We start from the raw sequence: 72,089 nt of genomic DNA on the forward strand, positions 1-72,089 counted from the left end.
TTTCCTATCTATTATGTGAGTAGAACTTTGGGGGATGCGGAGACCCGGTATCCCCATTTGGAAAAGTTGTCATTGGCACTAGTGAGTGCTTCTAGAAAGCTCAAGCCTTACTTTCAGTGCCATCCGATATATGTAGTAACTACTTACCCCCTAAAAAACATCATGCATAAACCGGAATTATCGGGTAGACTGACCAAATGGGCAGTCGAAATTAGCGGGTATGATATCGAGTACAAACCTCGAACGGCCGTCAAGTCCCAGATCTTGGCCGATTTTGTGGCAGATTTTGCCCCGGCTATGGTCCCCGATGTTGAGAAAGAGCTTTTGCTGACCTCGGGGAAAGACCTGGGTATTTGGTCGTTACATACGGACGGAGCCTCGAACCTCAAAGGTTCCGGGCTGGGAATCGTGCTCCGGACCCCAGCCAGGGAGGTCGTTCAACAGTCTATTAGAACCGTTAAATTGACTAACAATGAAGCCGAGTATGAGGCTATGATTGTAGGTTTGGAGCTGGCCCGAAGTATGGGGGCCGAAATAATTGAAGCAAAGTGCGATTCGCTCTTGGTCGTAAACCAGGTGAACTGCGTCTTCGAGGTCAAGGACGAACGGATGCAAAGGTACCTTGAAAAAATCCTAGTGATATTACACCGGTTTAAAGAATGGAACATGCGGCATATACCGAGGGAGCAGAACAGCGAAGCCGATGCATTGGCAAACTTGGGGTCCTCGGTCGAGGGGGAAGAAATCAACCCCGGGACCACGGTGCACTTGTTAAACTCGGCGATAGAAAATGGACATGCCGATATAAACACGATGGGTTTAACCTGGGATTGGCGCAATAAGTACGTCGACTACTTGCGCGATGGAAAGCTCCCGAGCGACCCGAAAGAATCACGGTCATTAAGGACCAAAGTTGCGTGTTTCTGCTTGGTAGACGGCCAATTGTATCGATGATCTTTCCTCAGCCCCCTGGCTAAGTGTTTGGGCCCCGGTGAAATGGAGTATGTGATGAGAGAGGTGCACGAAGGAACTTGTGGCAACCACTCCGGTGCCGGGGCTCTGGTCCGAAAGATCATCAAGGCCGGTTATTACTGGAACCGGATGGACGAAGACTCGAAAAATTTTGTCCGAAAATGTGACGGGTGTCAGAAACATGCTCCAATGATTCACCAGCCCGGAGAGCTGCTGCATTCGGTGGTCTCACCTTGGCCTTTCATGAAGTGGGGAATGGACATTGTGGGTCCATTACCCTGGGCGCCAGGTAAGGCTCGTTTCATTCTGTTTATGACTGATTATTTCTCTAAATGGGTGGAAGCGCAAGCCTTTGAAAAAATCAGAGAAAAGGAAGTCATTGACTTCATATGGGCTCACATCATTTGTCGTTTTGGCATCCCCGCTGAGATAACTTGTGATAATGGGCCTCAGTTCGTGGGCAGCAAGGTCAACAGTTTTCTCGAGGGATTGAAGATCAAGAAAATTGTGTCGACCCCGCATCACCCGTGTGCAAACGGACAGGCGGAATCCACGAACAAAACAATAATCCAAAATCTGAGAAAGAGACTTGAAGCATCAAAGCACCATTGGAGGGAAATATTACCGGAGGTGCTGTGGGCTTACAGGACCACATCCAAATCAAGCATGGGGGAAACCCCTTTCTCGTTGGTTTACGGGGCTGAAGCCCTTATCCCCGTAGAAGTTGGCGAACCGACTCTCCGGTTCAGGTATACCACCGAGGAATCAAACGAGATGGCCATGGCCGTGTAGCTCGACCTTACGGATAAACTTCGCGAAAATGCGTTAGTCCGTATTGCAGCCCAGAAACAAAGAATGGAAAGATACTACAATCGAAGGGCCAATTTTCGACACTTCCAAGTTGGGGACTTGGTGCTTCGAAAGGTCACCTTGCACACCAAGAATCCCAACAAGGGGAAGTTGGGTTCGAACTGGGAAGGCCCATATAAGAAAACCGGGATAACGGGCAAAGGGTCGTACCAACTGGAGTCCATGGACGGGCAGCGGTTGCGCAACAACTGGAATGTGGCTTATCTGAAAAGATACTACTGCTAAGGTATGGGCTCCCCACGTTCTCCTGTTAACCTTTCTCTTTTGCAGGAAATCGAGGACATCATAAAGTTAGAACTTAGGCCTGAAAACACGTGTTGCACTCTTTTCCTTACTACGGTTTTGTCCCAAAATGGGTTTTCCGACAAGGTTTTTAATGAGGCAACAAGTACAACGTGTTACTCGACAAAGATAAGGGACCAATACCCGACAACCCGAGGTCACACCCGCCGAATGGAGACTTAATAGCACTCACCCGACCTTGCAGCTCGGATAAGTGCTAGGGGAATACTATGGCTGCATCGAAGATTACCCCGGTCAAAGAAGACGGAGAAACTCAACACTTGCTACGGTAAAACAAAGGCCCGGCCATCGGCCATAGCCTTCGATGTAAGGACCAAACGATTATAACGAATCGTGTCCCATTTAGCATTTGCCACGGCAAAACAAAGGCCCGGCCATCAGCCATAGCCTTCGATGTAAGGACCAAACGATCATAACGAATCGTGTCCCATTTAGTATTTGCTACAGCAAAGGCAGAAGGAAACAAAATACTCATGTATACAAACACTTTGCAATGCAAAATTATTGAAAGTTTGGACAAGCAATGTCTCGGTTATCTTCCTATTAAAAGAATTTACCTCGGTAATAACCGTCGTATTTCGGCACCGCTTCATCCACACACCCTATACCGGGCACTATGGTCGAAATTCGACAAAGGCGACAAGGTCATAGCAAACCGAGCCAAAAATCGTTAAAAATTCGACTAAGGCAACGGGGTCACAACGATCCGAGCCAAAGTTTTCTAACCTCCTCAACCGGGGACTGTTACATCAAAATTCAGCAAAGGCTGAGACTGGGATGCCGAAAAAATACCGGCCCTAAGGAAATGCCTGTCACGATTCAGAGACATCTGAATCCACAAAGCATTAGGTAAGTCCTACGGGCACAATGAACTAATGACTACGAGTCGGCTTGTCCTTGGCACGGACCAACGACTCGGGCAAAAATAATAGCGAACATTCAAGCGAAGAAACAAGAAAGAGGCACTTTTCATTTATACAAGGAGTGTTTTTACATCAAAAAACTAAAGTCCTACAAAGGCAAAAAAATAAAAAGTAAAAGCCCAAGCACAAGCCCTATGTTATCCTGCATGACTGGAGGCAGAGTGTTCGGCCTCGGTCCGCTCAGAGTCGTCTGATTCAGACCCGAGAGCACGATTGGCTTCCTCCTCGATCCCTTTGGCTTCAAGTATCAAGGCCGGAAGATCCGCAAAGCCGTGCTCAGCTTGCTCGAGGGTGATCCTCCGAGACTTCCACTTCTTATACTTGACAACTATGATAGTATGAGCCTCGGTGGCCTCCACACTCTTCAAAGCTTCATCCAAATCGGCCTCGGCCTTGGCCAACTTTGCAGCCAGAACACCCCAATTTTCTTCGAGGACATCTTGCATTCGAGTGGCCGCTTCGAGCTCAGCCTTGAGGGCATCATTGGCATTAACCGCTTCTGCAAGCTCGGTTTTTAGGGCATCGTACATCCGGCCCCTTCTCTCTGCTTTATCCTCGAACGTCCTCATGCGCTCTTTGTACAGGGCAGCCTCAGATTCGAGCAGGCGGTTCCTCTCGGCCGAACTCGTAGCATCGGCCTTCACCAAATCCAGCTCCCCCAGGAGTTGAGAAATGGTGATCTCGAGCTCATCTAGCCTTGAGGAAAATTGAGCGTTATCCCGGCTAAGGCCAATCTTGTCAGCTTCGAGACTCCGGTTGTAATCGGCCATAGCGGCCATCTCACTCTTCAACTGACGGTTTTCGTCCTTAGCTACGTCAAGCTGAGGTCGGAGGTTGGAAAGAGCCGCCGCCCGGTTCAACTCCTCCTCTTTCTCCTGAAGAAGGTGCTGATATTTCTCTGTTTCCCGGCCCTGGGCATCCAGTTGGCCCCTAAGATCGTCCATCTCCTGCTGGGCACGGATGAAGGCTTCGTTGACAATCACCATACTCTGCAAATGAAGCAAAGTTAAAAACTTGAACAAAGCAAGGCTGAAATTCTCAGTGAAGTTATACAAAGACGGATAAAAAACCTTACCCGGTTGCCCGCGTGCATACCCTCGTTAATGAGGCACTGCTAAGAGACCTCGGTCATCTTCCGCTTGTTCGAATCCGAGACAAGTGGACGCAGATAGCTCACTACACCCACCGGGCGCGAAAGAAAGCTGCAGTCCTCGGGGACGGTGACCACAACCGATCTTTTCCTTCTCGGCTCCACACTTGGGGCAGGGAAGATACTCACCAAACTGTCCCTGGCTCCAGATTCGGAGGTCCGGCTGGCCGACCTCGTGGCCCGAGGGATCGGGAGATGCCCGAATCCTGCAGCTTCACCGGTCGCAGGAGGAGTGCCCGCGAACATGTCTTCAAATTAATCCGCCCTTGGAGCCGGAGTAGAGGAACTTGGAGCGGCCCCAGTATCTTCGGCAAAGGTCGGGGGATCCGCAGTTGCAGCAGTCTCATGCTCGAAAGTCGGATGAGCGTCCATGGGGGCTTCGGTCTCCGGTTCTGGCCCAATCCTTTGTTCGGCTTCAGCAGCGGCCGCCTCCCCGGGCCTCCTTGACCTTTGCAGGGGAGTATCTTCTGAAGAAGTTTCACCTGAAATGTCGACGAAGTCAACCGACCGAAGAGGAGCCGGGGAAAGAATTTCTTCCGCACCTGAGTGTGGAGCGGGAACCAAGAGACCTTCACCAGCAGAAGGCAGGGGTAGAACGGAGACAGCCTCCTCCGGTATTGGAGCCACGGAAGGGGTTGCGCCGACTCTCCGAAGGACAATATCGGGATCTGTTTCGTCCCTTAAGGACCGAGCAACGCTTCTCGCCCTCTTTTTTGGCTTCTGCCCTTTTTCGGATGCCGATGTTGTGGGCGCACTCGCCGATTCCGGTCTAGGGACCACCGAGCCCTTAGGAAGACCTGAAAATCGAAGATGTTAGCAAAAGTTGGAGGGTGTAACAACCACGGATAGTAAAAAATACAGTGAACACGGGTAGAAGCAGAGCACTACCGTGATTCTGGGCGGCCCATCGGCCACGTGACAGGTGGGCCCACGTCCGGTTGTCATGGGCATTCTGGCTGAGGAGTGCTGTGACCCATTCGTTCAGGTTGCGGACGACCGGGGGAATGTACCCATTGGCTGAATAAAAACAAGGAAAGCAATGAAAAAGTAAGACCGAAGAATGACGAAACATACAAAGGCGATTACTCAAAGTTCAGACTTACGATTATTGTTCCATTTCTCCGGGAAGGGCATGTAATCAGCTGGGATGATGCCCTCGGTCCTCACCCGTACATATCGCTCCAGCTAGCCCCTGTCCCGGTCTTCGTCCATTTTTGAGAAAAACGGATTCTGGCTACGCTTAGCGAGTTTTATTACGCCACCCCGGAAAAGCCTCGGGGAGTATAAACGTATCAGATGGGCCAGCGTGAGCTCCTTCCCAGCATTGTTGGCCAACAACCGGAGGCATGCTACGACCCTCCAAACGATCGGACCAATCTGTGCCAAGGTCACGTCGTAGGTTCGGCACATGTCCAGGATGACCGGATCAACTGGTGGGTCGAGCTTGAGAGTAAAGGGGTAGGTATAGACGTACAGAAAGCCTTCCCGGCGGTCAGTGACTGATTCATTTGGCCCGGGGGTATAAACGTGTACCGGACGGGTGTCCCACCCGCAATCAGCCCGAACCAAGTCAAGTTTTTCCTCGGTAATGGACGAAGGGTATCGTCTCACGTTGTACCCCCTGTCGGATACCGAAGAAGGCTTTTCGACCTCTAAGTCTTTGTTGAAGTTGGTTTTGGCCGGGATGATGTCCGAGGCCGTAGGCTCGAAGGTGCTCTTTGCTTTGGCTGGGGATGCAGCCTCGGTTCCTGGGGATGAAACCGAGGGAATGTCATGAGAAGTGGTTTCAGACATTTTGAAATATGAAAAGAAGAGCCCGAGTGGGTTCGGAAAGGAAGTGAAAAAAGAGTGAGAGAACAGACGGAACAAGAAAATGGCAGAATAGGAAGTGGTAACACTCAAACAAAAACAGCAGCACATAAGAACGACTGGTGGAGAAATTGGTGCAAATCGTTCCCTTCTTGCGTAAGTATATGCGACAAATCAACAGGTAATGTGAGTTGTAAGAGCGAGAAGTGCAGCAAAGTGTGAAAGAGGAGAGGAAACGGATCGTAAAAATGTTGAAATGAAGGAGTGAAAAGCCTTATATAGGCATGGGAATGGAGCGGTTACCGACGCCGGCCAATCACGGGACACCACGTGTCCCCATAATTAATGAGAAACGACTCGAAATGACGTGCACGCGACGGTTGTCAGAGTGGACCATCCGGGATAGGACACGTGGCCGCTGAAAAGAGAGACATGACGCAACCGTTCCCGCCAAAATGAGAAGATAACAATGAGTTAATGGAGTCACCGATTTCGTGATTCATCCACTTCCCGTTACTCCGATAGATCGGTGATCCGGGAAGTGTGGGGACTATCTGTATAGGGTAAAAACCGGATATGAGTCGAACCGTTGAGATGAGGGGCCGAAGGAAGAGGGGGACAAGAACATAGGTGAAGACTTTCGTTCTGAACCGGAGGAACGCTCGGACCGGAGCTGAGCAGGGGCACCGTTTGGTCCGGTTTCTTCATCACCAGGTCTGTCGAGGCCGTTAGTCCGAATATCCGTGGTTATTGGTCCGGTAGAGCCGTTGCGCATGAGCCAAACGTCGGTAGCGTCCTGCCATGGTCAACCACCAACCATGCGTGTGTCAGACAGTACGGCCAACCTAACCCACTCAGAGTTGTCCTTCCTCTTATTTTTTTAATGATTTGTATTGTATGAGGCCCATAGAGGCAACACTATAAATAGAGCTCATCCCTCTCTTTTAAGGGGGTTGACATCTTCTTTTTAAGAACACTTGTAATAGCAAAATATATATACAATCTCTCTCAAATACCAGATATGGTTCGCAACAATCGTTTCCATTTCCATTGTATTTCTTCGATCAAATATTGTATGTCAATTGGAAAACTCTCACGCCCACAGCCAATCACTAATCATTAATTGCTTTGTTACGAAACGTTCATACACTTCATTTCCCTATAACATATATTGAGATCCGAACACATATCCTATACCCACTCACAAATTCAATTGATTATCCAAATCTGGGGTAAACAGCTATATTTGTAAATTTGCTTATTTTGTATTAATTACGACTACAATTAAAATAATCAATTGGTTAGTCAATTGAGGCAATAATTGAAATAATCAATCTCATGATTTGGTTCAATTAAGGCCATGTTTCAAACTCGATTTATGTTGTGAAATTTACCGTCTTTCAAGTTAATTGATTAATTCGTTTTTTAATTTGGTTACAATTTAATTACTTCAATTGACCCTTTTAATTTTGCTTATTTAGCAATTTACAAATTTTTCCATTTTTGCATATATATATATATATATATATATATATATATATATATATATGAAAATGGGCTCTTATTTCCTTTTTTTTTATATGGACCGAGTCGGCCCAATCGGACCGACTTGGCCCAAGCCGCCTTCTAAAGGGGTAATGCCCCATTTTCCCTTCAGTCTAGAACCAAACGACGCCTTAGGAGGGGAAGAGAGGGTTTTCCTCTCAAACCCTAGCGCCGCCGTGGCCCAACCCCTTTCTCTCTCTCCTCGTCACCATGGCCATTTTTGGCAAAGATTCTGGCGTATGATGCTTTTCCAAGGTCTGGTATAGCCGGATCGAGCAAGCATTAATTGTTCCATCTCTTTTTCACCTAACGCCACCCAAACACGGTATTGTTTTCCTCCTTCCTTCATTTTTTTTACCACTACAACGGTCGTATGACTGCATTGTTTAATTAGTTTTTTTTCGCAATTTTGAATCGGCAAGTCTCATTGGTCCATGAAAGAACCAACAGATCGATCTTGACCTAGTCTATATCTGACCCTTTATTTATTTTTGTGTTTGTTTCCTGGCCATTGAATGTGGTTGGAGAGAAGCAATTTCACAAAATTGCTAGACTCCCACATCGGTGAGAAGCTAGGGTTTGGGGGTTCTATATAAAGAACCCCATCCTCCACATTTTGAACAAGTTTGAGCATATTAAAAATTCCATATACTCATAAAACTCGAAATACCTAAGATTTCAAAATATTTGAGATCTTCAACTTTTCTGAGTTAAGAAAATTTTAAAAGCTTATTTTCTCTTGTGTTCTGGGTTTGTGTGTGGCTGAGTACGGAGATTGAGAAACAAAGGAATCATCCAAGTTCATTCTCGACCAAGGCTGTGCCCAGAAAAGGTAATTTTCTATCTTTTTTTTGTTTTTGTTTTCTTTAATCATGTGTTAGTCGTTATCTGCTTAGTTGTTCAGCCTGTTTTGCTTAGTTTAAATTGTGGTTAGTTAGTGTAAGGTTGTGTAGGGTCATGAATTAGTTAGATGTTCATTATATGATATGTTTAGTTTGATTAGACTATTTTTATTAGTTTGATGTTATAGTTAGTATAAAATCATGTGCTAGATAGATGTTTACTATACAAGTGTGATTAGAAGTGTGTTAAATGGCCTTTAGGTTAGATAATAGATGCTTAAAGCATCCTTGTTAACTGTGTTGGTTGATATGGTCTCTATGTGATAAAAGATGACTTATGTTGGGACTGTTGGTTTGCTTTGAAAAATTAAGAGAATATCCTATACATATATTCTTTGAACCATGATAGTTGTCTAAATCCCATTTTATCTAAGTCATAATAGTTTGAACAAGTAATATCATGTTGAGACCTAAAAATGTTATGTTCCATATGTCCTTTTTGTTGATTGACTACAGAATATGAGAACTGGTCTAGCCTCTGTCCAGTTCATGTTTGGTTTGGTTTAGTTTGTTTGTCTCTGACCACTTGTATAAGGATATAATAGAGAAGATTTCAAAACTGTTTGGTCTGTGTTTATTGGAGTTTCATGAAACTGTAATGAGTTTTTACTATTCTAAAAGTTGCTATAGTATGGTGTGGTGTCCAAACTGTTGAGAGTACACATTTTTAAACCAACATTAGAAGCTAATGATCATGTACAGTTCCATTATGCATTAAGAGCTGTTTCTTGTGTGTTGTGATTGAAAGTTTGCCATTGAAAAGATTTTTAACTAAATAGTGAATTGGACTTTAAATCCATGATCCACTCTATTTTTCACCCCTTGGTTGGACACTGTTAAATTGAGTGCATTATTTTACCCAGGTCAGCTTGATTCCCCTGTTTGGTCATATGTCTGTGTTTATTTTGAAAAAGGGGGAGAAATTTTAAGTTCTTAATATCATGTAGGAGGTTTTTGTGAACTGTATACACACTTATGTTGTTGTCAGATTTTAAAGAAAGGTTGGTCCTGTTTCTTTTGATCTTAGGTCCTATTTGGTACTTGTTTTAGTAACTGATTTACTATTGAACTGTCATAATAAGTTGGAGTCTTGCATTTGATAATATGAAAGCTTTAGTAGTCAACCAATCACTAGTTAAATTCTTAAAGGGATCAATCCAGGACACTATTTTGAATTTGATCTAAGTCAAATATCTTCACCTTATGTGGTCTGTTAATATATACAAAGTGTATGTGTAGGTGAATGGATACCTTTTCTTGCTTAAACTTTATCCTAGACAGATGACTTAGCATTAGTATATAACTATATTATAAGGAATAGGCCACCTAGTATGCACAGTCATCTGTCCAAAGATTTGGGAATTATATCATGATCAAAGAGTCCTGGCTGATACTCATGACTGTAATTGAGTAGTTAGCTGCATTTCCTCTTCTCTGTAAAATTTTTGGCTTACCTTTTACCTGGGAATTTGTACAAAAATGGGATATACCGAGAGTAAAAATGATAGCTTGTTGTACTCCTTTTAAAATACTGGTGCTGAAGTCTCTTGTCTGCCTTTATTTTGTGATATGTTAAAAGTGTCTATGCTCCTCACTTAAAGGTTTTGAGTTTCTGCTTTGAAAACCTGTTGTTGAAATAACTTACATCTGGTTTGTGCATAGTCAAGTCTGTTTACACTTGAGTAAAAACAAAGTAGGATTTAAAGGTCATTAACAAGAGGTATGTCACTTAAAGTATGAAGGATTATAGGCGTGACTTACCTAGGACTAAGAAGGAAGGGAACAACACTTGAGTTTCTAGCCAAATTCAGTCAAGTCCCTTTCCATTTTGGTTGTTGGGGTTCCCCTATATGAAATCATACATTATAGGGCCATCTATGTTAATTAAAAGGGATTAATCTGCTCAGATAAGTCATTTTTGTTGAAGCCATCCTTTAAAGTTAAGTTTCACTTCAAAAGGTGTAGAAATCTATGGTTTTTCCCTTTCAGTCTAAACTGTGCATTTGAAGTTGTTAAGTGGTACCTTTGCTGGTTTAACTGGCATGAAAATCTCACTCTTTTTCCTTGTTTTGTTGTTGATATACATGATATGTATTGAATGTATACGAAATATACATGAATTGTATACATCATGGTGTGTACAGAGAAGTATATTTTGTATACCTCATAAACAAATTCTGAAACTTGTTTATTTACACTAAGTATTGGGCTAAATCTGCCCCTTTAAGTATTTATCTTATGGGCCTGTGTGTGGATTATGATGACGTGGTCTTCAGTCTAAGTCATTTGGGCCCAATCATCTATTCTCTTTGGGTTTTGAGGAAATTGTACTCGTTTGCTTGTCTAAAATTTATTAAGAATATATATGGACTGTGTATGTATGCTTATCTACTCTAATGTTTACTTACTCTTTAACTTTTCTCCTCGTCTCATAAGATAGTTTAGGTACTCTCTAACCATTACCTTCTTTTTCCCTTTTGTATTGCATGGGATTTTTTCTTGGGTCGTTTCCTACTTGCATGAACCTGTTGGGCCCCATTTCCTTGATCGAGTCCAAAAACAAGAAGAAAGGGAAGCTAACATTATTGAAGGCCCATCCATGAGTAAAAATTGATACTGGTGGGCTTGGGTAGCCCACCAGCTCGATTCTCTTCCTTTCTCCCTTATTTTTGCATTTATATGTCACATGTTTATGTAATTGTAAACACTTGAAAATATTGAAACCCTTATGTATGTGTAGAATTTAGGAAAACACTTAGTATTTTAGGAAGACACTCAAAACATTTTCAAACTCGGGTAAACCTCAATCTGGTATGATAATCGACACGTTACTTATTTTTCTAAAAAAATCAAAACTGTTGGACATGTTTTAACCTGAATTATTTTCAAATATTTTTTTGGCTAATCTCTAACACATGCATGAAAGTGGTAGTTAAACCTCTTATTAAATTTTCCCTTTCAAAATTTTAAAACTGGTTTGAGGGCATGATTATTGAAACTAACATTGTATTTTGGGCCTTCCCCCTTTTGTGCAAATCTGGAAATAAAAAACAAGAACAAACTTGAATTTGGGCCTTAAGCTCACCGATGGAATGTTTCCTAAGCCAAAAAACATATAATTGTTTTTCCATTTGGGCCTTAGCATTAGATTGGACTACAATTAGACTTCAATGGAAAACTTGGATAGTTCATGAGATGGAAAGGATAAATCTGGACCTGGAAAATCTGCAAATTACGAATGATTTGCGCCTGGAATCCCAAAACTAATTGGACTGAAATAAGAGGGATCTATTTGGACCATTTTCGAGGTTGAGACGGATTTGGACCGGAATATAAGTCGACTTGTATGGGCTTCAATAAAATTGGATTTAAAACAAATACTTGTATTTCTTTCATATATATATATATATATATATATATATATATATATAAAATAAAACTTGTAAGAACTAAACTCATTTTGTTAGGACTAGAATAGTAGCGACTCTACTCGGGAGAAATTCTAGGTGTGTTCTAGTCCGGCAATAAAGTGAGTTGAACATTACGCAGATTTTCAAACCAGAAACCCCTTTTTTATAAGGGGACTTTTTGCCGATTTTTTTTTTTGAAATTATGATATGAATAAAATGACACTTTGCGAAAACTTAAATCATTTTTAAGCAAATAAATACAGTAAATCACACATTGAAGCTCTTAGGTTAATCGTATTCTACGGATCTTTAATATTAGGATGCGTAAAACCTTCCCTAGGGGATCACCAGAACCTTCACCTCGAACTTTGGTCCAAAAGACTTTTTTTCTCTTATTTGAAAAAAACTCTTTAAACCCGATTTTCCTAGTTTTCCATAAATAAATTAGGTGTCGATTCTAAAATACTAAAATCCAATTAGAGCACCAACTATTTCGTAGTAACTTTTATGCCTTAACTAGCGTAAACCAGCGTAAAAGCGAACCGTAACAGATGGCGACTCTGCTGGGGAATTTCAAGGTTCTAATCATAAGGGTTTTAATATAATGTAATTTTAACCGTACTTATTTGTTTGTGTGTTTAATATTCGCAATTATAACTGTCATTCATTTCATATCATAAACTCCGCCACTCCTGGCAAAAAGCATGGTTTCAAGGGGACACGCAGGATCGGGGTCTTGCCTTCACTAAAAAACCCGAAACATCCCTTCTTTGGAACACGTTGAACGTTAAGTTGGTGTGCGGTCACCCAACGGTCGACAACGGTTCACCCCGAGTAGTCCGCTTGTGTCCAAGGTCAATTCAAAAAATTCCACTCTTGCATATGCCTAGGTTAGAGATAAACCAAATCCAAATATGAAGTAGACTGAGAGGTTTGGATATTTTAGACGTATCCAAAATCGATAAGAAGACTACTGTCACGACCCGACTCGGGGCCGCGACGAGCACCCGGTGCTAACCCACCCGAGCACCCTCTTAGCTTACTCTTATACTTACATCTAGGTGAGCCACATAATTATACATGCATTTCCATTGATTCATCAACTAGTCCCATATGGACAACCGCACATTTATATCATCATAGGCATTTATGCTACATCAATATACATGGGCCAACGTGGCCGACAAAATGATATACAAAACATAGGCCGACAAGGCCAAACACATCTACCCACACACACACATGTCTACGAGCCTCTAAGAATATAACATATCACATTAGCGGGACAGGACCCCGCTATGCCCATAATTATATACACAAAAGAATGAGTAACCAAAAGATATGGCTCCGAAGGAAATGGAGCTCTCTATGAAATCTCCGAATAGGCAGCTAAGGATCAAATCTGTCTCCCTGTGCACCTGCGGGCATGACGCAGCGTCCACAAACAAAAGGACGTCAGTACGAAGAATGTACTGAGTATGTAAAGCATGATCAACATCAATATAGAAGCATAATGGATATCATATGAAGATAGCATAGGAGGGGAGACAGTAATATCATCATCATGTCGCTTACTTGCATACATCGTCGTTCGTATCCCATAATAATACTCGTACCATACTTGTGTTCATATTCGTATACATGTCCTTATTTGTATTCCTATACATAGTCTTTTCACATTCATATTCATATTATATACATAGTTATTTCATATACATAGCATTTACATAGCATACCCGACCTCATAGGATCGGTGTCTTATGCATACTTGGCCAACCAAGGCTCAAGGTCATACATACCTGGCCCTACCAAGGCATCAGGGTTATCCGTACCCTCTGCAGAGGTGTGCGCGCGTTTCGTAATCATATACGTACTTTATACATAGTCATATACATATAGTCTTACCCGGCATCAGAAGCTCGGGGTCTTATCCTAGCTCGTAACCATCTCTAGTCTCATTTTACTCTCATCATCATTACTATCCCCATCATCATCGTTACATTTACATTATAGACTTACTCGTCATACGAGGAACGTAGTACAATCATAGTACATATCAAGGGTCGTGAGCTTATGAGCTCGGAATGTCAACCATGTGAAGACAACATACCCATATAGAGGAATTTAGGAATTTGGCCAAGAGCCATGCCTTATGAAAGAAGGGTTAGCCTTACATACCTTTCCGTCGAACTATTCTACACTTGCACGTTCCCTTCCAATGCTAGCGTTTATACCTTCATTAATATCATAACAATGGCCATTAGTTATTCACATTATCCACATTATCTAGATTCCTCAATTTGCCTCTAATCCACCCACATTCATGGTCATAACACCCATCTTCGTCCATTCGTCTAAAGTGTTTAGCTCATGATCTTAATACCATTTATAACACATTCATATCACAACACAACAACATTCATATCTCAATTCAAACTATTTCTCAAAATGTCAGTATTCATCATTAATGACCTAGTTGACCACATTTTCTACAATCCATGTATTTTAATTCTCCAATACCTTAAACATCTTGTAAAAATCATGAATCTTACCTTAGAAGTTGTAGGAACAAGCTTTGGTTGGTAATACTCTTCTTTGAGCAAAACCCTAGTTTTTCTCCATTTGGATTTCTTGACTTGGATGATCCTTGATGATTCCCTTATCCTTGATTCACTTGTCTTAATGTTATTGATGGCTTATAATCCTTGAAAACTCATATAATAAATGTAGAGAGAAGTTTTAGAGAGAAGTGGTGTAATGTTGTAATGAAATAAAATAAGTCTTGATCCTCATATTTAATGAATTGGAAAATCTGTGCTGGGTGAACAGTGGTCGTCCATGGAGGTTTACGGTCCGTATTTTAGTTTACGGACCATCCCTCGTGGTTGTTTTTAAGCTTAAGCAGAACCAGAAACTTTGGCCTGCATGCATGGTGATTTACGACCATGGTTTACGGGTCGTAAATCACTTTACGGTCCGTCCACCAGGTCGTATTTTAGCCATTTCCTCAGCTGGCAGAAAGTTGAAGTTGGACATGCCAGTTTACGACGTCAAGTTTACGGACCGTATTGCACTTTACGGTCCGTATTTTGCACTATACGACCACTGGGCAGTTTTGCCAGCTTTCAATTTTTCTCATTTCTCGACTTTTCATTCTAATCATTCTCGTCCGTTTACGCACCTTGATTATGAAACATTATACACTAACAGTCCTCGCACACATATTTAGTTCGTTCACTTGCGTACCAATGGGAAATTTCCGAGGTGTAACAACTACCTTGTGTCAAGTACGGGCTATGACTCGAAAAATACCGCAACTCATATTATGTGCTATTTGAAAACATGTAATGTTCCTGTGAATGAAACCATTGCCTAGTGTGGGGGGGGGGGGATTAACCTTGACTTCCATTTTGTAGATGTCGATGAATTTGAGTTTTGACTACACCAGAGTTGTTGCGTATTTGGTGGGGCCAAATGTCCCCGGAGGAGAAAAAGGGGATTTCATGTCATTTAGGAAATTTGACATCCATTATGACTATGACGGGTTGCAAGGAATTAATAGAAGTAATTACCGGGTATTAGGACAGAGATAGGATGGTTTTCAGATTCGGGGATGACGTTGAAATGACGCCGACTTTAGAGGAGTTCAGGGATGTGTTGACTAGCGTAGGCTCGAGATTGAAAAGAAGAAAGAAACCCGACAAAATGCCTTAATCCCAGAAAAACTCACCTACTCCTAAATTTGCAGAATGCTTTCATTGAACTACACCAATTGGGCCCACGACCACACCATACCCTTTAGAGAGTTATACAAAAGGTTTGGAAGCTCGAATGGATTTGTGGAGCATCCTGGGGAATTTAAGACTTATGCCGAATGGACGGCCACCAGACCTTTAGCTTTCGCCATTTGCTTTATGGGAACCATGGTTTTTCCCAAATATTGGTCCTTAGCCATAGACATCCAAGGCATTTTGGTCACCAGTGCCATATTCTACAGCATAAGCCAACAAGAAGAAACCAAATACTTTGACATAACCCTAATCATCTTGGCCGATTTGTACCGAGCCTTGTGCCTCTGTTGAAACCATTACAAATACTTTCAAGGGTGTAACTTACTCCTACAATGGTGGATTCTCAAGCACATGATCAAAGTTAGGGGTGAACAACACTTAAGTAAGCCTGCCGAAAAGGATGGTCTTTAGGATTTTTGTCCAAACGTCGGGGAACAAAACAGACCAAGTTGGATATTCACCTTTTCCAAGTTAAAAGAGGAAATCATTCAATGGATGTTCCACGACTTCGTGTCCGGTGAAGTTGTGGTTAAGGGTAGAAAGTGTCCATTCTTACAACTTATGGGAATTCGAGGAATTAGCCCTTATGCGCCTACTAGGGTCTGGAGACAGTTTGGGAGGATTCAAGTCGTACCCCAGATCAGAGGCATGGGTAATTTATCATTGACTATGACATTGATAGACCGCCAAGGGATTTGGATTACATATGAGAATGGAAGGGTCACATTATTTGGGTACCCGATAGCTTAGCCGAAGACAGGTTTTGTCCGGGTTGTGCCGTCATAGAAAGTCTGAGACATGAATTAGAGCTTACTAATGATTGTTTTATTGAGCTCAATGATAGGATGAAGAAGACTTTAGATGATGTCGCTCCACTGACTTTCACACAGAAGGGATTTCTGATGGAGGCCACTTTGACGTCCGCCCATCTTCATATCCAGACTACCCTCTGAAAAGCGAAGAAGGACAAGACTGACCGGGATCGGGCTTCGTCATCCACCATCGGAGGACGATTTTGTTGATTATTTTATGCACTGTCTTTAATTTATGTTTTGTACCCCTTCGGGGAAGAATATTATTATTAATGATTATGGGGGCAATGGTTTGATTCAAATGGCACATTTATGTTTCAAAAGATTAGTATGCTTAGGAACACGACTAGTGGTATTCTTTAAATTGCTTTGCGTAACTTGCTTGCTTTCATGTGTTTCGCTTAAATTCTTATTTGATCTCAAGTACCGCCCACTCACCCAAAGAAAAACAATGAACAAAAAATACCCGTACTAAGTCTAGCAACCTTCTCAGAATCTAAAGATGAACACCAAGAACGCACCAGAGCTGGAGGTTATGAGGAAGAAAGAGGTCTCGCTTCGCTGAAAGATTCAAGATCTCAAAAAACAGATCCAAGCAGTCAAGGCCAAGATCAAAGAGGATGATGAGTTAATGGATTCGGCGGAATGTTTGACCAAAGAACCAGCTGAAGCTCAAGGAAAGAACGTCCTAGACAAGGGAAAAGAGTTCCTCCCCGAATACATCCCGATAATGGAGAAATCCGAAGAGGAAGAAATGGAATCGAACCCATAAAAGCCTATATAGTCATCAAGGGAGGCTGCCTCTGCTGCGCCATCAAGTCCCAGAGGAGAACCCGACGAACGGATAGAGTATGTCCGACTAGCTTCGCCCGAATGGTGGGCTATTGCACTTAAGGCATTGGATTGTCCCTACCGCGTCCTGCCTAAGCACATTACGTGCGAGGAAATGATGACCAAATTTCGTAGTAAAGGAATAGTTAGTATTTGCTTCGATAGGTTTCCACCATGTGCTCCGGTCTTTGCACACAAGAGATACCCTTTCCACCGGGATCAAGCAAGGCTCACCATCAATGAATGCTTGGCCTTCAAGAAAAGGCTCATCGAGCTGATAGATAAGAAAAGCATCACCAAGATGTGGGGCCCACATTCGCTTTTGGTCCATGACAACATCGCCCCAACCAAAGGGATTACGTTGAATACTCATATTTGGCATTATGACTTTACGGTATTTAAGGACTCTTACACCAACATCTTCCCGAAGTTGGTCAGCATCGGGAAGATTAGCCCCATCAGAACCTGAAAGGCTCAAACTGAAGGAGTTGCTACACTCTAGAAGACCTAGCCCAAGGGGCACCTCGAAGGGTGGGGAATCAGAAAAGGACTATCACCAAAGGTAAAGCTACAGATTTCTGGCATAGAATGCAGCCGAAGGAATACTCCATTGTTGAGCAATTGAAGAAGCTGGCATTGTTGCAAAGTTCACCTCAACATCGCCTGGCTTTAATGAAGGTGTTGGAGGATCCTCATGTCCCAGCTGGAACAAGCAGTGAAAATCTGCCCGCAATGGTCACTCATGTTATGGAGGAACATCAAATGGCTTCACAGAGAAAGAATTGCCCAAATAAGGCATAAATCACAACAAAGCGCTGCATATCACTATTATGTGCCGCAACAAAGTGGTAACCCGAGTATTAATTGACAACGGAGTGGGACTCAACATTTGTCCCGAGTCTACCCTAACTTAGCTGGGATATGACCTTGGAAAGGTTCGTCAGAGCCACACTAATATAAGAGCATTCGGCGGAGGCTGTTGTGATGCCACTGGGAGGTTGACTTTGTTACACCTCTAAAAATTTCATGTCGTTGTGCGGTGAATATACTAATGCAAGTTAAGGGGTATATAATGTCCCTACAAGTAAGAAGGAGTACTTAATGATTCTAATTAAGATTCCAAAGACATTTGAGGCAAGAGAAGAAAGCTCGTTGGAGAAAGTTAAGGTAGAGAGTGTCTTACCCCGTACACAATCGTACCCACAGGTATTCTTGCTAATTTACAGGATTATAAGTTAAACGAATCGAATTGACGCAATCTGGACTGAATCAGAAATTCTGCAGACACCAGTCAGCGTCGACGGGCCGTTGACATGTCGACGGGCCGTCAACATGTCGACGGACCGTCGCTGTGCACGTCAACATGCTTCTGCCGTCAGAGATCTGCAGGTGTAAGTCGATAGAGCAAGTCGACGGACCGTCGACGCGTCGACGCGTCGTTGAACCGCTTTACTGGAACTTTCTAGTTTCAGTTATAAATAGACGACCCTCGTCCTCATTTTTCAGATTCCACCTCTTCCACAAGTCTTGAAAGCTCTAGAATATTCCCTCCACCATACTAACACAAATCCAAGAGAAAACAAGGATTAATTACTAAGAATCAAGGGGATTAAATGCAAAACAGGCCCACTAGGGTTGATAGAAGCCAAGAATTCATTTGGTATTGAAGTTAGGGTTTTTTTCAAGGGAAGTATTTTCATCCAAATCCCATTCCTACATAATCAAAGGAGATTTTTATATCATTTCATGTTATTAAGAGTATTGAATGGTTGAAGGACTTAGGTTAGAGAAGAAAGTAGAATATGAGCTCAATTATGGAGCAAATGTCATTTTGAGTAGTAAGCTAATGTGAATCATGATTCTTAGTATGAGATGTGTATACTTTTGTTATAAATTATGCCACTGACGTTGGAAGTGTTATGTGAAGAATAAATATATGATATTGTATTATAGTTATAGTTATGGATGATTTTGAAGGTGAATTTGAGAGGTAAACGATGTTTAACTTGAGAAAGTATATTGATTATGATATTATGAGAAATGTCTTACTATATGGATAAACTGGTCGAAACAAAGGAAATGTTGCCCAATTTTCGTTAGCTTTTTAATCGCTTTAGAATAGACTTAAGCGTGGTTGTAATGATCTAATGTAGTACGAATTCTCTTGGATGTAGAGTTGTGAGCTTGAAAGGAGAACGCTTAGTCGTTAAGGAGACGTAAAGGTATGTAAGGCTAGTCCTCTTCTTTCAAAGGCATGACTTCCATATTATGATTTCTTTTCTATATTCCCATGACTTTCTTACGTCCCAAAAGATGAGAGTTAAAGATTCTTAAGAGCTTCTTATGAGATATGTTCTATGATAGAGATGATGATAATGATGCTTTCACGAGCTTGTTAATCCTATTTTTATGATTTCATTGATGTTATTCCTTGTTGTTGCCTCACCTTATGATATTAGTTCTTTCAAGGCGAGGCACAGCGATGATGATTGTTCCATAACATAATCGGAGGTTCCGGACCTTACGTCACTCCGATAGAGTAATAGCTTTTGTTTGAGCTCCCATGCATGCTTTAACTTATGTATATGTAAGATTACACCGCGCCTATACGACCGGGCCGCACCACTCCGGTGAGCGTAGTGGGCGACTTATGGATGATTACACCGTGCCTAGATGGCCGGGCAGCACCACTAGTGGGCGGCTTGAGATGTTTACCCTAGAAGCGGGAGGCCCGGACGAGGACTAATGATGATCACATCGTACCAATATGGTCAGGCAATTTATATATATGTATACATGCTATGATGTTTTCTCTTGTTAGCATGCATGATTCCGCCTCAAGAGGCAATCAGTTACAGGTTGTCTTTTCTACTTATGCTTTCTTAATTCTTGATTATGTTATTGCACATGCCTTACATATTTAGTATATTGTTCGTACTGACGTCGTTTTCTTTATGGACACTGTGTTCATGCCCACAGGTAGACAGGGAGACGGTGCAGACACATAGAAACTTTTCAGCGAATTTGTAGTAGCACTCCGCTACTCCGGAGTCGCCATTTCTTGGTATATTATTTTGTGTACATATTGGGGCATGGCGGGGTCCTGTCCCGTCCTTATGGTTACAGTATTCCAATTAGAGGCTCGTGGATACTTATGTGTGGTTGTAGATGATATGTGGCCATCTTCATCGGATATTCTGTACATAATTTTTGTAGCCTTGTGGGCTAATGTTTTATACATGTTTTGGGAGATATTTTTGGAGGCCGTTTCATGGTAAGTTTTGCGTTGAGAGTGAGGTATGTCCAGGGAAAGTATGATAGATAGCATGAGGAGTGGTGCTCGGTAGTCAGTTTTGGGTACCCGTCATGGCCCACTAGTCGGGTCATGACAGACTTGGACATTCAAATAGGTCCAACTGAATTCACCACTGAATTCCAAGTCATGAAAATACCCACCAACTACAATTTGCTTCTGGGAAGGCGATGGATCCACATGGCAGGAGCAGTGCCATCCTCGCTTCATCAATCTTTAAAATTTTTCTGGAAAGGAGAAAAAGTGGTGATCCACGGAGAAGCTAGCATGCACAATTACCCAGATAATTCTGTACCCGTCATTGAAGCTGCACCTAAGGGAATGGATTTCCATATCATGGAGTTGGTAGGAGTTGCCTACAAAATTGACTCCCCAGAAATTCCTATGCCGACAGGTTACAAAATGATTGCTTCTACCATGCTCCTAAATTAGTTTGAACCTAGGAAAGGTCTGGGTAAGAACTTGCACGACATCACTGAGCCAGTTCCCATTCCCTAATATAATTTTCATTTCAGACTAGGATATGTCCCAACTAAAGACATGATACCTACCAAGAAGAGACAAGAGGTTGCGGATCTTTGCAAACCCATTCCTAATCTGTGCCAGTCATTTACCTATCAAAATGCCTATGCCTGGAGATGCTGACATTGAAGAAGGGATAGGGATGCTATTCCAAGAAGAAGATTGCTCCGTGATGAATGTGCTGAAGCACCCACCATCAGAAAGGAAGAACCGGGCGAGCAACTATTCAACTGGACCTCTACCCCACTACTGGATCTTCGGTAGAGAAAAATGAATATATTTTAAAATAGGGAGAATTGGTTGAGGCCCGATTGCTCACCCTTTTATCATTTACGTACCTCGTAATGTTTTCAAAAGCGAAAATGGCTTGATGTGGATCCAAGTCAGGAACACAGTTTGTACTTTTGATTAATTTAAATTAATGAAAGCCTCGGTTTATCAAAATTGTTTTATTTACTTATTTTTGCATGCGTGTTTTATACTAACATATTTTGCCTAGAATTTTTAGTAATACAAGCAATAAAGCAACCCTAAATGTCATGACATGTTGCGAAACAAATGAGTCAGGCAGCATAGAGGAAGAAGAGTACGAGAAATACGATGAGACCACAATGCTACCCGAGGGTCTTGCGGAAGAAGTAGAACAATTAGAGAATGAGCAGCAACCAAATATGGACGAGACAAAATCCACAAATCTAGGTGATAAAGAGAATGTCAAACAGACAAGGATAAGTGCACACCTAGAGACGCCTTTAAAAGAAGAATTGATAAATTTATTGAAGGAGTACGTGGATATCTTCGCATGGTCATACGCTGACATGCCAGGACTAAGTACGAGCATAGTATCCCACAGGTTACCCATCAATGCGGGTTTGCTCTAGTAAAACAGAAAACCCGACAATTCAAACCGGATCTTAGCATCCGAATCAAAGATGAGGTGGAAAAACAGATTAAATCAGGAGTGGTGGAAGTGCCTTCATACCTCACATGGCTGGCCAACATAGTTCCGGTACCCAAAAAGGACGGCAAGATAAGAATCTGCGTGGATTACCGAGATCTTAACAAAGCTATCCCAACGGATAATTTTCCACTCTCGAACATCCGCATACTCATAGATAATTGTGTCAAACACGAGCTGCAATCATTTGTGGATTGTTTCGCCGGCCACCACCAGATCTTAATGGGTAGAAAGGATACCGAGAAAACAACCTTCATCACCCCATGGGGAGTGTACTATTACAGGGTAATGCCCTTTGGCCTCAAGAATGCCGGCGCAACATACATGAGAGCGATGACTACCATTTTCCACAACATGATCCATAGAGAAATTGAAGTCTATGTGGATGATGTCATTATCAAGTCAAGGGAAAGATCAAAGCAATCCAAGAATTACCTCCTCCCAAAACTAATAAAGAAGTCATGAGTTTTCTGGGAAGGTTAAATTACATTGGACGATTCATAGATCAATCCATCATCATTGTGGAGCCCATCCTCAAGCTTTTGAAGAAGGATGCTCCTACGAAACGGACAGAGGAGTGCTAAGAGGCATTCAACACTATTAAGAGATACCTGTCCAATCCACCAGTCTTGGTACCACCAAGGCCCAAGAGCCTACTGCTGCTATACTTATCGGTTGCTGAAAGTGCCTTCGGTTGTGTGTTAGGACAACACGATGAGGAAGGGAAAAAAGAACGTGCCATTTACTATCTCAGCAAGAAATTCACTGCCTGTGAGGCAAGATACACGCTAGTGGAGAAAATCTGCTGTGCTCTAACTTGGGTGGCTTAGAAATTGAGAAATTGTTTATCCTCGTACACCACTCACCTTATATCCAAGATGGATCCGTTGAGGTACATATTCCGCCAGCCCATACCAAATGGAAAATGTTGTTAAGTGAATTTGACATCATGTACGTAGCTCAGAAGGCCGTTAAAGGACAGGCTTTGACTGCCTTACTAGCTGCAAGCCCGGTAGATGAAGAACTCAAACCACTTTTCACTCATTTCCTAGACGAATGGGTGTTGGCCATAGAAGAAGGAGCAACAGAATCTTACAGTGGCTGGAGACTATTTTTCGACGGAGCAGTGAATTACAAAGGTTCCGGAATCGAAGCGGTTCTGATATCAAAAATGGGCAGCACTACCCCATGGCTGCAAAGCTCAAATTCCGTTGTACCAACAATATGGCTGAGTACGAGGCCTACATTCTAGGTCTCCGAATGGCACTGGATATGGACATCGATGAATTACTAGTCATTAGAGATTCCGACTTACTGATTCATCAAGTACAAGGCGAATGGGCCACCAAGAATGAAAAGATCTTGCCATATGTGAACTTGGCACAAAGATTATGCAAGAAATTCAGAAAGATCAAATTCCGACATACGCCAAGAGCTCAGAATGAATTTACTGATGCTTTGGCCACAATAGCATCAATGATCTAACATCCTGAAAGCAGTCAGATTGACCCACTAAGGATAAGCTTGAAAGAAGAGTATGCCCACTGTTGCCACGTGGAGGCTGAGCTAGATGGCAAGCCATGGTACAATGACATCAAAATGTACTTGAAATGACGGGAGTATCCCGAAGGCATCACACTAGTTTCTTCCTGAACAAGGAATTATTATATAAACGGTCGCCGGATCTGGGATTGCTATGATGTGCAGATGCCGACGAAGCCACTAGATTGCTGGAAGAAGTACACGCAGAGATTTTTGGGCCACACATGAATGGATTTGTACTAGCCAAAAATATTCTCCGAGCCGGATATTATTGGATGACTATGGAGAGTGACTGTTGAAAATATGTGCAAAAATGCCATCAATGCCAGATCCACGATGATTTAATCAGAGTACCGCCAAGTGAACTTAACGCTATGAGTTCACCATGGCCCTTCGTTGCTTGGGGCATGAATGTTATCGGACCTATCGAACCTGCAGCCTCAAATGGCCACCGATTCATTTTCGTTGCCACTGATTACTTCACCAAATAGGTAGAAGCAACGTCACACAAGTCAGTGACAAAGAAAGTAGTAATTGACTTCGTAATAAACAACATCACATGCTGGTTCGGTATACTCGAGTCCATCATAACAGACAATGGAGAAAATCTGATGGAGAATATTTGTGAGCAATTCAAGATCACTCATTGGAACTTGACAGCCTATCGACCACAAATGAATAAGGCCGTAGAAGTAGCCAACAAGAATATCAAAAGGATATTGAGGAAAATGACTGATAATTATAAAGGTTGGTACGAGTAGTTGCCTTATGCTTTACTGGGATACCGTGCTATGGCCAGAAATTCAACAGGAGCAACTCCATATTTGTTAGTCTACGGTACCGAAGTAGTCATACCTGCCGAAGTTGGGATACCTTCTTTGAGAATCATTCAAAAAGCTGAGCTGGATAATGTTGAATGGGTTCGAGCTCAATACGAGCAGTTAGCTTTAATCGACGAGAAAAGGATGGTTGTCGTATGCCACGGTCAACTATACCGCCAGAGGATGGCAAGAGCCTTCAACAAACGAGTCAAGGCTCGACTCTTTCAAATCGGGCAACTTGTGCTCAAGAGAATTTTCCCACATCAAGATGAATACAAAGGAAAATTTTCTCCCAACTGGCAAGGTTCCTACGTGATCCGCAAAGTACTCTCCGGAAGAGTAATAGTACTGGCGGAAATGGATGGACAAGAGTGGCCAAAGCTGATTAACTCAGATGTAATCAAGCGCTACTATGCATGAAGACAGAGTTCCTCAGTTTGTAATAGTACCCTTTGCTTGTAATCATTATTCTTTTTTGCTTGTATTAGTTATTTCCTTTTGTCTGTAATAGTCTTGTAATAGACGGGAAAAACAAAATAACTTTTGTAATATGAACTACGCAATGACCTGATTTCCCCACAGTGGGATACGTAAGCAGTCCATTTGGGACCTGGCCGCATTATTAGTAAAAACTAAAAAACTTATTTACTTTTATTCTGAACTACGCCCGACCTGATTCCTGTTGCGACATGATACGTAAGCGCTCTTTGAGGTCTGTCGCACCAAAATAAAAACCCAGGAAACCCCTAGGAAGCCTCAGAGATAGGACTTCACAAAGGACGCAAGGATTGCTGCACGCCCAACTGGGGTAGAATTTTTGAGAAAATCTACAAAATTTGCGCCATCAATCCACTACAAAGAGTCAGCTTACCCAGAGTTTTAAACTGGGGCAGAAATTTTGAAGAGACCTCAAAATTTCCTGCAACTCGGAAGGTTCGGCACGAGGGTTCGTCGATCAAGATTCAAATTGGGGCAGAATTTTTGAGAAAAGGTCTCAAAAATTCCGCGCGGAAAGGCGAAGAACCCCAGTCACGAAAGAAGGGATATCCCTCACTCAAAGCACATATCGTGACAATTAACCTTACAGCTTTCAAAATAATGCACTTATTTCCCTACGAATTAGATATCTTTATGGTAGCCTTACAAAAATGATTTTTCTGCATGATAAAAATAAATTTGTCTTTCGAATAGCGGAGCCCAAGGGGTTTCGAGTCCAGAAAGCTGAAGATGCGACAGCGCCGGCGACATGAATCAACTTTAAATAGGAAAAACTAACCCATTTCTTATGCAGGTTCCCAGGACGTCGTAAGACTACCCTTTTTCTAACTTTACTTCATGTGCAGGAAACGGTTCGCCAAAGAAGGTCAAGAACGCCATTGAGATTAGGTTTTCAGAAAAAATATCTAGCTACGAGGGATACAAAGGGGTTTACGGCCACAAAGGCAAAATATCTAGCCACGAGGGCTATAAAAGGATTACAATGCCACGAAAGCAAATATCTAGCCACAAGGGCTACAGAAGGACGAAAACGCCATGAGGGCCCACAAAAAAAAAGAACATAACGGGAAAAATCACCAGCCAATTGTCACCATCTAATTTGGCTAAGCCGTGCGGGCACTTACCTTTCCCACCTTGGTAAGCAAACCCTCAACCCAATGAAAATAAAGGCATAAATAAATAAAATGATTTAAGCGGAAGAGAATAATTACGTAAGTCTTGCGATAATAATATATAAGAAAGTGCGTAAATAAGAAATACACCCAGGGTCTGATCTAATCCGTACAAGAGCATCTAAGTGAAAATATACAAGTATGGAATATAATAATACATCAAATCTGTCTATGTCTCAGAATGGAAAAGTAAAACATAATAAGAGGAGTCTTCAAGGCAGCGAACGTCTCGCGCTCACCCTGTAAACTCAAAGCAGTCCTGATAGCGACTATCAACCATGGGAGATGAAAGAAGACCCAACCTGGAACTCTGCACTCATAAAAAATGCAGCAAGTACAGGTCAGTACAAAACCACGGTACTGGTAGGTATCATAGGCCGACTAAGTATAGCTAACATAATTCAGACGATAAAGGAAGATAGGTAGATAAATCAACAAGTATAAGTCAAACATAATCGGAACCAAGTACACGTCATCGCCTAAGTAGAGCATCTAAACCCAAATGTGCTAAGTCTTAATATGTTTAATCCGAAAGCAACATCACAAGTAAAGCACCAAATCATGACAATATAAGCCATGATTTAATGTAATACAATAATGTAAGAATGCAAATGCAATGCCATGCAATTCTGTGTACACATGTACTCCGGACGGAATACCTCCACGTCTCGGTAGCACAACACAAGGTGACTCGCGAAGTCTAAGTGCTACTCGTCTCGGATCTTTGCCCAACAGACAGACGAGACTTCGGATCATTGCCCATTGAGGGTTTTCATCAGCACCACCTTGGGGGACCCGCGGTGTCCATGCACTCACTCAATCTACGATTCCGGGAAAAAAATTGAATATCGGACTCTCACATCACTCTCATCAAGACCGAACCCAGCTCATCACAGTATTCCATTAAGTATCAACAATGTATCAACAGTATATCATGAAGGATGAGAATGCGTGCAATGTATGTGTCATCATCAATAATCAAATCAATATCACAAGTAACAAACATGGGTACGCCAATAATATCATGAAAGACTACACAAGTCATATAGATCTTTATCCTCGTATCAATATTAACAACTATAGTACTGCAGTATCACAATCACGATGAACGACAACTTCCAATATCTACTATCAACACGTGGCAACAAGCCAACACAATAGAACATCAAGTCACAACACAACGGGGTGGCTAGCCCCAATCACACAACAGAGCCCAACCTAAGGCAATATCCAACCCAACTTCATACCCGAAGGTTTACATGCTGTCTCCGACAATATCCTCTAAATATATGTTTCGCTACACGAAGTCTCACCAAGAGTAAGTCATAACCTACCTGGATGGCCGAACAATAATACACTAATCACTCTTTAGCCTTGCCCTTCCGCTGAGCCTCAAGATTGAAGAAGTCTAGGCATATTCAAAATCTAGATTAAAAATCATGAATATCGATACCTATATTGCTATCAGTCAAATTAGGTCAAAACCAACCCTAGAATTTGAAGAAACAGGGCCCACAAGGACAAAACGGGAAATTCGGGGGCAAAACAACAAATTAAACACTAGGTGATCAAAATCCATCAACTAATTGCTAAATTAACTCAAGGATTAATCCAATTTCAAAATTCAAGCAAAACTCCCAATTTTTGGTATAAACCCTAATTCTTAGATTCAAGGATTCAACACTTATAATGAAAGATATATGATTAACAAGCTTAGATACATCATAATCTAGCATAAACCCAATCAATTTCATCATTTAAAAGCCTAAGTAGAATATCTATTAAATCCACTTTTTATCTTCCATTACTAAGGAACTATCAAGGAAAGAGGGTTTCTAAGATGATTAGGAATAAGGAATTAGTAAGGAGATTAGCAGGACTTACCACCAAGAATTTCCCCTAAGAATCTGCTAGAACAGTTCCCAATAACTTAATTTTGTAATGATAATAAATGATAGACTAGGGGATTTTAATACACACTTAATAAAAAAATAGGCCCGATACTGTTACGGCGGCACTGGGACTGCCATGGCGCCATCGCCCTGACGTCTACTCAGACCGTCGGGACGGTTAGAAGAAAACAAGTTTGGTCGTCCCAGTGGCCATCCCACCGCTACGGCGGTGCAGCTGGGACGGTACTGGTGCCGCCCTGGCGGACACCAGGTACCAGAAATCCTAAATATTTTATAAGTCTCAAGAGAAATCCCGACCAACTCCTGAGGCCATTTGCTCACAAACCACATACACAGACCCACATAAAAACATGCTACGAACGCACTCGTGGCCTCGAAATTTCCAACGGAGGTCTCGTTGACCAAGTCAACCACCGACACCTCATTTCCAACTTCCCAACCCAAGTCCAAAAATGGATCCGAGTGCAATAGGAACCGAACCAGATATACACACAAGTTCTAAACGACCATCCTACCGCTTAGAATCGACGGATTTTCAAAAAAGGTATGTTTACCTAAAAGTCAACTTTGAGTCAACTCTTTATCGCTTTAAGCCCAAATTTCACAAAAGGTCGCTCAAATAAAATCTAGCGAGAAGCGTGTCAATGGTCCTCTCGGGTAAAAAGTGAGCTAACCAAGCTCGGAAAGGGGCGAAAGTGCCGGAGAGACTATAACGACCAAACGGGTCGTTACATCGGATACCAATTAAACCATCGCTCGTCCTCGAGTGAAGAAGGGAAAAGAGCAGGGAAATACCTGAATCAGTGAACAACTGGGGATATCAGCTACACATGTCAGACTCAGTCTCCTAAGTAGGCTTCTCAACAGGACGATGCTCCCATTGCACCTTCACAAAATCAATCTCCTTCGACCTCAACTTTCGAACCTGCCTATCCAAGATTGCAATAGGCTCTTCCTCATAGGTCAAATTATCATTAAGTACTATCGAATCTCAACGAACAATAGAAGTACTATTGGCGTGGTACTTCTTCAGCATAGAAAAAAAATCGGATGAAGTCCCACCAAGCCTGGCGGAAAGGCTAACTCATAAGCAACATCGCCCACACGGTCAAGAATCTCAAATGGGCCAATATACCTGGGGCTCAACTTTTCCCTCTTCCCAAACCTCATAACACCCTTCATGGGTGAAACCTTCAATAGAACCTGGTCACCAATAGCAAACTCTAAATCTCGGACCTTCCGATCCGAATACATCTTCTGTCGACTCTGAGCTGCCAAAAGCTTGGCCTGAATAACTCTCACTCTATCAAGGGACTCCCTCAACAAATCCGTACCCCATAGTCGAACCTCGAACCCATCAAACTAGCCAACCGGGGATCTACACGTTCTACCATATAATGCCTCAAAAGGCGCCATGACAATACTCGAATGGTAACTGTTGTTGTACGCAAACTCTTCCAATGGTAAGTGTTGATCCCAATGACCACCAAAATCAATAACATACGCTCTCAATATGTCCTCAAGCACCTAAATGGTCCGCTCGGACTGGCCATCGGTCTGGGGATGAAAAGTTGTATTGAGATCCAATCGGATACCCAACTTTTCATAAAAAGCCCTCCAGAATCGGGAAGTGAAGATAGTACCCCTATCAGATACGCAAAAATAAAGACCCTATATGACCTCATAATATCTCGAATGTGCAACTTGGCTCACTTTTTTGCAGTATAAGAAACCTGAACAAGAACGAAGTGAGCGGACTTAGTTAACCGATCAACTATCACCCAAATAGAATTAAACTTGCCCAGGGTATTTGGAAGAACCACAACAAAATTCATGGCAATTCTCTCCCACTTTCACTCGGGAATGGGCATCCTCTGAAGAACACTGCCGGGTCGCTGGTGCTCATACTTAACTTGCTGACAATTTCCACACTTAGCAACAAAATCAACTATATCCCTCTTCATCCAACGCCACTAATAGTGCTGCCTCAAATCACGATACATTTTAGTCGCCCCCGGATGAATAGAATATAGAGAGCTATGAGCCTCGGACAAGATCAATTGAATCAAATCTCCAACACGAGGAACGCATACGCGCCCCTTAATCCTCAAAATGCCCTTAGGATCAATCATGGGCTTCTTGGCCTCACCCTTCAAAACTCTATCTCGAATCTTGCTCAACTGAGCATCCTCAAACTGATGAGTCCTGATATGTTCCAATAAGGATGACCTCACCTCTACATAAGCCAAAACCATGCCTGGGGATAAAATATCAAGGCGTACGAAACTGTTGGCCAGAGTCTGAACTTCCATGGCCAACGGATGCTCGGAAACAATCAAACGAGCTAAACTCCCCATACTCACTGCCTTGCGACTCAAGGCATCAACCACCACATTGGCTTTCCCGGGATGATAAAGAACAGAGATGGCATAGTACTTCAGGAGCTCCATCCATCGGCACTGTCGGAAATTAAGATCTCTCTGAGTAAACACATGCTGAGGACTACGGTGATTGGTGAAAACCTCACAATGGACACCGTACAAATAATGTCTACAAATCTTCAAAGCAAAGACCACAGCCAACAACTCCAAATCATAGTGAATCTTCAACTGACGGGAAGCATAAGCTATCACTCTACCCGCCTGCATCAACACAGTTCCTAAGCCCATAAGAGAGACATCACAATAGATTGCGAAATCCTTACGCTCCACCGGTAATGCTAAGATCGGGGCTGTAGTCAAAAGAAGCTTGAGCTTTTGAAAGCTCTCCTCACAATCATCTGTCCACTGGAAGGGAACATCCTTCTGAGTCAATCTGGTCAAAAATGAGGCAATAGCAGCAAAACTCTTCACAAAGCGACGGTAATAACTAGCCAAACCCACAAAACTACGAATCTTAGTAACAGTAGTGGGCCTCGCCCAACTCCTCATAACCTCAATATTCTGTGGGTAAACCATAATCCCATCCTTAGACACAATATGGCCCAAGAATGCTACAGACTCCAACTAGAACTCACACTTAGAAAACTTAGAAAACAAGTTATGTTTCTTTAACAACCCAAGAACAGAATGAAGATGGCTCTCATGCTCCTCTCTACTCTTGGAATACAACAAGATATCATCAATAAACACATTCACGAAGGAGCCAAGGAATGGCCTAAAAATGTCATTCATCAAAGTCATAAATGCAGCCGGGGCATTGGTAAGCCCAAAAGACATCACTAGAAACTCATAGTGGCCATATCTCGTTCGAAAGGCTATCTTTGGAATATCCTCAGCCCTAATCCTCAACTGGTGGTAGCCTGAATGCAAGTCAATCTTCGAAAATACTGAAGCACCCTGAAGCTAGTCAAATAGATCATCAATACGAGACATAGGGCACTTGTTCCGAATGGTAACCTTGTTCAACTGGCAATAATCAATGCACATCCTCATGGTCCCATCCTTCTTCTTCAGAAATAACATAGGAGCAACCCAAGGGGAGACACTCGGTCTAATGAACCCCTTGCTCAATAAATCCTGTAACTGCTCCTTAAGATCTTTCAACTCGGCAGGTGCCATCCGATATGGCGGAATAGAAATAGGGCGAGTGCCTGAATCCAAGTCAATACAGAAATCAATGTCACAATCGGGTGGCATACCCAGAAAATCAGACGGGAATACCTTCGCGAACTCGCTCACAATAGGAATGGACTCAAGGGGTGGAGATGCAGTAGTCGTGTCTCGCACATGAGCCAGATAGGCTAAATACCCCTTATTGACTAACTACTTCGCCTGAAGGAAGGAAATAACGGGACTAGGAGTACCCTTCCACTCAAACCTAAGAATGCTCGATAAGGCTAAGGTGACTGTCTTGGCGTGATAGTCCAATATCACATGATAAGGAGAAAGCCAGGACATCCCCAAACAATATCAAAGTCTACCATATCGAGAATCATAAAATCTACCTAAGTGTCATACCCCATAAAAGTAACCACATGGGACCGGTAAACTCTATCAACAATCACAGAATCTCTAATCGGAGTAGACACATGAACATGTATATCATGTTATCACAAGGCAAATCCCAACCAACGGTATGATATGCAGACACATACGAATAAGTGGATCCAGGATTAAATAACACAGATGCTGCTCTATGACGGACAAAAATGGTGCCTGCAATAACAGCATCTGAGGCCTCTGCCTCAGGCCTACCTAGAAAATAGTAACAATGGGCCCACTACGCCCAGTCTGAGATCCCCCTCTCACACTCTGGGACCCATTTCTAGCTACCCGGGACCCACCTCTGGAACTCTGAGAATCACCGCGGCCTAACTGAGCACCGCCCATTTGAAAAGCACCATCTCGACCACCAGATGACGTCGGAGTCCTCGGTGGCTGATAATCCCGTCTGGGCGGGAACACCTCCTAACAATATGTCTAACCTCTCTATATGAAAAACGAATCAGAGGGGACGAAGGCTGATAAACAGAAGTTGAGGACTCGGATGAAACAACCCTGTCTACTGGTCGAAAAAATGAACTCTCAGGAGCTCTCTATCTGGGTGGCTCACTGGGGGTAGCTTGCAAATCTGAGCACACAGGGAGGCCGAAATATAGTTGATACGTCCTAGAAGATTGACCAGTTCCCCTCGAACTAGAACCACCATAACTCCTAGTCTGACGCAGTCTCTTTTCACCACAGCCTCCAAATGCACGGGACTTAGCGGCCTCAACTAAAGAAGCATGATCGATGATGGATTGGAAGGAAGCCCCCATGGCCTTCATCTGAAGGCAAGGAATTTGAAGAGGACCAACCAACCCACTAACAAAACGCTTAATCCTGTCAGGCTTAGTAAGGATCAAGGGGTGAAATAACGGGTCAGATACATATAACGGTCACATAGGCCTCCACAGTCATATCTCTCTGCTGTAGATGTAGAAACTCCTCCCTACGTGCCTCTCTCAAAGATCGGGGCATATACTTCTCAAGGAAGGCCCGATAGAACTGAGTCCAAGTCAGGGGAGGGGAACCCTCAGGTCTGCAAGCCATAAAATACCTCCACCAAGTTTTCGTGTGATTCAGACCTCAGGCTATTAAGTTCATTCGTTTGCATTAAGATCTAAGCACTTATTGGGTCTGAATAGGTCTTAATTATTAAGATCTTAAACCAAGTCTTAATATCACTAAGAGGTATTTTTATATGATTTTTTTTACCACAAGCTCCACCCCTAACCCCAGCCCTCTGCCTCAACCCTACCCCCACCACCCACCCTCCACTCCAACCCACCCCTAACCCCAACTCTCAACCCCACCCTCCAATCCAACCCCACCCCTCCACCTCAACCACACCCATCCTCCACTCCAACCCCCCACTCTCTACCACCCCCACCCGACCAACCACAATCCCACCCCACACCACCCACCTCCGCTCCCCAACACCTACCCCATCACAAACCCCACACCACCTACCCCCACTCTCACTTTCCACTACCCCCACCTCCCACCCCTCACTCCAACCACCTACCCATCCATCCACCTCTACTCACCACCCACCATGACTACAAATCATCTCCACCATTACTAGTGAACATAAGTGTTTCATTTTTTATCAAATAAAATGTTATTTTATTATATTTATTTTCTGATAGTTAGTTATTTTTTATTTGGATTGTATATTTATTATGTTTAAGCGAATACATTATGCACATTCAGATGTTGAAAAATAAACAGTCTTAATCATTCAGTGTTCAGACCTAGAGAAAATATCTTAATCATTCAGATGTACATTCAGATTCAGACGTCTTAATCTTAATGAAAAAAAATGAGGCCATAGTCAACTCCATGGGTCTCCACGATCCCCATCCTATGCAGCAACTCATGCATATCTAGGATGAACTCATAAGCGTCCTTAGAAGAAGTACCCAAAAATCTCAGCGGCTCTAACTTCCTGAACCTTCTAACAAGATCCTGCTCAAACATGGTCATAACAGCGCTCTTTATAGGCCTAAGATCATCATCAGGAGCGGGTACCGCATCAATACGGGAAGCTATAGCTACAACAGGGTGTGCTACCCGAGTAGGTCTCTACTCAGGGGTCTACACCCCAACTCTAGTCTGTGAACCTCCGCTAGGAGTAGCAACACCAGTGGCAGCCTACTGGGCATCTAGATGAAGTATGACCCTGGCTATAGTATCCTACATGGCCTGATCAGAAGTAACCTCGGGCTGTTTCTGTGCTGAGGCCACACCATCCTCTGCGGCCTGGTCTCGATCCTACTGATACTCAGGCTCTGGAGACAGAGATCTCTCGCGCCGATGTCCTACCGCAGGAGCCCTTCCCCTGGCTAGGCAGCCCCGCGACCTCTAGCTCTACCGCGTCCTCGGGCTGTCGCTCACCCTCGGGTGCCAGCCGCGGCTGCAGGCTCTGGCACCTCACCTCAGGCTATAGTAGCTCAAGTCCTCACCAACTACGAGAGAAGATATAAGAGTCAGATACCAATTTGATGGTTCCAGATACCAATTAGAATAAGGTAACACGAAAGAATGAAAGAAAGTGAGATTTCCTAAATGTCCTGTATCCTCTCACAGATAAATACGAAGCTTATCGTACTGATCCACGAAACTCTACTAGACACGCTTTTGTATTATAGATCGGGTAACCTAGGGCTCTGATACCAACTTGTCACGACCCAATTTGGCTAAGTCGTGCGGGCACTTATCTTTCCCATTTCGGTAAGCGAACCCTCAACCCAATGAAAATAAAGGTATAAATAAATAAAATCATTTGAGCGAAATAAGTCTTACGATAATAATATAGAAGAAAGTGCGGAAATAAGAAATACACCCAGGGTCTGGTCTAATCCATACAAGAGCATCTAAGTGAAAATATACAAGTCTGGAATATAATAATACATCAAATTTGTCTATGTCACAGAATGGAAAACTAAGACATAATAAGAGGATTCTTCAAGGCAGCGAACATCTCGTGCTCACCTTGTAAACTCGAAGCAGTCCTGATAGCGACTATCAGCCACGAGAGACGGAAGAAGACCCAACCTGGAACTCTGCACTTATAAAAAAATACAGCCAGTGCAGGTCACTACAAAACCACAGTACTGGTAGGTATCATAGGCCGACTAAGCATAGCTAACATAATTCAGACAATAAAGGAAGATAGACAGATAAATCAACAAGTATAAGTCAAACATAATCGGAACCAAGTACATATCATCGCCTAAGTAGAGTATCTAAACCCCAATGTGCCAAGTCTCAATATGTCAAATCCGAAACCAACATCACAAGTAAAGCACCAAATCATCACAATATAAGCCATGATGAAATGCAATGCAATGCAATAATGTATGAATGCAAATGCGATGCAATGCCATGCAATGCTGTGTACACGTGTACTCCGGACGGAATACCTCCACGTCTCGGTAGCACAACCCAAGGTGACTCGCGAAGCCTAAGTGCTACTCGTCCCGGATCGTTGCCCAACAGATAGACGAGACTCCGAATATTTTCCCACGGAGAGGTTTTACCAGCACTACCCTGGGGGACCCGCGGAGTCCATGCACTCACTCAATCCACGATTTCGAGACAAAAATTGGATATCGAACTCTCACATCACTCTCATCCAGACCAAGCCTAGCTCATCACAGTGTTCCATCAAGTATCAACAATGTATCAACAATATATCATGAAGGATGAGAATGTGTGTAATGTATGTATCATCATTAATAATCAAATCAAAATCACAAGTACCAAACATGGGTACGCTAATAATATGTAACGACCCGTTTTGTCGTTATCGAGATTCTTCCATTTTTACCCTCGCTAACCCATTCCTGAGTCTTGTTAGAGCTATTTTGACCCGAGGAGATAGTTTTCATGGTTCCCTAGGCATCTTTTTGAGTTTTGGAGCATCTTTTAGAAAATATGACTTTAAGCGAAAGTCGTTTGATCTAGAGTTGACTTAGACAACGAGACCTTATTTGGGAAATTCGAGGTCGCGGGTGAATTTGTAACACGGTTTTATGTATATTTACATACTTTGTTTGTGTGTTTTGGGCCTCAGATGATAATCGAATTTCGGAGTTGAATTCGTGAAAGTTGAACTATTTTCTGGTTACTGGTGTCCGCCGCAGCGGCACCAGAACCGCTGTAGCGACACCGTTGGGGCGGTGAGGTGACCGCTGCAGTGGCGTAGTGAGATCTGGTGCAGGACCACCGTAGCAGTCTGCATACCGCTGGAGCGGCAGAACTTTAGCAGTGTGCCTTATATCTAGACACTTAGGGCTCGTTTGCTATGATGAATAAGCAAAAATAGTCCTGGGATAAAAATTTAGTGCCGCCTTATCGCACGTTTGGCTGGAATAAAACTCGGGATAACTAATCCCGGGATTATAGTGTTTTTTTATCCCACATGAGGGTGGAATAACAATCTCGGGATAACTTATTTTCTAACCAAACGAGCCCTTAGTCATTATACTTATTTCATTCTAAGGGCTGGAGAGAGGCGAACCGAAGGGTTTTCTACCTATTTGTCCACTAAGGTAAGGTTCTTGGCTCCATAATCATAGCTTCATCTCCTAATCCTTATTCTAACCATAGAATCCTTAGAATCACCTAGAATCTAATGGATCTTTAAATGGGTTTCTTGAGTTGGGTCCTAAAATCAATTTGGCTTCCTAGAGTCTTCATTAATAGCAAGATTAATGTTGAATATGCTTGTAAACGTTGTGAATGGATTAGTTAGATTCATAATTTTCCATAAAAGCTTAAGATTAAAAGAAGGGTTTTATGGGTTTTCTTCCTAATGGGTCCTTGGCTTTGAAATCTTATATTATTGGTTGGGTTAGCTTCATTAAGCATGAATTGATGATTATAAACTATATAAACACGTTTCTCCCATTTTTAGAGGTAAAATTGTGGGATTAAAGTTTGGGTTCTTAGACCCAAATTTTGGAGTTTTCATATTAATGATGATTTTGAGAATTAATTGAGTAGTCCTATGATTAAAGTAATGGGTTTTGACCTTTTGGTATTGTGGTCATGAAATTCCCGCTTTGCCCTTGAGACCCGTTTTTCCTAAATTAAGTGTTGGAATTTGACCCGAATAGAAGGTAGACAATGTGGGTATCATTATTCATTATTTCTTACATAGAATTCATATATGATAGAGTTTGATTATTTGGAGACGCTTCGAAAGATAAAGCAACGTGTGGGTTCGTGGCACCTGCTCGGCTGCCAGGTAGGTTGCGGTTTTCTTTCGGTAGACTCCGGTTAGTTTTATATATTTGTGTATTAGAAGGAACGGAGAATTCATGTATAGGAATTGGAGATTTGGAATGGAATCCTAGGATGGTATTGTTGTGTAATTTATGTGTTCGGGCTTGTGGCCTGTAGACTACTTAGGATGTTTGGTGTGCTTTCTTGAATATTGGTGGATTTTATGTGACTTTGGAAGTAATGGATGGTACATAATTTATTTATGTCTCACGATAGAAAATTTTGTAATATGTGGTTACTTGTGTTATACCAATAATAGCGAACCTAGTTGATAAATGGAAGGACAAAATGTACCGATGATTGTGATTGAGTCCTAAATGAGATGAGTTTTGACGAGGGATTTTGAGTGTAGGGTGAGATTCGTGTTCTAAGCTAATGAGCTGATTTAAGGAAGTGGTAATAATGTTTATCGATTGATTGACCTGTTGTGTGTTAGGACTAGCCGCCCTATTGTGTTGTGTTTTGACTGTTCTATTGTATTAGCTTGATGCCATGAGTTGTTGATAGAGATTAGATCCTGTTATCCTTCATGGTTTGGATATATTGTTGGCATACCTACTGTTGGTATTGTGATGTAGATACATTGTTGGCATACCCACTGTTGGTAATGTGATATTGATATATTGTTGGCATACCCACCGTTGGTATTGTGATGTAGATACATTGTTGGCATACCCACCGTTGGTATTGTGATGTAGATACATTGTTGGCATACCTACCGTTGGTATTGTGATATTGATATACTGTTGGCATACCCACTGTTGGTATTGTGATGATACATTGTTAGCGTACCCCATTGTTGGTACTTGTGATATTAAGCTTGAGGTTGATACACGCATAGCACGCATTTTCATTCATTCATGATGCATGGCCGATACGCGGTGATAATCCGGTATCGTTGATTAAGTGAGACTGATATTTTGATAAACACTTTTACTTGAGTGATTGTGAGAAGGCTGATGTCCGATAATCAGCTCCGAAATCATTGGTTGTGTGAAACTGATATTTGATAAACTCTTTTACTTGAGTGATTGTGAGAAGGCCGATGTCCGATGATCAATTCCGGAATCGTTGATTGTGTGAAACTGATATTTGATGAAACTCTCGTACTTGAGTGATTGTGAGATGGCCGATGATCCATTCCGTCATCATTGTTGCATGTCGATTTCGATGATATCTCGAAATTGTTGTTAGTGCACAGACTCTGCGGGTCCCACAGGGTGGTGCCGGTGAGACTCCCCTTGTTAGCTATTAGCCAGGGTCCCATCTGTCTGTTGGGCAAATATTCGGGACGGGTGGCACTTAGACTTCACGAGTCACGCTGGGTTGTGCTACCGAGACGTCGATATTTCCGTCCGGAGTACATGTGTACACCGCATTTACACGGCATTGATTATATTAGGACTTGATCTTGAGATGCTTGGTGTTGTATTCGTGATTGAATGGATTGGAGTGGGTGTATTCAAACTTGGCAAGTTGTGGATTAGAGGTTTCACTTAACAATAACGAACATTGGGACTCGATTATATGTGATTTATATTTTTGACTTGTGCCTGTTGAATTAACCTAAAATTAGTCGTGAATTGTTTCTAAGTGAGGTTGGATAAAAATGCGTTATAACGATGAGCTTTCCCCTAAACTCAAATGAACGACTTGGGAATTAGGCCATGCCTTAGCCATAACTATTCTCTATCAGTACTTATTGCGCTCGTGGGATTGAGTCGTGATAAAGAGGAATTGGATAGAAAATTCTTGAGCAATAAGAAGGAAATCATTGGTATCTGGCATGCTTATGAGGATGCGTTTATGACGGTTAGGGGAGTGGATTCCGTATTCTAGTGCGATGAGCCGAGTTGAGTTACGACGTGATTGTATCTTAAGTGGTTTGTAAGCCCTTTCGGACAAAGGTGTGTCTTTGGACTTTCGCATTTAGAGAATCGATAAGGATTTTATGGACTCAAGGTGTCACGACCTTAATTACCGATCGTGCAGGAACCTATCTTATTATCACTAGTAGGCGAACCCTTACCCGTTAACCCATTAATCATTAGCCAATTTTAGCGTCTTTAATCATTTATTAACAGTCAATAGATAAGTGAATGAATGAATAAATAAACAAGTCAAGACTAATAGATAATATAAGTACGGAATTCTAACTATTACACCCCCAAAATCTGAAAGTCATTGTACAAGGACTCTAACCAACGATGTCTAAAGAATGAAGTATATCTCAAATATAACAAATAATGTCTGGAATGAAAGTGGACATCTGGAAAGAGAGATCTTCGGGTGGCATGGCATGGTTAGAAGCTCACCCTCGGATTTGATCGAGCAAACTAGCTTCAAGCTAGAGATGTAGTCTGGATGAAATCTCTGGAACACAATCTGCACTCAAAAAGGGTGAAGCAAGGTAGTATCAGTACAAACACTATGTACCGGTAAGCATCATAGGCCGACTAAGATTAGTTCACGCATGTAAGTATAAAATCAACAAAATAAAAGAATAGGCACTTAACACGCAATTCCAAGTCACAGAATATCCCATGATGGAGTCACAACCTAAGATGAAGCTTCTAACCCACAAGTCTGTCAAGTTCAATAATCTCACCTGATAATCACAAGTCCAAGTTCCTTCCCTAGGTAGAGTCACTAATCCACAATTTAACTCAGTCAATGGTCATCATTATATTACAATAGGAATTTAACATTCGTACCAAAATCAGAAATAAACGAGCATATAATAATACAAAATAACATGTAATGATGTGCAATGCAAAATATGATGATGAGCAATGCAATGCAATGCCATGCACTAGCCAATCACTCGAACTGTACACACATGCTAACTGATGTCATTGCTCAGTAGTCATGACCTGTAGGGGACCCATGGTGTCAATGTACCACTTATTCCGGATTCACTCCTTGGACCCGAGCATAAACCTCCCCTCCGGAAAGAACCTCGGACACTGGCCACATCAATGTATCCCTCATTTTCGAAATGAACCTCGAACCACGAGCCATAGTCTAGGTCACATATGTGCCTTTCTATATATCTGTACGTAACGGTATTTCCTGTCCTCTTATTATCCATGCTCAAATCATCAAGTACCATGTATAAAATAGTATCACAAGTTCAACAAGAAGATTATATTAACTTCTTCACTAATTTCACATCACAATGTACGTCTCAACGTATTCCAGTTCATTAGTATGTATGGACTATGAACAATTAGCAATATACATATCAAACACAAGGCATCATGCCACAAGTCTTCCAAATCATTTCCATCATGCATGAGTGTATGAATGCATAAATGAGTGTAAACATAGTAAATCAATGCAAACCAATAAAGCAACAGTGAAGGTACAAGTAACAAAAGCCACAAGTCATATCAAGACTTGGATCAACTCAACCATGAAATGAATCATACAAACCGTCTCAACTAACATAAGAGTTTATGCCTCTCTTTACTTCCTCATATAGCAAGTACGCCTCACAACTAAGTCTTGTATCACCAAGAAGATCCACTTTTCTATATATTATCATCGACAGTAAATCATACATCAAGTTTTCATCTACGTACTGTCATAAGTTTATATCACAGTTCAAGTCTAAACTCATTAACCTTCCTTTCTCCGAATATGTGTTTCACAATAAGAGAGAATTGAGTGCAACACGTATTACAACACAACAATTCAGGTAACAGGTTTAATCACAATAAAAGGGCAACAAGCCACCATCAACAACAATCAACCTAATAGAAATCCATCCCGAATCACCACAGTATGAATACAACTACACCTTCACAATGCTTAAATAACGGCGACAAGCCCACATAATCAGAAGTCATACCAACCTAGCAAATATCCAACCAAAACACCATGTCCGAAGGCCTAATCATGCTTTCTCCCTTCAATTCTACACAATACATACGTTTCGCTAATCAAAGTCTAACTAAAGCAACCCATAACCTACCTCTAATGTAGAATAGGAGCCATGAACCACTCCACATGAGTCTTCTATTTTCGAAGCGCCTCATAACTGTCAAAGTCCAACAATATAATGCTAAGTAAGCAACAAACCATGTATTTAAACAAGAACAACAATTTGGGGAAGAAGACCCACTTACTTCTGCCCTTTTCGGTGGATGAAACCATCCTTTAATGGTGAATTTTTCAGAACTTCTATCTCTACAATCATTGAGCTTCAATTCGTGGGTTTCTAATCATTTTTACCCTTTCCCATAGATTTTAGAACAAAGCTTCCATTTTTATTAGAACCCTGAGTCTCAACATGCAATTTCAACCATAAGAAATCAAATTCCTTTCCTAAAAGGTGATAATCTATACTCCTAGATGATTAATCAACAATAAAATCAACAACCCACCAATTATTTAAGGGTTTAATAATTCTAGGGTTCTAGGATTTTTACCCACCATTGATGGACCTTAAACTTATCATGGAACTTGAAGAAGAAAGGAAAAAGAACGAATAAACGTGGAGACTTACCCTCCAAGATGCTTTCATCAATTAATGGGATGAATTTTGCCTCTCTCTCTTGAAAACTGACTTTGGGGTCTTGGGTTTAATGGGTAGGAGTTGGGGTATTAAAAGAGGACATTCTGCCCCCGTCGGTCGCTATAGCGGCCCTTTGTTCGCTGCCAGCGGCCAGCTAGAACTGCCCGAACAAAAACGGGCGTAACTCCCTCATCCGGAGGCGAAACGCGACGATTATTTTTCCTATAGCTTTGTAATTTTGATACGGATCTAATGGTTCAGACCTCACCCAAAACAAAGGTCGAAAGATCAATCTGGAGCCGTTTCTATCCACAGACCTCCGGCGAAAACTTCGAATTTGAGCGCGACAAAACCCACACCCATCTGAAACTCTTTGGAACCTCACCAAAAGTTGTGGACAAGTTAAAAATCATCATACTAACATGTTGGAACTTTCAAAACATCGATACAGGGTCATCTTAACCCGACGTTGACCGTGGTCAACTCTAACTTGCTAACTTAACTAGCTTCTCCATCAATGATTCAATTTACACTCGAACCTTGCGGAAACCAACCCAATGACTTCATTAAGTCATGGATCATACTAACGGGACTTGGGGAAGGGTCAACATGGTTAAACGGGTCAAGACACTATAACGACCTAACGGGTCGTTACATTAGATATCAATTTATCCACCGTTCGTCCTCGAACGAAGAAAGAGAGTACGAAGGTTGACGATAACCCAAGGACATGCATCATAACCACACGGAAGCCTCCACGACACTAAGTACGCCCTAACCACTATCCATTCATCTTATCAGTCAAAGCTTAACTCGAAGTTTAGCTCAAAGACCCATTTTCCATATTCTTGTACTTGAACCTACCACAGGAATTGCTACAACACATATGCATCATCTAATATATCGAAGTTGATCATACTAATCTCAATTTATACCTCTAATGATTACAACTTCTCTAGACCTTTATGATCACGAATGCAAACAACAAATCTTTCTTAGATCAGTAACTAAGATTTCATATCTCGACACGCTGTGTTTAATACTAATATGTCAACCTTTTACCTATCAACCATTCAATCCAAGTAACAGTTTATCACGCACTTACCCGAACCTCTCTGTTTCTATCACTTACTTAATACTATAAAAGGACCAGGTGAAACCCAATAGCCTTATCTATTCCACCAACTCATTTACACTTTTTTCTCGAGACTAATTCATTAGGGGACTCTTCATAACATCTCGTCCTATCGGAACTATTTAACATCCCTATATTTCTCATATTATGACAAATTTACTATTTATCAAGAAGTCACAACAATATATCAACTCTTAGACAAATCTGAACTACCATCGATTTATTAATTATTCCTCATATCTATATCAACCAACCAGGACTCAAACACCTGCTTCACTAAGTTTACACTTAACCCTTTTCTAACTTAGACAACTAATTTAACTAAGATCACCATTACTCTAATACGACGAAATTTAACTCAGAGATGGCGAAAATAAGCATTACCTTAGCAAGATGCCGTACAAATCGGGAACACCAGCCAACAAACATATAAGTAAGCTCAATAACCACATAGGTAAATATAACAATATAGCACAATAAATAATATCATCTCTCACCAGCCATAAGTAACACAATAACCACTTGAGTCTCCGCTTCTGTGATCCAACCAATGTCCCCTATAGCCTATGACATACTAGAACTTACCAATTCATACATAACCCTCGGGTCGACATCACATTGTACAACCTCAACATAACTCTCAAATCATTAGCTCTTGTTTCGAACGATCCCCCTTTTTATCCTTAATCAATCTTAGTCTAGATTAGAGATTCAAGTTTATGATTTACTACCTCATGAAATCCCATCTTACTATAGGCAAGACTCACCAATTAAACTAATATTTAAAGCCTATTATTCAATTCTCAATGCTAAGGTAGAAACTCATTTTCTCCAACTAGTCCTCATACATTTGCACCATTAATTCAAGCCTAAGATAATAGATAATCATAAGATAAGGCAAGGGAACTCACCCCAGAAGAAACAAATTCAAGTTAAAAAAAAACACGGCTTACTGTTTCCCGTCGACCGCTGCAGCGGTCTCGCTATAGCGGCCAAGTACCGGCTGTAGCGGACGACAAAGAATCTGACCTCCGCTATGGCGGGTCATATCCCGCTAGAGCGACATCGCTATAGCGGGCCATTGCCCACCATAGCGGACACAATGAACAATGACTAACCTCTTGTAGCGAGGGTCTCACTGCTATAACGGTGCCGCTGTAGCGGTACCTACCCCGCCGCAGCGATACCACTGAGGCAGTAAGTTCGTAATTTTTCCCAATTTTCACTCTACCATCCAACATTTCATCCGAGGCCTCACAAACATAACAAAACATGCACAAAGACATAAAAATACCATATGAACTCACCCTTGGCTTCGGAATCCCCAACGGAGGTTTAAATTCCTTCTTCACCCCCCAATAGACTCAATACAACCAAACAATAATAAAAAACTGCTCGCATAAGAGTTTAGGGGGCCAGTTTCCACTATTCGTGGAAGAATAAGATAAGGAAGTGCAGATACCAATTGGAATCGACTAGATACCAATTTTAATGAAGTAGTGCGAAAGAATGAAAGAAGTGGAAGTTTTCTAAATGTCCCACAGCCTCTCGTAGATAGGTACGGAGCTCTTCGTACCGATCCGCAAGACTCTACTAGACACGTCCTTGTACAACGAGATTCGCGAACCTAGGCTCTGATACCAACTGTCACGACCTTAATTACCGATCATGCGGGCACCTACCTTATTATCACTAGTAGGCGAACCCTTATCCGTTGACCTATTAATCATTAGCCAATTTTAACTTCCTTAACCATTTATTAACAATCAATAGATAAGTGAATGAATGAATAAATAAACAAGTCAAGATTAACATATAATATAAGTACAGAAGTCTAACTATTACACCCCCAAAATCTGAAAGTCATCGTACAAGGACTCTAACCAACGACGTCTAAAGAATGAAGTATATTTGAAATATAACAAATAATGTCTAGAATGAAAGTAGCCATCTAGAAAGAGAGATCTTCTGATGGCTTAGCATGGCTAGAAGCTCACCCTCAAATCTGATTGAGCAAGCTAACTTCAAGCTAGAGATGTAGTCAGGATGAAATCTCTGGAACACAATCTGCACTAAAAAAGGGTGCAACAAGGTAGTATCAGTACAAACACTATGTACCGATAAGCATCATAGGCCGACTAAGATTAGTTCACCCATGTAAGTATAAAATCAATAAGATAAACAGATAGGCACTTAACACTCAATTCCAAGTCACAGAATATCCCATGATGGAGTCACAGCCTAAGATGAAGCTTCTAACCCACAAGTTTATCAAGTTTCAATAATCTCTCATGATAATCACAAGTCCAAGTTTCTTCCCTAGGTAGAGTCACTAATTCACAATTTAATTCAGTCAATGGTCATCATTATATTACAATAGGCATTCAACATTCATACCAAAATCAGAAATAAATGAGCATATAATAATACAGAATAACATGTAATGATGTGCAATGCAAAATATGATGATGTGCAATGCAATGCAATGCAATTCCATGCACTGGCCAATCACTCGAGCTGTACACACATGCTAACTGATGTCATTACTCAGTAGTCATGACCTGCAGGGGACCCATGGTGTCCATGTACCACTCATTTCAGATTCACTCCTCGGACCAGAGCATAAACCTCCGCTCTGGAAAGAACCTCAGATGCGGGCCACATCAATGTAACCCTCATTTTCGGAATGAACCTCGGACCACGAGCCATAGTCTTGGTCACATATGTGCCTTTCTATATATCTGTACGTAACGGTATTTCCTGCCCTCTTATTATCCATGCTCAAATCATTAAGTACCATGTATCACATAGTATCACAAGTTCAACAAGAAGATTATATTAACTTCTTCACTAATTTCACATCACAATGTATGTCTCAACGTATTACAGTTCATTAGTATGTATGGACTATGAACAATAAGCAATATTAATGTCAAACACAAGGCATTATGCCACAAGTCTTCCAAACCATTTCCATCATGCATGAGTGTATGAATGCATAAATGAGTGTAAACATGGTAAATCAATGCAAACCAGTAAAGCGACAGTGAAGGTACAAGTCATAAAGCGACAAGTCATATAGAGACTTAGATCAACTCAACCATGAAATGAATCATACAAACCGTCTCAACCAACATAAATTCTATGCCCTTCTTTACTTCCTCATATAGCAAGTACGCCTCACAACTAAGTCTTGTATCACCAAGAAGCTCCACTTTTCTATATATTATCATCAACAGTAAATCATACATCAAGTTTTCATCTACGTACTGTTATAAGTTTATATCATAGTTCAAGTCTAAACTCATAACCTTCCTTTCTCCGAAGACGTGTTTCACAATAAGAGAAAATTGAGTGCAACACATATTACAACACAACAATTCAGGTAACAGGTCTAATCACAATGATAGGGCAACAAGCCACCATCAACAACAAGCAACTTAATAGAAATCCATCCCGAATCACCACAGTATGAATACAACTACACTTTCACAATGCTTAAATGATGGCGACAAGCCCACATAATCAAAAGTCATACCAACCTAGCAAATATCCAACCAAAACACCATGTCCGAAGACCTAATCATGCTTTCTCCCATCAATTCTACACAACACATAGTTTCGCTAATCAAAGTCTAACTAAAGTAAGTCATAACCTACCTCGAATGCAGAACAGGAGCCACGAACCACTTCACATGAGTCTTCTATTTTCAAAGCGCCTCATAATGGTCAAAGTCTAAAAATATGATGCTAAGTAAGCAACAAACCATGTATTTAAACAAGAACAACAATTTGGAGAATAAGACCCACTTACTTCTGCCCTTTTTGGAGGATGAAACCATCCTTTAATTGTGAATTTATCATAACTTCTATCTCTACAATCATTAACTTTCAATGCATGGGTTTCTAATCAATTTTACCCTTTCCCACAGATTTTAGAACAAAGCTTCCATTTTTATTAGAACCCTAAGTCTCAACATGCAATTTCAACCATAAGAAGTCAAATTCCTTTCCTAGAAAGTTATAATCTATACTTCTAGATGATTAATCAACAATAAAATCAACAACCCACCAATTATTTAAGGGTTTACTAATTCCAGGGTTCTAGGATTTTCACCCACCATTGATGGACCTTAAACTAATCATGGAAATTGAAGAAGAAAGGAAAAGGAATGAACAAAGGTGGAGACTTACCCTCTAAGATGCTTTCATCAATGAATGGGATGAATTTTGCCTCTTTCTCTCTTGAAAACTGACTCTGGGATCTTGGGGTTAATGGGTAGGAGTTGGGGTATTAAAAGAGGACATTCTGCCCCCGTCAGTCGCTATAGCGGTCACCATATCCGCTGCAGCGGTCCCGAATGAAAACGGGCATAACTCCCTCATCCAAAGGCGAAACGCGATGATTATTTTTCCTATAGTTTCGTAATTTTGATACGGATCTAATGGTTCAAACCGCACCCAAAAAAATGGTCAGATGATCAATCTGGAGCCATTTTTATCCACAGACCTTCGGCGAAAACATCGAATATGAGCGCGACAAAACCTAAACTCATCGAAAACTCTTTGGAACCTCACCAAAAGTTGTGCACAAGTTAAAAATCATCATATTAACATTTTGGAACTTTCAAAAGATCGACACAGGGTCATCCTAACCCGACGTTGACCGTGGTCAACTCTAACTCGCTAACTTAACTAGCTTCTCCATCAATGACTCAATTTGCACCCGAACCTTGCGAAAACCAACCTAATGACTTCATTAAGTCATGGATCATACTAACGGGACTTAGGTAAGGTTCAACAAGGTTAAATGGATCAAGACACTATAACAACCTCACGGGTTGTTACACAAGGTTTAGTAGTTTGAGGGTGATGTTACAGATAGGTGTGGTAGATGTGAAAAAGGATTCAGTGTCAAAATTTATGAAAGTGGTTATGCCATGTTCCTATAATAATTGATAGTTGATTGAGAGGATAATTTTTAGGGTTGTACGAGAGTGAGATTCTAGTAACCAAGCTACTATTAAGAGTTATGTCTAGTATCAGATTGAAACTGGGAGCTTTTTTACTTGTTGTGTAGCTTTAGTGAGTTTTTATTTATCGGTATTGTATCCGGATGAGTTTTCGATATAGTTGCTTAAATGGTTAGGTGTGTTTAGGTTCGACAATGGAGACGTTCTAATTTAGTGAATCAGAGATGAGGCTTAAACCTATTTGAGTCATATGGATCATTTTGGAATTCAAAATAAGGAATGGAACTTGGTAGACTAGAGTGGGTGATTGTAGACCAAGTATGTGCTTTGTTGGACTTAGAGTTTAGTTAGTTTAGACTCTGATGCGTTGAAAGATAACTATAATGTGTAAAGTGTGTGGTGTGATTCTATCCCCAAGTTTGGTTTGGTAGTGTACAAGACTAATGATTTTTGGTAATTGATTTAGCGGCTTCGAGAATTGGTTAGTGTTAGTCGAGGGTGGCAAGAATTAGGTACTCCCTTAGGAGTACTCGAATCTATTTGAATGGAAATTGTTAGGTCTTGTTTGTAACTCTAAGGGAACTTATGGGTTCCAAGTAAATCAGTTTAATGAATGTGATAAGGGACGTTGGACTTTTGAGGTTTGTTATTAGTAGTCCTTGTGGTATCTCACCAGAGTCAGCCTTTTGGTTAGTACAATGGGTTGTAATGATAATGGTTGTGCTTTGGATAGATTCTAGGATCATGATAAGGATCCGTTCTAATCATTGGATGTTGGCAGATCTTGCCCTATGCAGTATTCGGTGGTAAGTTCCTAGATAAGTGGTTTGAAGAGTTAAGAAGACTTAACTTAAGACTGACTAAGTTGACTACGAGAAAGATAAGTTTCAATGAAATAGCTTAGAGTTTTCTGGGGGATTTAGGATTCTCTTTTGGGAAGAGTAAGTCCTGCTTTCGGTTTGTATTATGTACCTCTAAGAAATTACGATTCAAGGAACGACTTGGAAAAAAGGTGGAACAAAAGGATTAACTAGCTCAGAATATCTTACCAGTTCAGAATGTTTATGATTTAGTTATGTCTAAAGGTTCGTGCTATTTGATTTATGTATGTGAGATCTGTTGTTTGTTTTAGAGGTATGGTAATTGGGTTCTTGTGGCTAAGTGCGAACGAGTTACGGTTTGGGTTTGCTTCTTGTTGTAAGGAGCTTCGTGTTAATTGTGATATGATTTCCTTGGTTACTGTAGGCTTGTCCTACTATTGTTCTTCGCTCAAGGACGAGCGATTGTTTAATTGGTATCTGATGTAACGACCCGTTTTGTCGTTACCGGGATTCTTTCATTTTTACCCTCGCTGACCCGTTCTTGAGTCTTGTTAGAGTAGTTTTGACCCGAGGATATCGTTGTCATGGTTCCCTAATCGTCATTTTGAATTTTGGAGCATTTTTTAGAAAATATGACTTTAAGCGAAAATCGTTTGACCTAGAGTTGACTTAGACAACGAGACCTTATTTGGGAAATCCAAGGTCGCGGGTGAATTCGTAGCACGTTTTTATGTATATCTGCATACTTTGTTTGTGTGTTTTAGGCCATGGATGATAATCGTATTTCGGAGTTGAATTCGTGAAAGTTGAACTATTTTCTGGTTACTGGTGTCCGCCGCAGCGGCACCAGGACCGCTGTAGCGGCCGCTGGGGCAGTGAGGTGACCGCTGCAGCGTCGTAGTGAGATCGGGTGCAGGACCGTCGTAGCGGTCTGCATGCCGCTGGGACGGTATCGTTGCCGCTGGAGCGGCAGAACTGTACCGGTGTGCCTTATATTTGTAAAAACCCTAGACACTTAGTCATTATTCTTATTTCGTTCTAAGGGCTAGAGAGAGGCGAACTGAAGGGTTTTCTACCTATTTCTCCACTAAGGTAAGGTTCTTGGCTCCATAATCATTTAGCTTCATCTCCTAATCCTTATTTTAGCCATAAAATCACTTAGAATCTAATGGGTCTTTAAATGGGTTTCTTGAGTTGGGTCCTAAAATCAATTTGGCTTCCTAGAGTCTTCATAAATAGTAAGATTAATGTTGAATATGCTTGGAAACGTTATGAATGGATTAGTTAGGTTCATAATTTTCCATAAAAGCTTAAGAATAAAAGAAGGATTTTATGGGTTTTCTTCCTAATGGGTCCTTGGCTTTGAAATCTTGTATTATTGGTTGGGTTAGCTTCTTTAAGCATGAATTTGATGATTATAAACTATATAAACATGTTTCTTCCATTTTTAGAAGTAAAATTGTGGGATTAAAGTTAGGGTTCTTAGACCCAAATTTGGGGGTTTTCATATTAATGATGATTTTGAGAATTAATTGAGTATTCCTATGATTAAAGTAATGGGTTTTGACCTTTTGGTCATAAAATTTCCACTTTACCCTTGAGACCCGTTTTTTCTAAATTAAGGGTTGGAATTTGACCCGAATAGAAGGTAGCCAATGTGGATATCATTATTCATGGTTTCTTACATAGAATTTATATGTGATAGAGTTTGATTATTTGGAGACGCTCCAAAAGACAAGGCAACGTGTGGGTTCGTGGCACCTGCTCGGCTGCCAAGTAGGTTACGCCTTTCTTTCAGTAGACTTCGGTTAGTTTCATATATTAGTGTATTAGAAGGAACGGAGAATGCATGTATAGGAATTGGAGATTTGGGATGGAATCCTGGGATGATATTGCTGTGTGATTTATGTGTTCAGGCTTGTGGCCTGTAGACTCCTTAGGATGTTTGGTGTGCTTTCTTAAATGTTAGTGGATTTTATGTGACTTAGGAGTAATGGATGGTACATAATTTATTTATGTCTCATGATAGAAAATTCCGTAATATGTGGTTACTTGTGTTGTACCATTAATAGCGAACCTAGTTGATAAATGGAAGGACAAAATGTACCAATGATTGTAATTGAGTCCTAAATGAGTTGTGATGAGGGATTTTGAGTGTAGGGTGAGATTCGTGCTCTAAGCTAATAAGCTGATTTAAGGAAGTGGTAATAATGTATATCGATTGATTGACCTGTTGTGTGTTGGGCCTAGCCACCCTGTTGTGTTGTGTTTGACTGTTCTATTGTATTGGCTTGATGCCATGAGTTGTTAATAGAGATTATATCATGCTATCCGTCTTGGTTTGGATATATTATTGGCATACCCACTGTTGGTATTGTGATGTAGATACATTTTTGGCATACCTACTGTTGGTAATGTGATATTGATATATTATTGGCATACCCACTGTTGGTATTGTAATATAGATACACTATTGGCATACCCACTGTTGGTATTATGATATTGGTATATTGTTGGCATACTCACTGTTGGTATTGCGATATGATACATTGTTGGTGTACCCCATTGTTGGTACTTGTGATATTGAGCTTGAGGTTGATACACGCATAGCACACATTCTCATTCATTCATGATGCATACCCGGTGATGATCCGGTATCGTTGATTGAGTGAGACTGATATTTTGATAAACTCTTTTACTTGAGGGATCGTCAGAAGGCCGATGTCCGATGATCAGTTTCGGAATCGTTGATTGTGTGAAACTAATATTTGATAAACTATTTTACTTGAGTGATTGTGACAAGGCCGATGTCCGATGATCAATTCCGGAATCGTTGATTGTTTGAAATTGATATTTGATGAAACTCTCTTACTTAAGTGATTATGAGATGGCCGATGTGCGATGATCCATTCTGGAATTGTTGTTGCATGGCCGATTTCGATGATATCCTGGAATCGTTGTTAGTGCATGGACTCCGCGGGTCCCCCAGGGTGGTGCCAGTGAGACTCCCCATGTGAGCAATTAGCCGTTGTACCGTCTATCTGTTGGTCAAAGATCCGGGACAGGTGGCACTTAGACTTCGCGAGTCACTCGGGGTTGTGCTACCGAGACGTCGATATTTTCGTCCGGAGTATATGTGTACACCTCATTTACACGGCATTGCATTGTATTCATACCATTATCGCATTGCATTCATACCATTATCGCATTGCATTGTATTATAACTTGATCTTGAGATGCTTGGTGTTGTATTCGTGATTGAATGGATTGGAGTGGATGTATTCAAACTCGCTCAAGTTGCGGATTAGAGGTTTCACTTAACAATGACAAACATTGGGACTCGATTATATGTGATTTATATTGTTGACTTGTGCCTGTTGAATTAACCTAAAATTAGTCGTGAATTGTTTCTAAGTGAGGCAGGATAAAAGGTGTTATAATGATGAACTTGCCCCTAAACTCAAATGAATGACTTGGGAATTATATATATTGAGAATCTGTGTAGGTGATTGGTTGACTTATAATTCATTAGAGAGTAGTTGTGGCCTAAGGCATATTGATTTAGTGATTATCATCATTATTCGTGAATTCTTTTACCAATATGTGTTACTAACCATTGTTGGCCTATGATACTTACTCAGTACGCGTGGATTGTACTGATATTGCACTTGCTACACTCTTTTGGGGTGTAGATTGTTTCAAGTATTTGATTGATATGAAGCAGAACGTGCGGTGCCTATTAGGAAGGCCTCCTCCCATTTCATTCCGGGGCGGAGGTTGAGTCGTAGAATGTAGCGGTAATCTGAGTCATCAGTCGCTCTTGTACTAGTCTAGACCAGGTCATGGGAAGTCGGATCGAGTCTGTAAATTGGTGTTGTTGTAAACATTTAAACCTTGTGTTTATCGAATATTTATAAATGGAATTCCGTTGTAATTAATTACCAAATGCTTTAAATGGAATGTTGTGTCATTGAGCTATTATATAAATGAGAGGGTTCGCCTACCAAGGTGGGAAGGTAGGTGCCCGCACGGTCCCAAATTGGGTCATGACACAATATTATGAAAGACTACACAAGTCATATAGATCTCTATCCTCATATCAACATCAACAAGTATAGTACTACAATATCACAATCACGATGGAACGACAGTTCCCGATATCTACTATCAACACGTGGCATCAAGCCAACACAATAGAACATCAAGTCACAACACAACGGGGTGGCTAGCCCCAATCACATAACAGGGCCCAACCTAAGGCAATATCCAACCCAACTTCATACCCGAAGGTTTACATGCTGTCTCCGACAATAGCCTCTAAATATATGCTTCGCTACACGAAGTCTCACCAAGGGTAAGCCATAACCTACCTAGATGGCCGAACAACAATACACCAACAATCACTCTTTAGCCTTGCCCTTCCGCTGAGCCTCAAGATCAAAGAAGTCTAGGCATATTCGAAATCTAGATGAGAAATCATGAAGATCGATACCTATATTGCTATATTCAAAATAGGTCAAAATCAACCCTCAAATTTGGGGAAACGGGGCCCATAAGGATAAAACGGGAAATTCAGGGGGAAAATATCAAATTAAACACTAGATGATCAAAACCCATCAACTAATTGCTAAATTAACTCAAGGATTCATCCAATTTCAAAATTTAAGCAAAACTCCCAATTTTTGGTATAAACCCTAACTCTTTGATTCAAGGATTCAACGCTAATAATGGAATATATATGATTAACAACTTTAGATACATCATAATCTAGCATAAACCCAATCAATTTCATTATTTAAAATCCTAAGTAGAATATCCATTAAATCCACTTTTTATCTTCCATTACTAAGGAACTATCAAGGAAAGAGGGATTCTAAGATAATTAGGAATAAGGAATTAGTAAGGAGATTAGCAGGACTCACCACCAAGAATTGCCCCCAAGAATCTTCTAGAACAGTTCCCAAGAGCTCAGTTTCCTAATGAAAATAAATGATAGACTAGGGGCTTTTAATACACACTTAATGAAAATAACAGGCCCGATACCGTTACGGTTGCATCGGGACCTCACGGCGCCACCGCCCTGACGTCTACTCAGACCGTCGGGACGGTCAGAAGAAAGTAAGCTTGGCCGCCCCAGCGGCCATCCCACCGCTACGGCAGTACCGCTTAGACGGTACTGGTGGCGCTCTGGCGGACATCAGGTACCAGAAATTCCAAATATTTTCTAAGTCTCAACCGAAATCCCGACCAACTCCCGAGGCCATCTGTACACAAACCACATACACCGACCCACATAAAAACACGCTAAAACCGCACTCGTGCCCTCAGAATTTCCAACGGAGGTCTCGTTGACCGAGTCATCCACCGACACCTTATTTCTAACTTCACAACCCAAGTCCCAAAATGCATCCGAGTGCATTGGGAACCGAACTAGATATACACACAAGTTCTAAAAGACCATCCGGACCTCTCGAAATCGACGGATTTTCGAAAAAGGTCCGTTTACCCAAAAGTCAACTTTGAGCCAACTCTTTTTCGCTTTAAGCCCAAATTTCACAAAAGGTCGCCTGAATCAAATCTAGACACCTCAAGAAGCGTGTCGATGATCCCCTCGAGTCAAAAGTGAGCTAACCAAGCTCGAAAAGGGGAGAAAGTGCTGGAAAGACTATAACGACCAAACGGGTCATTACACCAATGGGGTTGTAGTAAAACAACACGGCATACCTGACCAAGAAGGTCACAACCAGCATAAAGGACGAAAGACAGACGATTCAGCCGAAAGGGCCATATCTGTCATTCGCATCACTTCTTCTTATTTGCCATGAGGGCCATTGCATATCTATTTTCCTGTTGGCGAGAGGGCCATCACTTCTTCTTATTTTCCATGAGGTCCATTGCATGTCTATTTTCCTGTTGCCGAGAGGGCCATTCGTACAAACATCCAAGAGGGCCATTCATACAAATATGCCAAGAGGGTCATTCATACAGACATGCCAAGAGGGTCATCCATACAAGCATACCAAGAGGGTCATCCATACAAACATGCCAAGAGGGCCGCATACAAACATACCGAGAGGGCCATTCATTCAAATTGCAAAACAAAGGCCATGCATACAAGCTACCGGATATAGTTAAGATGAAAAAGCGATGTAAAACCAGTCATGAGACCGCAATATTTGTTCAAAAAAGACAAAGCAATGTAAAACCGGTCATGAGACCGCATTATTCGCTCAAAAAATACGAAGCGATGTAAAACCGGTTAGGAGACCGCAATATTCGCTCAAAAAGGACAAAGCGATATAAAACTGTTCATGAGGCCATAGTATTCGCTCAAAAAATACAAAGCGATGTAAAACCGGTCATGAGACCGCAGTATTTGCTTAAAAAAGATGAAGCGATGTAAAACCGGTCAGGATACCGCATTATTCGCTCAAAAAGGACAAAGCGATATAAAACTGGTCATGAGACCGCAGTATTCGCTCAAAAAGATGAAGCGATGTAAAATCGGTCAAGAGACCACATTATTCGCTCAAAAAGACAAAGCGATGTAAAACCGGTCAAGAGATCGCAATATTCGTTCAAGAAGACAAGACGATGTAAATCCGATCAGATGACCGCAGTACAGTCATAAAAAATCAACGCTGCTCAGCAGATGGAAGCAGATTTGTAGCCGCCGAATAGAGCGGATTGATCAAATCAAATCCAGACAGATTGCGGAGCAAACATGGAACTTTTTCTTACGTAACCGGTCGAGATAGGGTGCCCATGAGAGTCAAGCTCTCCGACTAGGACTTGGAAGATCGCTCCCCCCGCTCAGCCACACAAGAACAATTATTTGCTTATGTGTTTATTTTTTATTTTAATTTTTTATTTATTTTATTCCGCAACTGGTCGGACACACACCGGCACACACAAAGGCATTCCCGCATAAGGTATATTCTTTTCCTCTGATCGAGTCGAACTACAAGGCTTATTTTTTATTTTTATTTTTTATTTATTTTATTCTGCAACTGGTCGGACACACACCGACACACACAAAGGCATTCCCGCATAAGGGATATCCTTTTCCTCCGATCGAGTCGAACTACAAGTGACTTGATTCCCAAAAATAGGGATATGTAGAAGGACTCAATGCCAAGAGAGTCAGTCACACTCCAACCAATCACCCCGGACTTCCCAATTTAATAACCGGGAAATTCGAGATTTGCTTAAATTTTCATTTAGAAGTCATAATCAAGTCGAACTACAAATGGCCCGAATTCTCATGAAACCTGAGATATGTAGGAAACCAAAAACCAGGGTCCGGCCATATATTTTGAAAATTGCATGAAAATAAGAGATAATATAAGTTGGGTCAGTAAAAAATAAGGGTTAGTCAAATTTCGTTGCTCAGGGATGGTCCCGCCATCCCCGAAAACCGAAGGGGCAGTTGTTGACACCTAATTTTTGATCTCTGATAATTTATTTTAATTATGCAGAGTCCTTAGAAGTCAAAATGATTTTATAAAATTATTTAGATAATATTTTACCATTCTTATTTGATAAAATAATTGCTATAAAAATTATAAATAACTTGAAAAGTTATTTACATATTATTGCAACAATTATGTTATTTGCTAAAGTTAAAAGCAATTTATGACAATTATCTTATTGTCCAAATTAGCAAATATTTTACTCCACTTAATTCAAGGAAATTGATTAATTAAAATAAATAGTCATTTTTCCCCTCAACTTTATTTTCTGTATAATCAAATCATATTGATAATTTGCAAATTATTCATAATTGATTTAAACAATTAATTATGACTATATTTGTAAACTTGCTTATTATGTATTAATTACGGCTACAATTGTAATAATCAATTCGTTAGTCAATTGAGGCCATAATTGAAATCATCAATCTCATGATTTGGTTAATTAAGGCCATGTTGCAAACTCGGTTTATGTTGTGAAATTGACTGTATTTCAAGTTAATAGATTAATTTGTTTTTTTAATTTGGTTACAATTTAATTACTTCAATTGACCTTTTTAATTTTTCCCATTCAACAATTTCCAAATTTGTCCATTTTTGCATATATATATATATATATATATATATATTACATATATGAAAATGGGCTCCTATTTCCTTTCTTTTGATATGGACCGAGTCAGCCCAATCGGACCGACCCGGCCCGAGCCGCTTGCTAAAGGGGTAATGCCCCATTCCCCTTCAGTCTAGAAGCAAACGACGCCTTTGGAGGGGAAGAAAGGGTTTTCCTCTCAAACCCTAGCGCTGCTGTGGCCCAACCCCTTCCCCTCTCCTCATCATCATGGCCATTTTTGGCAAAGATTCAAGCGTATGATGCTTTTCTCGGGTCCGGTATAGTCGGATCGAGCAAGCATTAATTGTTCCATATCTTTTTCACCTAACTCTACCCAAACACGGTATTGTCTTCCTCTTTCCTTCATTTTTTACCACTAAACCAGTCTTATGACTGCAAATCTTTAATTAGTTTTGTTTGTTTGTAATTTTGAATCTACAAGCCTCATTGGTCCATGAAGGAACCAATGGATCGATCTTGACCCAATCCATATCTAACTCTTTATTTATTTTTGTGTTTGTTTCCTGGCCATTGGATGTAGTTTGAGAGAAGCAATTTCACAAAATTGCTAGACTCCCTCATCTGTGAGAAGCTAGGGTTTGAGGATTTAGGGGTTCTATATATATAGAACCCCATCCTCCACATTTTGAACAAGTTTGAGCATATTAAAAATTCCATATACTCATAAAACTCGAAATACCTAAGATTTCAAAATATTTGAGATCTTCAACTTTTCTGACTTAAGTAAATTTTAAAAGCTTATTTTCTCTTATTTTCTAGGTTTGTGTGTGGATAAGTATGGAGATTGAGGAACGAAGAATTCATCCAAGTTCATTCTCGACCAAGGCTGTGCCCAGAAAAGGTAATTTTCTATATTTTTTTGGTTTTTATTTTGTTTAATCATGTGTTAGTCATTATCTGCTTAGTTGTTCAGCCTGCTTTGCTTAGTTTAAAATTGGAGTTAGATAGTGTAAGGTTGTGTAGGATCATGAATTAGTTAGATGTTCATTATATGATATGTTTAGTTTGATTAGACTGTTTTGCTTAGTCTGATGTTATAGTTAGTATATAATCATGTGTTAGATAGATGTTTACTATACAAGTATGAGTAGAAGTGTGTTAAATGGCCTTTAGGTTAGATATTAGATTCTTAAAACATCCTTGTTAATTGTGTTGGTTGATATGGTCTCTATGTGATAAAAGATGACTTATGTTGGGACTGTTGGTTTGCTTTGAAAAATTAAGAGACTATCCTATACATATATGCTTTGAACCATGATATTTGTCTAAATTCCATTTTATCTAAGTCATAATAATTTGAACAAGTAATACCATGTTGAGACCTAAAACTGTTATGTTCCATATGTCCTTTTTGTTGATTGACTAGAGAATATGGGAACTTGTCTAGCCTCTGTCCAGTTCATGTTTGGTTTGGTTTAGTTTGTTTGTCTCTGACCATTTGTCTAAGGATATAATAGAGAAGATTTCAAAACTGTTTGGTCTGTGTTTATTGGAGTTTCATGAAACTGTAATGTCTTTTTACTATTCTAAAAGTTGCTATAGTATGGCGTGGTGTCCAAACTGTTGAGAGTACACATTTTTAAACGAACATTAGAAGCTAATGATCATGTACAGTTCCATTATGCATTAAGAGTTGTTTCTTGTGTGTTGTGATTGAAACTTTGCTGTTGAAAAGATTTTTAACTGAATAGTGAATTGGACTTTAAATCCATGATCCACTCTATTTTTCACCCCTTGGTTGGACACTATTAAATTGAGTGCATTATTTTACCCAGGTTAGCTTGGTTCCCCTGTTTGGTCATATGTCTCTGTTTATTTTAAAAAAAAAGGGAGAAAGTTTAGTTTCTTAATCTCATCTATGAGGTTTTTCTGAACTATATACACACTTATGTTGTTGTCAGATTTTAAAGAAAGGTTGGTTCTATTTCTTATGATCTTAGGTTCTATTTGGTACTTGTTTTAGTCACTAGTTTACTATTGAATTGTCATAACAAGTTGGAGTCTTGCATTTGATAATATGAAAGCTTAAGTAGTCAACCAATTACTAGTTAAATTTTTAATGGGATCAATCTAGGACACTATTTTGAATTTGATCTAAGTCAAATATCTTAACCTTATGTGGTCTGTTAATATATACAAAGTGAATGTGTAGGTGAATGGATACGTTTTCTTGCTTAAAATTTATCCTAGACAGCTGACTTAGCATTAGTATATAACTATATTATAAGGAATAGTCCACCTAGTAGACACAGTCATCTGTCCAAAGATTTGAGAATTCTATCTTGATCAAAGAGTCCTGGCTGATACTCATGACTGTAATTGAGTAGTTAGCTGCATTTCCTCTTCTCTGTAAAATTCTTGGCTTACCTTTTACCTGAGAATCTATATAAAAATGGGATATACTGAGTAAAAAATGATAGCTTGTTTTACTCCTTTTAAAATACTGGTGCTGAAGTCTCTTATTTGCCTTTATTTTGTGATCTGTTAAAAGTGTCTATGCTCCTCACTTAAAGGTTTTGAGTCCCTGCTTTGAAAACCTGTTGTTGAAATGACTTACATCTGGTTTGTGCATAGTCAAGTCTGTTTACACCTGAGTAAAAACAAAGTAGGATTTAAAGGTCATTAACAAGAGGTATGTCACTTAAAGTATGAAGGATTATAGATGTGACTTACCTAGGAATAAGAAGGAAGGGAACAAAGACTTTGAGTTTCTAGCCAAATTCAGTCAAGTCCCTTTCCATTTTGGTTGTTGGGGTTCCCCTATATGAAATCATACATTATAGGACCCTTTATGTTAATTAAAAGGGATTAATATGCTCAGATAAGTCATTTTTGTTAAAGACATCCTTTAAAGTTAAATTTCACTTCAAAATGTGTGGAAATCTATGGTTTTTCCCTTTCAGTCTAAACTGTGCATTTGAAGTTGTTAAGTGTTACCTTTGCTGGTTAACTGCCATGAAAATCTCACTCTTTTTCCTTGTTTTGTTGCTGATGTACTTGATATGTATTGAAGGTATACGAAATATACATGACTTGTATACATCATGGTGTATACAAAGAAGTATATTTTGTATACCTCATAAACAAATTCTGAAACCTGTTTATTTACACTAAGTATTGGGCCAAATCTGCCCCTTTAAGTATCTATCTTATGGGCCCAATCATCTGTTCTCTTTGGGTTTTGAGGAAATTGTACTCATTTGCTTGTCTAAAATTTATTAAGAATATATATGGACTGCCTATGTATGCTTATCTACTCTAATGTCTTACTTACTCTTTAAATTTTCTCCTCGTCTCATAAGATAGTTTAGGTACTCTCTAACCATTACCTTCTTTTTCCCTTTTGTGTTGCATGGGATTTTTGCTTGGGTCGTTTCCTACTTGCATGAACCTGTTGGGCCTGCGGCCCAACCATTTTCCTTGATCGAGTCCGAAAACAAGAAGAAACCGAAGCTAACATTATTGAAGGCCCATCCACGGGTAAAAATGGATACTGGTGGGCTTGGTTAGGCCCACCAGCTCAATTCTCTTCCTTTCTCCCTTATTTTTGCATTTACATCACATGTTTATGTAATTGTAAACACTTGAAAATATTGAAATCCTTATGTATGTGTAGAGTTTAGGAAAACACTTAGTATTTTAGGAAGACGCTCAAAATATTTTCGAACTCGGGTAAACCTCAATCTGGTATGATAATCGACACTTGACTTATTTTTCTGAAAAATCGAAACTGTTGGACATGTTATAACCTGAATTATTTTCAGATTTTTTTTTTGGCTAATCTCTATCACATGCATGAAAGTGGTAGTTAAACCTCTTGTTAAATTTTCCCTTTAAAAGTTTTAAAACTGGTTTGAGGGCATGATTATTGAAACTAACATTGTATTTTGGGCCTTCCCCCTTTTGTGCTAATCTGGAAACAAAAAACAAGAACAAACTTGAATTTGGGCCTTAAGCTCACCGATGGACAGTAGTTTCCTAAGCCAAAAAACATATAATTGTTTTGCCATTTGGGCCTTAGCATTAGATTGGACTAAAATTAGACTTCAATGAAAAACTTGGATATTTCATGAGATGGAAAGGATAAATCTGGTCCTGAAAAATTGGAAGCCCAGAACTAATTGGACTGAAATAAGAGGGACCTATTTGGACCATTTTCGTGGTTGAGACGGATTTGGACCGGAATATAAGTCGACTTGTATGGGCTTCAATGATAAAATTGGATTTAAAACAAATACTTGTATTTCTTTCATATACATATATTCCATATTTTGGAGATATATTCCATATTTTGGGCCTTAAGCTCACCGATGGACAGTTTCCTAAGCTAAAAAACATATAATTGTTTTGCCATTTGGGCCTTGGCATTAGATTGGACTAAAATTAGACTTCAATGAAAAACTTGGATATTTCATGAGATGGAAAGGATAAATCTGGACCTGAAAAATCTTTAAATTATGACTGATTTTGGGCCTGGAAGCCTAGTACTAATTGGACTGAAATAAGAGGGACCTATTTGGACCATTTTCGAGGTTGAGACGGATTTGGACCGGAATATAAGTCGACTTGTATGGGCTTCAATGATAAAATTGGATTTAAAACAAATACTTGTATTTCTTTCATATATATATATATATATATATATATATATGTATAATAAAACGCGTAAGAACTAACTCATTTTGTTAGGACTAAAATAATAGCGACTCTACTTGAGAGAAATCCCGGGTGTGTCTTAGTTCGGCAATAAAGTGAGTTGAACAGTTACGCGATTTTCAAACAAAAAACCCCTTTATATAAGGGGACTTTTTGCCAATTTTTTTTGAAATTATGATATGAATGAAATGACACTTTGCGGAAACTTAAACCATTTTTAAGCAAATAAAAATAGTAAATCACACATTGAAGCTCGTAGGTTAACCGTATTCTACAAATCTTTAATACTAGGGTGTGTAAAACCTTCCCTAGGGGATCACCAGAATCCTTACCTCGAAATTTGGTCCAAAAGACTTTTTTTCTCTTATTTGAAAAAAAAAACTCTATAAACCCGATTTTTCTAGTTTTTCATAAATAAATTAGGTGGCGACTCTAAAATACTAAAATCCAATTTGAGCACCAACAACCTCGTAGTAACTTTTATGGCCTAACCCGCGTAAAAGCGAACCGTAACAGAAGTTAGATCATAATTTTAAAATAATTAATATTCTATAAATATTATCCGTAGTTATGCTTATTGATGTGCTGTGAAATTATGGCACATCTAATGCTTTTTAACTCTAAGTTTTACTTGTTTTCAAGTAAGTTTGTGTTAGTTTGATATGTTTTGTGTGTTGTGCAGATATTTCAAAGTTAGAATGCTCGGCAAGTGAAAACAAGGAAATCAAAGGTGTTCTGTACTGGTGTGCACTAGTTTTGTACTGGTGTGCTAAGTACGGACCGTTGACCTATCAATGGTCCATCATTTTGGTCGTAGAATTGCATGGAGATGTACTGCAACTAAGGTAGCTCGACGACATGCAGAGCTGGAAGATTGACGGGCCGTCAACATGTTCGACGGTCCGTCGAGTTGCCTCGTCGACATACATCCTGCAAAGTGTAAAGTGCCATCAGACCATCGAGTTGCACCGTCGACATAATCGATGGTCGTCGAAGGGCAAAGATGGTTAAAGTCCTGCAAAGTGAAATTCTGTCATCAGATCGTCGTTATGCACGTCAACATGTTGACGATCGTCGAAGCACAAAGACAACTCGTCGAGTTGCAAATCGACCTGGAATAGGATTAGGATTAATTATTCAGAGTTTAACTTGTATAAATACCTGTTTAGGTTTTATTTTTTAGACATCTGGTGTTTTAGACTTGTAGTAATTACTTTTGGGTTTTTAGTACAATTGAAGATTTTCCAGACAATTACATTAGTTTACTTTCAAGTTTTATTCGTAAGTTCAATACAAAATTCATTTATGCAAAATCTTTTATTGTTTTCTTATTGCCATGAGTAGCAAAACACCTTTACTAAAGTTGTGAACCCAAGGATAGGTGTTTTGTGAATGGGGATTGTGATTGATATACACATAATGGATTGTTAGGGTTTATTTGTTCTTCACTTTCATCATATAGTTAGTGGTTGCAAACATTAGCTAACGCCATAGACTTTGGTTTATTTGGGAAAATAACTAGGGTTTGGTAAGAACAAATAACAAGAACTCAAGGCATTATCTGGGCTATCTGAGACAGTGGTTTCTCACTCAGCGGCTATTCAAAACCCTGAATAGCAGATGCGTGATCTTTCTAGAGAGTAGCATCCTGCTAGAAAAGGAGGGCTTCCTAGTGATACTATTCCAAACTCGAAGAATGGTGGTGGTGTGGAATGTACTTTTGCAATTAGCATGAGGAGCGGTAAAATACTTCGAAGTGTTGACAAGAAGGTGGTTGATCTAGATCCAATTAACGAGGAAAAAGAGGTGCAGTCTGATGTGCTTATTGTGGATGACGAGGTCCATGGTGAAGAAAAAGTTGTTGATATTCCAGAGGTTTATGTTGATACAAGGCAACAAACGATAAAAAGGGCTCTTCGCCCTTTGACTCAGATGTACAAAGAAAAACCTCCCTTTCTTCAGAGGTTGGCCATAAAGAATGATGATCCTAAGTGTCAAAAGTTCTATGATCAGTTGAAGCAGCTAACGGTGAATTTTTCATTCTTAGATGCTGTAAAAGAGATGCCTGGATTTGCTAAGTTTGTGAAAGACCTGCTTACAAAGAAAAGGTCTGTTCAACATGAGACAGTGAATTTAACTCATCGTGTGAGTTCGATTATTGCTTCCACCACAGTTCAGAAGAAGGGAGATCTGGGGGCGGTTACCATTCCGTGTAATATTGGGCTTCATGCATTCGTTTGTGCCTTGTGTGATAACGAGTATCAATCTAATGCCCCTTGATATTTTCAAACAATCCAGATTAGGAATGCCTAGACCGACTTCTACGCGATTACAAATGGCGGTCAGATCCATCAAGAAGCTAGTTGGGGTTTGTTACACCTCTCACTTTCAGAGAATGAGCACACCACGTATTTTACCATACTAATGGAGTATCAGAGACGTCCCATGAAGTTTTGAAAGGTACAAGCCATGGGAATTACATAACAATGAAGTAAAGGATGAATTACGATTTCGTAAGTCGTAACCGGGAAGGAAGACCTTGGAACCAAAGGATATGACCATTATCAAGTATAATTAATGATAAATATCATGTATGGAGAGTTTTGGAAGATTCCGGGATCAAGGAAATCGAAGAAAATAAGTTTGTCGAAAATTTGAAAAAAAGTTGGCAGAATTTTGGGTCAACTTTGGAGAGGTATATCTCCGGGTATATCAGGAGTTCTGAGGTGTTTCAATAGCCTAAAATGAAGTTCGTCGAGTCTAATTTCCAACGCAACAAACCGTTTGTCGATATGACATCGAAGTAGGGAGTTATGGGCGTTTTAAAACGGACTGTCAGAAACCCGCGAACCTACGCAGAAATTCTAGAAACCGCTAAAAAGGCCCAACAATTTCGGCCCATTAGCCCAAAACTGAATTGGACTATTATATATATGCCCCTTAAGTCATCCAACTCATCATTTTTCATCAATTCCTCACCATCTCTCACCTCCACACCTCTCTAGAATCTCCCACAATATTCATCCAATCTCCAAACCTCTCTAAACTTATCCCAAATCCTCTAGAACCTTCTTCTAAATTCTACAAAATGCACATATATTCCTACAAGTTTGTATGACAATTTTGGGTCATTTTTATTTCATTTTTAACATAGCCTCAAGTCCTAGGAAGTCCTAGAAACTTCTCCAAAAATATTCCAACATATTTCTAAGCCCAAACCAAGGATAAAAGTGAAGATTAAAGTGGTTAAGGGTTTCCAAGGGAGGTCTACACTTGTCTCCCCTTCTTGAAGATGTTGGGGTGAGTATTTTTAAGGTGGAGAAACCATGGAATTGAAGTGTTCTTGAATTTTGAGGTATGATTTCATATTAGTTTCATGAATATGAGTTTATTTGGTAATTATGTTAGGATTTGAGGAGAAGGAAATTGGAGGAAAAGTTCAAATATGCAATTGATGATATTTTGATTTGTGAATTGACTTGAATTATAATTATTAGTATATTTTGAGCATAATCTTGTTATGAGGGATAATAATAATGTTAAGGAATTGTCGTATACGATTATATAAGGGGTTGTATGAAGTTGTTGTTATGGATAGATTATGAAAAGAAGTTTTGGGATTGAATTTAGTATAGATTGAATATAATTCTTTGATTATGGTATTGTGGACATTGTTATTGTAACGACCCATTTCGTCAGTACGATGAAATTCTAAGGAATTCGACAACTATAGAGCCTAACGATGTCTCCACCTTCTCGCATCTTGGAAACCTTTCAAGCCAAACCAAGATCGTCATGCGTATCGCATAAGCAATAGAAGTGGCACAAAGAAATATGGCCAGACTGCTATAGCGGTCTAATGGACGCTACAGCAGTGCCGCTGTGGATGTATATCAACCGCCGTAGCGGTAAATGCCTGGGACCACTTGACCACCATAGCAGCGTTTTGGCCGCCCTGGCGGTACCGCTGCAGCGGTAGACCTACCGCCAGAGTGGTTTTGCAGAGTGAATTCCACGTATATAAGTGACATTTCGGGAATTGACTTCATTTCTCAAAACCCTAGAGAGTCCAGCCGCCTTTGGAGTAATTTTAGATCCAAAAATGATACTTCCTTGGGAAAGGTTATTTCCCTAACCTTTTCCAATCATTCTCTCAACATTGATTCTCATTAAGGATCCTTGTCTAGAGTCACAAATGGGAATCTCAAATCTCTTAGGTTGTAATATAATGAACCCTTGTCCCTTTTGATGTAAAGTCCTTGGGATATTTTCCTATGCACATCATCCTAACATAATTCCCAACAAAATCCTTCACCTACCCCATTAAAATACCTTTGGGTCTCTATTTTAGATCTTGGAAAGGGGTTTCTTGAATTAAGCCAAAAAGGGCAAAATGACCAAACTAGTAATTTGAGTAAGATCATGAATGTTCTAATTGAAGGTTGATCTATCAACTAGCGTTGTGATAGTGAGTTTTTAGGTAGGATAAAATTCCATATCTACCTTAGTAATTTCGAAGTCCTTGGGAAAGACCCTATTGATGAATTCTACTCTTGGGTCTCATGGTTGTCTCCGGGCTTTTCAAATGGATTATGCGGTGGTGATTAATTGAGGCGTCATTGCATGTTCATGGCACCCGCTGGGGCATGAGGTAGGTTATGGCTTCCCTTCGGTAGACTCCGATTAGTTTCCGTATTATTGTGTAGAAGAAACGGAGAATGCATGCATAGGATTTGGAGATATGGGATGGAATCTTAGGATGGTATTGTTATGTGCGACATGTTTGTTTGGGCTCGTGGCCTGTAGACTCCTTAGGTATGGATGTAGCCTTGTTGATTATCGGTGGATTTACGTGACTTGGGAGTAGCGGATGGAATCTAGTTATGCCTATCGATGAGATTATTGTAGCGAATCCAAGCGCTAGCTGGGAATATAAAATGAATCACGGTAGTGAATGGCATCCTAATTAAATGTTAACGAGTGACTCGAATATAGGGTGAGATTCTTATCCTAAGTAAAAAGGCTTATTAGGAAAATGGTAATACCGTATGTTAAATAATGGACCTGATGTGTGTTGGGACTAGTCGCCCCGTTATATGCGTCTGATGGTTTAATTGTGTTGGCTTGATTCCATGTGTAGTTGATAGATAGCGAATGTCGCTTGTTGTCCTGATTTGGGATAGGATCGACATACCCGTTGTTGGTATTTTTACTGTGATATATTGTTGGCATACCCCGTTGAGGTATTTGTGATATTGAGCTTGCTTGTTGATGATTGACATATGCATCGCACGCATTCTCTCATATTATCATGCATGGCCGATATCCGGCGATGATCCGGTATCGTTTATTGAGTGAAACTGATATTTGATAAACCTTTTTACTTGAGTGATTGTGAAAAAGGCTGATGTCCGAAGATCCATTCTAGAATCGTTGTTTATATGAAACTGATACTTGCTAAACTATTTTAGTTGAGTGATTGTGAGGAGGCCGATGTCCGAGGTTCAATTCCGAAATTATTTATTTATGAAACTGATATTTGATAACTCTTTTGAGTGATTGTGAGGAGGTCGATGTCCGATGGTTATATTCGGGCATCGTTGTGCATGGTCGTTTCCGATGTTATCCTGGATTCGATTGTTGTGCATGGGCTCCGCGGGTCCCCCAGAGTAGTGCCGATGAGACTCCCCCTGTGAGCAATTATCCAGGGTCCCGTTTGTCCGTTTAGCAAAGATCCGGGACGGGTGGCACTCAGACTTCGCGAGTCACACTGGATTGTGCTGCTGAGACATCAATATTTCTGTCCGGAGTACATGTGTACATTTCATTTGCATGGCATGGCATGGCATCACATTCATACCGTTATTGCATTGCATTGCCTTATGACTTGAGTGAGATGTCACGATGACTGTATTGTGATGATTGTATTGTTGATTCTATTGTGTTGATTATTTTAGGATTAGATATACCCAGATTTATCATATTGGGTGTAGACACTATAAGTAGGTAATGGCGAAAAATTGGACTCGACTCTTGTGACTTATATTGACGACTTATGCCTGTTAAACAAACCTAAAACTAGTAGTGTATCATGTTAAGCGAGGTTGGACATGAAGGTGTTGTAACAATGAGTTCACTCCTAACACACGGATGAGCGACCTGGGAATGATAAAGATGTTGAGAATCTGTATATGTGTTTAGCCAACTTATAATTTAGGTAAGATTAGTTGTGACTTAAGTTAGATTGAAGTTGTGATATATTGTTGCAGGATATGTGTCACGACCCAACCCCGTGGGCCGTGACTGGTGCCCGAGCTGGACACCCATACACACCTACTTACCAAATTAGCATATCAACGACTTATCCAGATCCAACATATATTAATTATTACAGATATTAATCTGAATCGATCGCGTATAACATACATATCATACAGAAGCCGCTAAGGCTGTCGTGGAACATATCATTCGAAGCATGTACATAAGCATATATACATACCAGCCGTTAAGGCTGTCATAGCAAATAGGACCGCTTAGACGCAAATCACAGACATAAACGAACAATCACGACCCATGACCCACATATATGTCTACAGGCCTCTAACAAACACAACAGAATCATATGACGGGACAGGGCCCCGCCGTACCCCTGAATATACACATACATGTACATAACGGAAGAGAATGTACCAAAATATGGGCTCCATAACAAGGGAGCACTCCAAAGCAGCAGAACAGATAACCTAAGTTGTCGGGTCTCTCACACGAACGTCTATACCTGCGGGCATGAAACGCAGCCCCCGAAAAAAAGGGGGTCAGTACGGAATATGTACTGAGTATGTAAGGCATGAAATACAACTGAAAAGATCATAACTGAAACAGAGATTCCAGGAGTCAAGTATCATAATCAAGAAACCACTGTACCTGTGCAGTACGTAACAGAATCAAACATTCTCATATCACATACCGTACCCGGCCCATCCTGGGACTCGGTGAATGAAATCATGCGTGCGAACATCATATATCATATACATACCGTACCCGTCCCATTAAGGGACTCAGTGATAGAATCATGTCATCCTGCTTTCATACCATCATGCATGTATATACGTATACATATACATACCGTACCCGGCCCTCTAGTGAGGGACTCGGTGAATGAAGTCATATCGGGCTGATGCCCTCTATGTCGATCCTCCATTCCTTGTGCGTATGCCTGCAACCGTGCAATACAACTATCCACTAAATAATGATCCAGTCCCATCACGTACCGTTGCATCCTGTCAGTCATATCGGCTACGATGGTAGGTGCATATCTGGCCAGGGAGTCAAACTCTAGGCTGTACTCCCACACACTCCGGCCCCTCTGTATTAGCTGTAAAAATCTGTCAACCCTTGCTCGCCGCATCTCGGGAGGCAGAAAATGGCCGAGAAAGGCGGCTGTAAACTCGTCCCACACAGCTGGAGGGGCATCCTCGCCTCTGGACAGCTCCCAGGACTCATACCAATTAACCGCTACATCACGCAGTCTATATGAAGCCAGCTCGACAGACTCAGTCTCAGAAGCTCTGACTAATCTAAGCGTACGCTGCATCTGTCAGATAAAGTCCTGGGGATTCTCCTCGGGCTTTGACCCATAGAACTCCGGAGGATTACAAGTCAAAAAGTGGCGAACTCTTAAGCTATCGCGTCTATCCACATAATCACTCCCTGGCCCAGGCCTGCGAGCCTGCGCTGCTACTAACCTCGTCAGTAACTGTACAACATCTCTCATCGCCCTGTACTCTGCTCCTAGCGGAGGAGCTGGTGGCTCGGGCGTTGGAGCCTCTGGAGCTACTGGTGGAGCCGCCTCCTGATCCACAGCGGCAGCAGCTGCTGCTCCAGGCTCCTCTGATGATGATAGTGTAGCAGAGCCCGCTGACCGGGGCATAATCTCGGGCATAGTCTGAATACGGGCCCGAGTAACTCTCTGAGCCTGATTAGTCTCTCCAACTGCTGCTGACTTGCCCTTCTGGGAAGCTGTCGCTTTTCTCGGAGGCATCGCTGAAAACAAAACATTTCGTCAGAAAGGAGCCATCCTAATAATACAGCTCTATCGGACGACCTAAGATCGAAAGAAAGGCAACATCCTAAATGTCCTGTAGCTTCCTGTTTATAGATGTGGTGCACAACACACCGATAAACAAGACTCTACTAGACATGACCTGTAGACATTCTGAGGACAAACCGCTCTGATACCACTTTTGTCACGACCCAACCCCGTGGGCCGTGACTGGTGCCCGAGCTGGACACCCATACACACCTACTTACCAAATTAGCATATCAACGACTTATCCAGATCCAACATATATTAATTATTACAGATATTAATCTGAAGCGGTCGCGTATAACATACATATCATACAGAAGCCGCTAAGGCTGTCGTGGAACATATCATTCGAAGCATGTACATAAGCATATATACATACCAACCGTTAAGGCTGTCATAGCAAATAGGACCGCTTAGACGCAAATCACAGACATAAACGAACAATCACGACCCATGACCCACATATATGTCTACAGGCCTCTAACAAACACAACAGAATCATATGACGGGACAGGGCCCCGCCGTACCCCTGAATATACGCATACATGTACATAACGGAAGAGAATGTACCAAAATATGGGCTCCAGAACAAGGGAGCACTCCAAAGCAGCAGAACAGATAACCTAAGCTGTCGGGTCTCTCACACGAACGTCTGTACCTGCGGGCATGAAACGCAGCCCCCGAAGAAGAGGGGGTCAGTACGGAATATGTACTGAGTATGTAAGGCATGAAATACAACTGAAAAGATCATAACTGAAACAGAGATTCTAGGAGTCAAGTATCATAATCAAGAAACCACAGTACCTGTGCAGTACGTAACAGAATCAAACATTCTCATATCACATACCGTACCCGGCCCATCCTGGGACTCAGTGAATGAAATCATGCGTGCGAACATCATATATCATACACATACCGTACCCGACCCATTAAGGGACTCGGTGATAGAATCATGTCATCCTGCTTTCATACCATCATGCATGCATATATGTATACATATACATACCGTACCCGACCTTCTAGTGAGGGACTCGGTGAATGAAGTCATACCGTACCCGGCCCATCAAGGGACTCGGTAAATGAAATCATACCGTACCCGGCCCATTAAGGGACTCGGTAAATGAAATCATGTGCACATATACCGTACCCGGCCCATCATGGGACTCGGTGCCATAATCATATCATCATATACATATACCATACCCGGCCCTCTAACGAGGGACTCGGTGAACAATGCAGTGGAATACGCACGATAACATATCCTGGCCCGGGCTCAGTGAAGGACATACTGAGGCTTGCACGAACAGAGTAGTGCAAAACCATATGCACGTAAATCGAGACTCAATAGACAAGTATACTTATCGGCATCTGAAGGCTCAGAAACAAGTTTCGGGTCAATCCGAGTTAGTATGAGAAAATTATGATCGTTTGAAGTACAGAACGTTCTACGAACATTTCAGGAGCCCTTTTTGGAAAACCGAAGCAATAATCATATCAAGTACCTTTCGGGTATCGTATGGGTCAAATCAAATATATCTTTTGGAACCATATGTACGTATCAGAACATGTCAAAGATTCATTGGAACTTACAGAACTCTTTTAGGAACCAAACTCTTTATGCACATCTCATTGTTCAATCATATAGTAGGCTCGAACATATTAAGTATACTCATACCCAGAAGTACGTGAGAATCGTAGACAGACTCGGGAACATATCAAATAGAACTTCGAAATTCATAAATACGCATCAAACCATATGAAACTACTTATGGAAATCAAGAACGTTGCCATCCTAGTGGCTCTAAGAGTAGGAATTTCTTTGAAGTCATACCTATAAGTCATTTGCTCATTTCATACAGATCATGCCAAAAGAAAGAAAGGGTAAGCCTTACATACCTTGCCCGCTTTCTATGCTAGTCCGAACTTAAGTCTTTCGCTTCGCAAGATCTACAACAATATTCATAGGTGCCAAACATTAGCCATAGACAATTAGAGTCCAATTCTAAACCAACATTTATTCTACAGAAATTTCGGCAGCATTTCCCCTGCAAATGCAACATCCCCGAGAATTCAACTCGGCCAAACATACAACAACAAATCCGAGAATTTAACTCGGCCAACTTAGCAACAACAATGCCAACAATTATTCCAACAATATCGACAATCAATTCAAAACACATTCCAACGTTCACAACTTCTTTCTACAAACTTTGACGATTTTCCATTTACGTTCAATTCATATTTGCTCATACATTCTAGTACTAATCCGACGCCATTCAAACAATATTCAAGAATACTTCAAACAATCCGTACAATATTCAAATAATCCAACCCATATGCTATGCCACCCGAAATCTTCCAAATGGAATAAGAACAATAACAACACATTTTCTTTCTTCAATTTCATGAACTTTACCAACAATTCACACACTAACAACATTATTTTCCATAAGTGCAA

Source organism: Lycium barbarum, chromosome 1 (genome assembly GCF_019175385.1).
Source record: "Lycium barbarum isolate Lr01 chromosome 1, ASM1917538v2, whole genome shotgun sequence".
Classification (NCBI taxonomy): Eukaryota; Viridiplantae; Streptophyta; class Magnoliopsida; order Solanales; family Solanaceae; genus Lycium; species Lycium barbarum.